Source organism: Vitis riparia, chromosome 3, assembly GCF_004353265.1.
Source record: "Vitis riparia cultivar Riparia Gloire de Montpellier isolate 1030 chromosome 3, EGFV_Vit.rip_1.0, whole genome shotgun sequence".
NCBI lineage: Eukaryota > Viridiplantae > Streptophyta > Magnoliopsida > Vitales > Vitaceae > Vitis > Vitis riparia.
Window position 1 is genome coordinate 3588666 of NC_048433.1, and position 71690 is coordinate 3660355.

The 71690-nt window shown below is 33.2% G+C and overlaps 6 protein-coding genes and 1 non-coding gene across 7 annotated transcripts in view; 6 read left to right on the forward strand and 1 right to left on the reverse strand.

Annotated features, from left to right (window-relative positions):
- The first annotated feature begins 10274 nt into the window (after positions 1-10274).
- On the forward strand, positions 10275-16002 carry LOC117908533 (probable receptor-like serine/threonine-protein kinase At4g34500). The gene is made up of 7 exons (XM_034822172.1): positions 10275-11055; positions 12248-12352; positions 12464-12586; positions 14501-14671; positions 14793-14922; positions 15017-15226; positions 15621-16002. The coding sequence occupies exons 1-7, from the start codon at positions 10463-10465 to the stop codon at positions 15738-15740; spliced, it is 1452 nt and encodes a 483-aa protein (XP_034678063.1). The 5' UTR covers positions 10275-10462; the 3' UTR covers positions 15741-16002.
- Positions 16003-19480: 3478 nt separating this feature from the next.
- LOC117911480 (cyclase-associated protein 1) lies at positions 19481-28323 on the forward strand. Its single transcript, XM_034825878.1, has 10 exons — positions 19481-19892; positions 20872-21040; positions 21125-21189; positions 21741-22050; positions 22116-22263; positions 22369-22478; positions 22633-22688; positions 22787-22843; positions 23138-23281; positions 27901-28323. The coding sequence occupies exons 1-10, from the start codon at positions 19620-19622 to the stop codon at positions 27985-27987; spliced, it is 1419 nt and encodes a 472-aa protein (XP_034681769.1). The 5' UTR covers positions 19481-19619; the 3' UTR covers positions 27988-28323.
- A 1941-nt stretch (positions 28324-30264) lies between these two features.
- LOC117911479 (glucan endo-1,3-beta-D-glucosidase) lies at positions 30265-35203 on the forward strand. Its single transcript, XM_034825877.1, has 6 exons — positions 30265-30490; positions 30627-30713; positions 30820-31484; positions 32950-33273; positions 33857-34148; positions 34776-35203. Exons 1-6 carry the CDS (start codon positions 30418-30420, stop codon positions 34805-34807), a joined length of 1473 nt encoding a protein of 490 aa, XP_034681768.1. The 5' UTR covers positions 30265-30417; the 3' UTR covers positions 34808-35203.
- A 1662-nt stretch (positions 35204-36865) lies between these two features.
- On the forward strand, positions 36866-36937 carry TRNAE-UUC. The gene has a single exon. It is a non-coding gene; the product is annotated as a tRNA-Glu (tRNA).
- Positions 36938-48894: 11957 nt separating this feature from the next.
- On the forward strand, positions 48895-63670 carry LOC117911097 (guanine nucleotide-binding protein subunit beta-2). Its single transcript, XM_034825283.1, has 6 exons — positions 48895-49340; positions 49439-49533; positions 50577-51001; positions 54930-55287; positions 56483-56596; positions 63266-63670. Exons 1-6 carry the CDS (start codon positions 49235-49237, stop codon positions 63299-63301), a joined length of 1134 nt encoding a protein of 377 aa, XP_034681174.1. The 5' UTR covers positions 48895-49234; the 3' UTR covers positions 63302-63670.
- A 4892-nt stretch (positions 63671-68562) lies between these two features.
- Positions 68563-69585, forward strand: LOC117911874 (transcription termination factor MTEF1, chloroplastic). Its single transcript, XM_034826298.1, has one exon. It carries the CDS (start codon positions 68651-68653, stop codon positions 69479-69481), a length of 831 nt encoding a protein of 276 aa, XP_034682189.1. The 5' UTR covers positions 68563-68650; the 3' UTR covers positions 69482-69585.
- A 109-nt stretch (positions 69586-69694) lies between these two features.
- LOC117911873 (coatomer subunit gamma-2) overlaps positions 69695-71690 on the reverse strand; it is a 10605-nt gene continuing 8609 nt past the window's right edge. The window contains exons 15-18 of the mRNA XM_034826297.1: positions 71622-71690; positions 71362-71535; positions 70582-70821; positions 69695-70276 (exon numbers count right to left, since the gene is read on the reverse strand). The exon at positions 71622-71690 is cut by the window's right edge and continues 63 nt beyond it. Coding sequence (XP_034682188.1) covers positions 70082-70276; positions 70582-70821; positions 71362-71535; positions 71622-71690 — 678 coding nt within the window. The 3' untranslated portion in view covers positions 69695-70081. The remainder of the gene's footprint in view (positions 70277-70581; positions 70822-71361; positions 71536-71621) is intronic.

The following is a 71690-nucleotide window of genomic DNA, read 5'->3' on the forward strand; positions in this document are numbered from 1 at the left end:
TTATCGGTGGATGTATTTTCTCAATTTTTTTTTAAGAAAAATGGAAAGATTTTTTTTAAAAAAATTTTAAAACGGTGATAAAATATGAGTACTTATATCTTGCCTCAGTGATAAATTCTATAACTTGAATCTTTAATATTCTCTTATTTATTATAAGGAAAAAAAACTAATTTAAATTTATTTTTTTATAATATGAGTACTTATAATATTTATTATTCCTATGGTTGAACACACACCGTGATAATGACATGAATGTAATAAAAATTTTATATTATTGAATATCTATAGTATAAACCTTATACAAACAAATAGAATCAAGATATAAAAGTATAAATAAATGATATTAAACTAAATATATCCATGATATGATTGGATTGGTGATATCTTTGTCCTAAAGTTAAGGATTGGATAAACCTCCAGTGAGATGAGGGGATTCGAATTGGTGACCATTAGGGAGTAAATCAAAGGTCGGACCAACTGCACTATCTTCAGGGTTTACAATTTCTAACCGTTTTAAAATACAAAAAAATTATCACTATAAATAAATTAATAAAATGTGGACAAGTGTCGAAAAAAGAATACCTTAAAAAAATATTTTTCTAGTCTCTTTTATTGAAACATGAAACTATCAAAAAATGGATGGAGTGTTAGAAAAATGATATATTTTATGCTTTGTCTCCGTACAAACCTGAAAAACATTAAAGAATGCTATTTTTAAAAACAAAAGTTATCTCTTGACATTTTTTTCTCTTGTTTTCTCATAGAAAACAAGAGTTGGTAGGTTCATTGACAATTAAAAAATTTATTTGTAAAACAACCAATGAAATTTCACATTTTATAAGGTAACCCAAAATCCTTAATTTTTTTGTCAAATTGGTGCATAAAAAAATACATTTCTATATCTACTTTTGTCATCACGTGCCATTTCCTTTCGGACCAAACCCCTCGTTCAATTGGTACTTAAGTCGCTTATCTAAAATCAATATATATATTAAGAAATGATAAACAGTATTTCCAGGGACCCATGATTAAGAAAAAGAGTGTCGAGTAGCCTGGATCCTCTGGGCAGTGGGTGGGATGACAATGCTGGACAGAGAGGAGCAGTGGAGAAAAAAAGCAAAGAGCAGAAGCAATGGAGTAGGGTGTGGTCCCATTGGGATCATCTCGGGTCCCCATTTCCATACTCAAGAAAACTTAAAAACCCTATCAATGTCTCGATAATTTCCAGGAAGCCCACCAGAGAGTGACATTTCAAACATGAATTTGGTTTTGGGCGTTCTTTCCATGCCTCAAGCTTGTCTCTGCACCCTTCCAAGTCGTGCACTGGTGAGGCATGAATTAAATAAGACGCCAGCATTTGTCCAAAGGTGCACGGAAGAAAATGAAAGCGCGTTTTCGAGTGTTTTTATTTAAAATATTTTCTTTATAATTATTTTTTGAAAAAATATTTATTTAATATTTTTCAAGTAGCATAAGATGGTATTTATTTGTTTAATTAGATAAAAATAAAAATTAATTCAACTTTAATTATTACAAGTAAAAATTATTTAATTAGAATTATTCCGATGTAATTTATTATTTAATTTTTAAAAAATATTTAGTCACCGAAATCCATTAAAATTAGCCAAAATGACTTTCAAACAGACATATTTTTTAAAATTTTGAAATAAAATATTACAGTAAATTAAGAGGAGCCATTACACGTGGACATAACAAAAAGTCATGCCTTGGAAACACAAAAATTCGGGCCAACGGGTGAGACTAAGACTCACAACAGACCGCCGAAGATATTGCTTCATGCGTGACGCTCCTTCTATAAATATAAAAATATATTTAATGAGTCTTTAATACTTTCAGCAACACAAACTCAAACTCACGTAAATTTTAAATCTGTCGTTAATGTCTCTAAGGGCCCAGGCAGTGGCCGTTGGTCACTGATCACTGGTCATGGCATCTTCTGAATAGAGTATATAAAAATGGCCTCATTTTTTAGCTTAATTTACAAAAAGCCCTCGCAACCAACCCCTCACCAACTTGCTGTTCCAAGGTGACCAATTTGACCTACTGCCCTTCAATGGAGGTCCACCCCGGTTTTTTTTTTTTTTTTCCTTTTACCAACTTCTCTTTAATTCTTTACCCACTTCCATCAGTAATAATTGGCAGTTGAAATGCCATTTTAAAAATATAAAAAAATCCCAAATTTATAAATCTAACTATTATCGTGTTTTTACTTTAAAAATAATAATTATTGACAAATACCCTTTACCATTTCAAAATTAAATAAAATATGTTTTAATATATCCATTTGCTAAAATTGTTGAATTACTGAATAGCAATAGGAACTAAAATTTAAAACCCGTTATTGATTAGCTCTCATTTGAAATTATTGAAAGCATTGTCAAATTTAGACATCTTGCATTTTTTTGTTGAACATTCGATGATCTTAATTAAATAAACTTAAAATTAAAGTACTTTTACAAGACTCGATTTGGAGAACAGGGATTAAAATGGAAAAAAAAATTGTCATTATTATTGAACAAAAAATTTAAGATTGTATACAATAATATTTTTTCAAAGCAATTATCAAAAAAATGGTTTTCAAAAATAGTTTTGAATTGCTTTTGAAAACAAAATTTTATTTGATGATTCAAAGGTAAAAAACAATTTTATTGACTTATTATTTATAAAGGTATTAAATATTTATATATTATATAAAATATTTTAATGTACTTCTATATTTTCAATTAATATTCAAAATATTTTTAAAAAATAACAAAAAAATATGTAAATTTATTCTAAAAACACTTCAAATTGATGAATGGTGATTTTTCATTCATACTTTCATTCGTTGACGTACAGAGTATATATAGAGAGTATACATGACTCAATATCCTATACAGCTATACAATCATATTTGTTAATTATGTTGACCACCTGTAATCAAGTGTAATCACCTAAGAATGGGAAAGACTAATTACAAGGATTTGTACAACTAATATCCTAATATCTCAACACTCCCCTTTAAGTTGGTGTATAGATGTCACACATACCCAACTTATCTAAAAATTTTGAGAACACTCGACTTGAGACTGCAGCTTTGGTGAGGATATCGGCCAATTGATCTTCTAATCGAATCTTAGGCAATTCCACAATCTTATCATCCAACTTCTCCTTAATGAAGAATCTGTCCACCTTGACATGTTTTGTACGATCATGTTGTACTGGATTATGAGCAATGTCACATATGGCTTTATTGTCACAAAACAATCGGATTGGTTGCCTAGATAGGTAACCTAGATCTTGTAAGAGGAGTTTTAATCATAATGCCTAACAAAGTCCTAGAGTCATACCCCTAAATTCCGTTTCTGCACTTGAACGAGCGACGACATTCTGCTTCTTACTTTTCCATGTCACAAGATTACCACCTACAAAGGTAAAGTAACCAGATGTAGATCGCATATCATCCACTGCACCAACCTAATAAGCTTTAGTATATACTTCTATACTCTAATGATCAACATTTTTAGTGAACAAAATTCCTTTCCTAGGAGCATTATTCAAATACCTCAAAATGCGCATGACTGCATTCATATGTTGCTCTCCAGGATTTTATGCATGTATTGACTCACTACACTCAATGCATAAACAAGATCTGGTCTTGTATGAACTAAGTACATTAATCTCCTCACAAGTCTCTGATATCTTCCCTTATTGGTTGATACTTGATTAAACTCAACACACAATTTCAGACCTTCTTCTATTGGTGTATCAACAAGTTGACATCCCGACATTCCAGTCTCTTGTAAAATATTTGAGGCATACTTTCTTTGAGACAGAAAAATTCCTTCACTTGATCGAGAAACTTTAATCCCAAGAAAGTATTTCAAAAGACTTAGATATTTCATTTCGAATTCTCTAGACAGATAATTCTGTAGAGCTTTTCTTTCTTCAGGATTATTTCTTATAACTACCATGTCGTCCACATATACGATGAGTGTCGTAATCTTACCATGTTGTTTTTTCAAGAACAAAGTGTAATCTGAATTACTTTGACGATAGCCAAAAGTTCTCATTGACTTTGTAAACCTTTCAAACCATGCTCTCGGGGATTGCTTCAACCCATACAATGACTTCTTCAATTTGCACACCTTCTGACATTGCTTTTTTAACACCATGTGTCCTGGTGGAAGATCCATATATACTTCTTCATATAACTTACCATGAAGAAAGACATTTTTCACATCGAATTGTTGTAATGGCCAATCCAGGTTTGCAGCTAAAGATAGTAATACTCAAACTGTATTGATCTTAGCTATAAGTGCAAATGTCTCTGTGTAGTAAATTCCATAAGTTTGAGTGTACCCTTTTGCTACTAGTCTTGCTTTAAATCTTTCAATACTACCATCTGCCTTATACTTCACAGTATAGATTCAACGACACCCAACTGGTTTCTTTCCTGGTGGACATTCTACGAGTTCCCATGTTTCATTTTTCTGCAATGATTTCATCTCCTCATTCATAGCTGCTTTCCACCTTGGATCAGCTAAGGCTTCCTGCACATTGTTAGGAATAGCTACAGTAGATAATTAATTTACAAATAACTTATTTGATTCAGACAAATGATGGTTAGACACATAGTTGCTCATGAGATATTTGACTTTTGTAGACAATTCAGATTCATATGTGGGTTTAAGAATACCTCTATTATGACGATGTGGTAACCGTTTCATAAATGGATCAAGTTCTAAATTAAGAACACCCTCAACAGACGATGATTGGTTTGGTATTTCAATGAAAGCATCTTCGTACCCAAATTGTTCAGATGGTGGTGATGGTTCAATTGTACTGTCTCTTTCCTCTTCTATCACTTCTTCAACTTCTGGGTGGTCATTACTACTTGGTTCGAAAGTTATACCACTCATATCCAATTCACCCGCTTCCTGAATCACTAGTTCAGATTGTCCAGATTCATCATCTTCAGAGATATGATAATCATAATCGAGAGTCTGAATTTCCTTATGGTACTCCGCATGAAGTTCATACTCAAATGAAAAATACATCGAATCTTCATGAAATGCTACATCCATTGTAATAAACATTCGTCGAGTTGGAGGATGGTAACATCGATATCCTTTTTAGTGCAATGCATATCCAACAAACACACATTGCAATGCACAGGAAGTTAACTTGGTGCGTTGGTGTTTGTGTAGATGCACAAATGACATGCAACCAAAAACACATGGAGGTAGATTTGGGACAGTTGGGGCAACTACAACATTAGTAAGAGTTTGGAGAGGTGTGTGGAATTGAATTCCACAATCTTATCGTCCAACTTCTCCTTAATGAACGTGGCAACATATTTTACAATAAATTCTTAAAAATCTCTTTTTTATCAAAAGTTTATCATACACATTTTTTAAATTAAATTTTTAATATACAAATAGGTCTAAGTTTTATCTTGATTAACATCATTTCTCAAGAGGGCATGATTGGGGTTTCATTATTTTATTATTGTTACCTTTTAGGTGTTTAAATCACTAAAAATCCTCACTTAGGTTTGCCACATATCAAAATATATCAACTTACCATAGCCACATGTAAAAGTTTTAACTTTTGGTAGTCTAAACTCAAAATCTTAATACTTTTAACCCTGAAGATGATTGAGAAAAAAAGAAGAAGATTTACTTACTATTTTTAAAAAAATTAAAAAAATAACCACTGAATTTGTTGAATGATTTGGGAATTTGAGTCAAAATAACCTCCTTGCAAAACCATTATCATATGTTTTAGATATCATCGTAAATTTATATTTATAGTAGTCATTTCATTGTCATCTAAGAAATATATTCAACCCAAAATTTTAAAATATAATTCTAATACTGTGATATTCCATGTTAGATAGGATAAAAAGTTTATAATGTTATATAAGTATAAATTATTCTTAATTTTATATACATGTTTTAATATCGTGAGGTTCCTTTGAAGCTAAGGGTATGAGGGTTTCTTTGACACTATACATTGCTAATATCAGAAAATGTAATAATCGGGAATTCCAAGTAATTGGTCGAGCTGCCAAAGTAACTAAAGTGGTAATTAATACTGTCAGTAAAATATGTTCAAAAGAGAGTCCATCTATTCCCAATTATAAATTTTATTTGCAAGTAACTTGCAAATGCTTTTCTAGCGAGTAAGAATGAGAAGAACCTAAATTTGAAGTAGTCATTTCAAGTTAGGGAATGAATGAATTTCTCATTAAAGTTTTTCCACACTCGGTTTCTCTACCTAATAACCAATCACATGAAAACCATGCATTGTGACTTTAAGGGAGAATTTTTTTTAGAGGGATGTTTGTCGGTTTGACTCAATAATCTTGTGAAACATAATAGATACATTTTTAAAAATATATGATTTAAAAAAAATAAAAAAAATTGAAAGAATATCCTACAACCAATATTATCGAAAAGAAAAAGAAAAAAGAAGGTGATTTTAGGTCAAAATTCATGAATCGGTGGATGTATGTGTCGCTACCAAATCTTTTTTTTTTTCTCCAAGTAAAAGATGAGGGGAAGACGAAATTGAAAATGGATTAGGTGGTGGGTAAACCGTAGACATTAGATATTCACGTGGAACTGGCCAGGAAAAATCAGAATGTGGGGTTGGTCGCTGAAATCTAAGACGGCTTCTCAGAAAGATTGTGTTCTACGTGAAGGGAAGGACTTTTGGGGGATGTTGCTCGTGGCGTGCAAGCCAACCCAAATGGCAAAGGCCCTCCTCCCCCGCCCGCCGCCCGGCACAGCTTAGCGCTTATAGTAAGAATCTTAATAAGTAGCTTAATGACAAAAACATAATGATATTTTATTTAATTTCTAAATTCTCATCATTTTTATACGTCGGGTTTGGTAGCTATAGGTCTATATGTATTCATTATTCGTATTATAAAGTGATTAAACTAATCAAAGCCACGTAGGCTATGATTTGGATTCTTATTATACCTTAATTCTCAAAGATGCCTTCCATTGACATGGCGTCAAAGGACATAGATATTTTTCCTTGAAGAATCTTTTGAGGTAGGATATGTTTGGTTTATAAAATATTTAAGGAAAATACAAAAAAAAAAAAAAAGGATTTAAAGTAAATAAATTATTTTCATTTCTCACTTTTTAAATTATTTTAAATATATTAATTAAATAATTTTAAAATACATAAGGTTTTAACTAATTTTAATTATATTTGATTTTTTATATATTTTTTAGTAAAATAAAATATATAAAAAAAATCTAGAACAAACATAGCAATAGTATCATTATTAATTAAATTTTGGATGATTTAGTTATTATTTATCGTGTAAGTTAGGTTTTATTTTAAATGAATTAAAAAAAACAATAAAATTTAATTATTTCTTAAAATCTAAAATATAAATAAGATTTTTTTATTTTTTTATTTTATTTTAGGGCTCATTAAATAATCATAACAATGCACATATCATATGAATAAATAAATATGTGTATATATGTAAATAAAATGTGAAAGCAAAATTTGTACTCATTCAGCTGTGATCCACATATAGTGATAACATTGCTGGCGCATATACAACATGGCATGGGTGATCGATGAGTTCGGTAGTCCAGATATGGCTACCCACTCGAAAACAACACTTGAAAGGCTATTATTTGAAAAGGCCAATGAGGAATGTTCTTCGCAGATGGACTATGCTGATTGCTGACAGCTAGCTTGCTTTCTCGTTGGACATCTTAATCATTCAACCATCCCACCATTCTTTAAAACAATGCCCCTTTCTTGTTACAAATATGCATATATTGGGATATAGACTAAAATTAACAATTTAGTTTTCATACTAATGGATTTTTTTTTAATTCCCATTTTAAAAATTAATCTAAAGACATCCACAAATAATGAAATTGATTTTTGATTAAAGGGGTTTTTGAAAATCCAAATTTTGAAATTTGACCTTCTATTTTTTTTTTTTTTTTTGGTTTGATAAAAATGTTCTTATTATTTTCTTATAAAAATAATAATTTATTTTAAAATATCTCTGTAAATACTTGAAATGGTAAAAGACATATTTATGTAGAAAATGAGTTATTATTATTATTTTTTAAATATGAAAAAAGTTAAATTCATAATTTATGAATTAATTAATTTTTTTAACTAAATATTTCAATTTTAAAATATCATATCCCATGTAAGCAAATTTGAATTGGATTCTATAAAAAAAAAAATTAAAATAATAATATTTTAAAACTGTTTCGTACTATTTTTGGTGATAAACACATTTTTTTTTTTTAATTGAAAAACTATTCACAATGTAAAAAACATGTTTAAAAAATATATTTTAGTATTAAATACACTTTACCCCTATTTTTTGACGTGTTTGATTCACATTTAAATCTCGACATTTTGTCTCATAAATTTATTAAATAGTAACACTTTGACCTTATTACAAACCTTTCATAAAATTACAAAAGAGATTGATCTTTTTCCTATTTTGATTTGAATATTAAGCATGAAATCGAGTAGAACCAACTTTAAATTAATATATTTGAAATAAAATTTCTTAAATGCCTTTTTAGTATCTATCAATTTTTATTTTTTATTTTAGAAAGATATTCACATAACTTTTTGTAATTTTTGCATGCATCTATAAAGTGTGACGAGTTTAAATTTGAGTAATAAATGTTTTTCTTTGTATTCCAATCATTTTTTTTCTACATTTTAGTATTGGTTATTTATTTAACAAATTATTTATTCACTTCTTAAAAACTTTAAAAGGGTAAAATATTGCATTTTAATAAATTTAGGGAGTAAAGTGTTAAATTTTGAATACCAGGAGTTAAAAGTGTAAAACATGGAGAGGGTAAAATACTAAAATGTATTTAATCCAATATTTTAAATAAAAATACTTTCAAATTACAATAGAATTGTAAACCATTGAAACGAAAAGAAAAAAGAAAAGTAAAAATAAAAGAATAAAGAGTAAGCAAGCTTTACAAACCACCAGCTATAAAGCGGAGTAAAGAGGGGAAGTTTGTTTAGTAACTTCCACTTTATAACTGTTTGAAAGGAAAATAAAAGGAAAGAAGTCATCATATATTTTTTATTTTTACTATGACTAAAATGTAAATAAATTGTTTATAAATAAAAAAATAAAAATAAAATCATAAAATTTAATGAGTTAAGATATATATATTTTTTAATATATATTATTGTGTTTCCCTTTTTTTTTTTTAATTTTTTTAAGTTACAAGTAATAACTTAATATTCATTTATCGATATTTTTTTAAAAATATTTATAATATAACAAGAATTCAAAGAAGAACAATTTTAAAGAGTTTTTAAACGTTAATTTTTCTTTAAAAACTAATGATCTCGTAGAACTATTGTTTAAAATAGTTTTATGCTCTCTAGAACAAAAGGTATAGAAAACACGTCGAATAATAAAAAATTATTTTTAATTATTTATTTTTAAGAACAAAAAATATGATATTTTAAAAAATACGTCTTTTAAATTGTTTTAAGAGATAATTATAAACATAAAAAATGATTAAAAATAAAATATTAGAAATAAAAATTATTTTTAAAAATATTAAAAATATTTTATATTTTTAAATAGATTTTTGTTCTATAAAATTAGAGAATAATTTTTAAAAATTATTCTCAAAAAGTATTTTTTTTTAAATTGTTTTTAAAAATAATTATCAAATAAATTCTAATTTTTTATACTAAAAATGTTTTTTAAAAGTATTGTGAACTTTTTATACATTGAATACTTAAAATAATTTTCAAAAGCATTGTTACTTTTATACGTTGAGTTATGATTTATATTTAAATAAGGATAAAAGTAACAAATAACGGATATCTTTTTGGCTGTATGATGGGGTTTCATTATTTCGGTATCAATCATAATCTCCTTTATATTTTTAGATTAGTGAGAAATATCGCTCTTTTTAAAGCAATCTGGTTTCTTTAACAAAAATGTCACGACACGTATCAAAATTTGACTGAACGGAGAGATCAGAAATCAGAATCCCTAGGTTAGTTCACCTGCTGGTCAGACAAAAATCCACACGTGTCGGTAAAAGTTCCACGTTGCGAGTCTCTCCATGGCCACTTCGGTAATTTCAGCGTCTTGAACGGCTCCACCTTGCGTTATCCACGTTCAGTGGTATTCCCGTAATAATGAGAAAGGTCGAACCCAAATGGTAACAAGTCATCACTCACCCTTTTTTTCTTCACTCCTCTCGCTTTTTCTTTTGTATCCGTTGAAAAGCGTTCTCTCTCTCTCCCTCTCTGTCGCAGGTGCTTTGATGTCAAAAACCTTCCAATGCTGAACTTTTTTCAATATCCCGAGACTTTAGAATTTTCCCATCAAACAAACACAGTCTCAACGTCTCTCTGAGCCAACGTTTTCTCTGGAAATTTACTGTTCGTTTCGCCGGAAATAATGGCGTCTTCCGGCTATGCTCCCAACGACTCCGTGTCTAACAAAGTCACAGAGAAAACGTCGGTTTTAGGGTTGAAGCTCTATGTTGTCATCGCAATAGTTGCCATAGTTGTCATAGCCGTTTCATTTCTGATCTTTCTCCGTCTACGTTATAAACGGAAGTCCAGGAAGCGTCAAGTGCTCGAGAAGCGCGGTTCGGGTTTGATTCCTCTGGTTTCGAAGGAGATCGTGGAAATCAAAGGCGCGGATCGTGTGGAAGAGATTAAGATCGGTGAAATTGTGAAGGGGGAGAAGGAGGTTAAAAGACTTGAAAATATGAGCTCGGATAAGGAGGTCGGGGATGAGATCAACGGCCCGAAACGAAGTGAAGAAAGCGATTTGTCACGTGAGAGTCGGAGCGAAGCTTTGTCGGTGGTGACAGTGGAGGCGCAGAACATCGGGTGGGGACGGTGGTACAGTTTAAGAGAGCTGGAGATGGCGACCAATGGATTTGTCGAAGAAAATGTGATTGGAGAAGGAGGCTATGGTGTGGTTTACAGAGGGGTTTTGCCCGATGGCTCTGTAGTGGCCGTGAAGAATCTGCTGAACAATAAGTAAGTTTCATCAAAATCGTTCATGTTTATGTGCATAATTCTTGTATGATTTAGTCGTTAGATTAAATTTTAGTGCTTCGTTTTGGTTGGTGATGACTGATGGAGATGATCGGGGTACGTTAGATCTGGATTGCATTGTTTTTGTGAGTGGTTGATTTCGACTCTTTCATAAAGGAATTAAAAAAAAGTAAAATTGGTTGCTTTGTGCTTTATTCTTCTTGTTCATTATCATTACCTTGACTAGTTGCCTTTTCACTGTTTTACATTATCTTCCTTTCAGACTGCTCTATAGTGGCATTTATACATTTTTTTTCTTGGAAAGCTATTTGATTTATAGGAAGAGTTGTACTGTTTCTCCTCGGGGAGTATGATCATCTTCTGTACTCTTTCTGGGTAAGATGGTAACATCTCAGGCTGTTAAATGTCAATATGTGGTTTGTTTGCGGTCCATTACCTTACTGGATAGTGGACCTTTGAAGAAAGTGACATGCGAATAGTAACAATAGCTTCTTTGCTTGGGATTCTAGGATTCATAGGTATAAGCTTAAACATACTTTTTCTTTATAAAACTGGATAGTGGACCTTTGAAGAAAGTGACATGCGAATAGTAACAATAGCTTCTTTGCTTGGGATTCTAGGATTCATAGGTATAAGTTTAAACATACTTTTTCTTTATAAAACTAGAATGTGGAATGCATGTGCAGTCATATGAGGGATGTACCGAATGTTATGGAGTTACATAAAGAAGGGTAGATAGATTTCCCGGAAAAATAAGTTAAATTTTGTAAGAATGCCTTGAATATGGAATATGTGTTTATTCTGTCAATATCATGTGAAGTGCAGCAAAAATGCAAAATAAATAAATAACCCACTCAGTTTTGTGGGTATTCAAGATATCCTCTTAAGGTTGCTGAATTTTGAATGCGACTGGATTTTTTTTTATTTTTTTATTTCAATTTGTTTCCAAATATTTGAAGAAGGGATACAGGTCAGTAAAGTTAATAATGGAGACAGACTGGGAAGTTAGAAAATTTCCTCCACTAAGGAATGCTTGAGTTATGAACTTATAATAGTTGGGATTTGTCTTAGATGGAGCAATTTTTGGAATGCAATTCATATTTATTTATGTTAACTTTCTTTTACCTAAAAAATTCCTGGATGTAAATTCATCTGGTATTTGTTTTGTTTGTAGAGGGCAGGCACAGAGGGAGTTCAAGGTGGAAGTTGAAGCCATTGGAAAAGTAAGACATAAGAACTTGGTAGGCCTAGTTGGGTATTGTGCAGAAGGTCCCCAAAGGTAGGCCTTATTATCCACTTGGTTCTGTAATCGAATGTTTTGATGAATATGAGAATAGATACGTCCTTTTCACTGCCTAATCCATCCATTACATTTCCACTGGCTGAACAGGATGCTTGTTTATGAATATGTTGACAATGGCAATTTGGAGCAGTGGTTGCATGGTGATGTAGGGCCTGTCAGTCCTCTAACATGGGATATTCGGATGAAGATTGCTGTTGGAACTGCAAAAGGGTGTGATATTCTGCCATCTTTATATACATTTTATTTCTTAGTTGCCTTTGTTTGTCTCAGCTGCGCATGTCTTTTTCCTTTCGTTTGCTTCTCGATTACCCTATTGTCCAATACTACTTAACAAATTGGCCTATGAGGGTGAGTGAGCATGCTTTTAGACTATGGGATGTAATCCTTGATATGTTTTGCTTGGTTACTGGTAGCTGTCTGAAAAACAGATATAGAAATCTTAGTAGCAAAGCAAGCATGTTAAAATGCCAATAAAATAAAGCATACAGTGGGAAAATATTTCCTATCCTGGTTTTGAATGTGTCTACCAAAGTGAGCCTTTTTTTTTTTTCTTTTGGCTTCAGTATTATGGGATGGAGTCTCATCTTAATGTCTACCAAAGTGAACTTTTTTTTTTTGGCTTTAGTATCATGGGATGAGTGAGCAAGCTTTCAGATTATGGGATGTAATCCTTGATTTGTTTTGCTTGGTTACTGGTAGTCATCTGAAAGACAACTATACAAATCTTAGTAGCAAAGCAAGCATGTTAAAATGCCAGTAAAATAAAGCATACAGTGGGAAAATATTTCCTATCCTACTGGTAGCTGTCTGAAAAACAGATATAGAAATCTTAGTAGCAAAGCAAGCATGTTAAAATGCCAATAAAATAAAGCATACAGTGGGAAAATATTTCCTATCCTGGTTTTGAATGTGTCTACCAGAGTGAACCTTTTTTTTTTTCTTTTGGCTTCAGTATTATGGGATGGAGTCTCATCTTAATATGTCTACCAAAGTGAACTTTTTTTTTTTGGCTTTAGTATCATGGGATGAGTGAGCAAGCTTTCAGATTATGGGATGTAATCCTTGATTTGTTTTGCTTGGTTACTGGTAGTCATCTGAAAGACAACTATACAAATCTTAGTAGCAAAGCAAGCATGTTAAAATGCCATTAAAATAAAGCATACAGTGGGAAAATATTTCCTATCCTACTGGTAGCTGTCTGAAAAACAGATATAGAAATCTTAATAGCAAAGCAAGCATGTTAAAATGCCAATAAAATAAAGCATACAGTGGGAAAATATTTCCTATCCTGGTTTTGAATGTGTCTACCAAAGTGAACCTTTTTTTTTTCTTTTGGCTTCAGTATTATGGGATGGAGTCTCATCTTAATATGTCTACCGAAGTGAACTTTTTTTTTTTGGCTTTAGTATCATGGGATGAGTGAGCAAGCTTTCAGATTATGGGATGTAATCCTTGATTTGTTTTGCTTGGTTACTGGTAGTCATCTGAAAGACAACTATACAAATCTTAGTAGCAAAGCGAGCATGTTAAAATGCCAGTAAAATAAAGCATACAGTGGGAAAATATTTCCTATCCTTAGTTTTGAATGTGTCTACCAAAGTGAACCTTTTTTTATTTTTGGGCTTTAGTATTATGGGATGGAGTCTCATCTTAATCGATTTTAACTTCTGAAGTTTGTGAGAAACAGGAAAGCAATTTGTGATGAGTCTTATAAACTATGGTTGTACCTTTTTTTTTTTTTTTCCTTTTTCCTTTTTTTCTCTCTATTGGAAACAACAAATTAATTGCATCTTAAATAAAAGAACAAGAAGGATGAGATGTGGTCATTCTGTCATGTAGCAAATGTGGTCTCACAGTGTTCAAATTTTCTTTCTTCTTTTTCCTTGTCTAAAACTATATATCCCGATGGTTATAATTCTATATATATATATATATATATATATATATATTTTTTTTTTTTGTCTTGATCAGAAAAATCAAGTTCTTCTCTTCTGTTCTTTAAGCTTCTTATTACAATTAACTCCAAAAACTTCTAGTTTTCAAAATTTCAGTTCTTTAAGCTTGTTTTCTAGTTTATTTTAGCTTTTCATTCCTTAATATTTAGTTACCCTTTATCTGTTGTAGGCTTGCCTATTTGCATGAAGGGTTAGAACCTAAAGTTGTACACCGAGATGTAAAATCCAGTAACATTCTTCTGGATAGAAAGTGGAACCCAAAAGTATCAGATTTTGGACTAGCCAAGCTCTTAGGATCTGAGGCAAGCTATGTCACTACACGAGTAATGGGAACCTTTGGGTATGTTCTTCCTCGGTTTCCTATAATATTTTTCAATAATTTGTTAGTTAGATTTAAACTTGAATGTATTGTTTCTCTGTACACATGTATTATTAAGTTATTTATCATCATTTTTCTGTAGATATGTCTCTCCCGAGTATGCAAGCACGGGTATGCTTAGTGAAGGGAGTGATGTCTATAGTTTTGGAGTTCTACTTATGGAGATAATTACTGGAAGGAGCCCGGTTGATTATTCCAGACCAGTTGGAGAGGTGAAAACAAAACAAGTTTTTTTCCATGGTTGTGTGCATCAATTTCATACACTGCTACTCTGTCATAACTCTATTCTCATTGCCTGGGTTTCAGATGAACTTAGTTGATTGGTTTAAAGGAATGGTAGCTGGTCGTCGTGGAGAAGAGCTGGTGGACCCTTTGATTGAAGTTCAACCCTCTCCAAGAGCTTTGAAGCGGGCATTGCTGGTTTGTCTCCGCTGTATAGATTTGGATGCCAATAAGCGGCCAAAGATGGGGCAGATTGTGCATATGCTTGAGGCGGATGAGTTCCCATTCCGTGCTGTAAGCCCCCTTACCTTAATCCTAGTCTTTTATGTATCAATTACAGTTAGAATGTTCATAATGTTGGCTTCAATGATTGTGACTGGATGATGAATCAGAGTGTGATTTACCTTTATTTGTTTATGCTATTATTTGTTATATCATATCTGAAAAAACTTAATGTACACTACTAGAAGCTCTGGATGCTGAATTTAGCATCCATACCATATGAGGATAGCATCAGTTTCCCATCCATACATCATATCATCAACCTGAACTCTCATTTTTCTTAATTTACATTTGACTCCAAACTATCATACTATATTAGTGTGGAACGTACTTATTTCTTTCAGACATAAAAATTTTACTCATCTATTCTCCTAAACTGGTTTTTCATTTTTTTTGTGTGATGTAGGAACACCGATTGGCCCGAGAGACAGATCCTCTCCCTTCCCGTGTTGCTGTGACTGATAAAATATCTCCTCCAATCAAGCATGCTGGGAGTCATGATGTGGAGAAATCTAAGTGGAGATGATCCCTCTCCATCCGAGTCACAGCAGGACATGAGAAGAAGGTCAGATAATTTTGTAGCCGTGTAAAAAATTTTCCATTCATTTAGAAAGAAGAAATTAAAGTGGTGCTTTTTATTTGCAGCCTTGGGTGGCACATTTCATTTTCACCTTTAGTTGGTGTATCACAGAACTTTTCATTTAAACGAGCCCCTTGTAAATAGTACTTGTATTCATAATATGTTCAATTTATCAGTCTGATTGTTCATATCAGATCTTACCTGTGAATCAATGAATTAGGGATAGGAAATTAAAAAATGCAGCTCTCTTCATGTCACCGACAGTCCCAAGGCTGCTCTAAATACAATCTACACATCACCAAAGCTGTCCTCACTTTGCAGTTTGTTGCAGCAGCCTCATGACATACCACTATGCTGTCCCCACAAGGTCAGCGCTTTCAAAGTTTTTAGTCCCTCTAATAGTTATTGCTTCCTTCTCATCTGCATGATTTCACAGACACACACTTCCTCACCGCAGGCGTGCACTGGTGGGTGAAAGACATTTGAGTGGCCATGGAGTGAGACATTTTTCTTCATTAGGTTACATGGCCAGTTGTAATGGAATCTTTATCTTTCTTTTTGTACAGGCTTTTTTTTTAAAAGTCCTTTATTTTAGCGTAGAGTCCCCATGAGGGAAAAGCTTCCATACTGTTGTAGGAAATCCAGAAAATGGCCAAACAGACTGATGTTAGGAGAACATAAGTTTTTAGCTGAACAAAGCAAATAATAATGTTGGTGTCCTTTCTGATGGACATCGATGTGTATTGGGTCCACTGCATAATAAGTGTTTGCCCTTGCCAGCCGATTAAGAAACTAGGACATTGAGGAGGGTAGAGCACATTTCTGGTGAAGGGGGCTTGTCATGGCTACCAGAAACGGGGGATGCTTCCACTTGCAATAGACTGGTTGGAGGCTTGGAGCAGCAACACACATAGCACTAATTGTAATTGCCTCCTTCTTGTCCTGAGCATTTGGACCGGCATCCAAGCTTTTAGGTCAAGCTTCCTATGATCATCACAGTTTGTCTGTTTGGTTAAGAGAAGTTTATTATATATAATGTTAGAAGCTTTCTGTATAGAGTCTAGACTGAATGTTCTCGGGGTCCCACATAGGTCTGTTCTGTCATATTATCCATTCTAAATCCCGGCTCTGAGTTGAGATCTTGGCCTTAGCAAAATCATTGAAGAGCCAACTCCTGACTACAGCAGGTGATAAGTTGGCATGTTGATAAACCTAGACCATGAAAGTAGCGTTGGATTTTGAAATTTGTGAGCACAATAAAATCAGTAATTTTCTAATGTTAAGGAAACAGCCACATAAACAAGCAAATGATTTAACAGGGAACAAGGTTGTGCAGGCATGCATGCTCAGAAAGCCCGACTCATAAAGAGAAGCTCCCTCATCGATCATGATTGTCTTGCTATCAAACTGTATCCCTGGTGCGTTTTTCCCACACATTCTCTAACGTGCCGAGCTGTATCCCTGTTTACGTTTTGAGCTTATTTGAAATAAATCGTTCAAACCTAAATTTAAAATAAAAAAATCGAAGGGAAGAAGAAGAAGCTTTCAGATCCAAGTACTTAGGGAAGACCTCTCTAATCTATACTTAGGGCGAGCATCACATTAATTTTTTTGCCCTGTTCTATTTGCTTTTATCTAAAGACGATGAGATTAATAGACGTTTCGTCCTTCAATTAAATTTAAATATCTTCTATTAATATTTAAATATAATTGAAAATATTGATTTTTGTTACAACAATTCATCTTATACTCTTCTTGTATCTCATTTTTTAGGTCATCTTTTAAAATTATGGGTTTGAGAACCTAATCAGTAGTTTTAAGTGGTGTTGATTTATTGATTGAATATAAAAAATTAAATAATTGATTTTTTCTATTCAACTAAAAATACCTTATTAATATTAATCAACATAATTAGAGTGAATTTGTTATCAATAAGTTTAGTTTAATTATATTGATTGATATTAATAAGTTATTTTTAACTGAATATAAAAAAATTAAATATTTTGATTTTTTTTTATTCAGCTAACATACAAACACCATATTAGAAAATAGTTCTTTCATATTTTACTAAACAAACATCTATTTGGAGGAATTTCAACCATTTTCAAATTTTCTAAATATTTTCTATGACTAATTTTTGCATGCGAATCTTTTATTTTTAATCATTTTTATATATTATACTAATATTAAAAATAATTTAAAATATTATTAGATCTGTTTTTTAGTTTGAAAATGAGAATTCGTGTTTGTTTGGTAAGTGTTTTAAAAAACAGTTTTGAAAAATAATTTTTTAGATCGTTTTTAAAAACAGTTATATAATATTTTGTAGAATAAAAGTCTATTTTTAAACCTATAATATTTTTAAATATATTTAAAAATATTTTTTATATTTAATATTTTATTTTAAATCATTCTAATTATATAATTATATTTTAAAACAACTCTTAAAAAATAAGTGAAAATGATAGAAAACAACTAAAATATGTTATCCGTTTTATGTTTTTAAAAACAAAAAATAGGTTTTAGTTATCAAAACATGTTTTGTTTATTTTTTGTTTTAAAAAATAAAAATTATTATAAAAAATGATTGTTAAAAATGACGTTATATGTTTCACAATCATTATTACTTTATCTAAATATCCATTTATTGACACCTTAATAATTGGTAAGCTTAAGTGGATCAGGAAGTATTGCTACGAGATTATTTGCCTCAATTATTTTCTTATTTAAAAAATTTGACGAAAGTCTTTTGCAATATGCTATATGTTTAGTCACGTATTAATTTTTTTATTTAAAAACAATAGAAATTTGAAGGTTAAAATGGAAAAAAAATTATTAAGAGGATAAAAAAAAAATATTTGGTTAAAAGGTATTAAATAATTTCTACATTGTAAATCTAACAATTTTCATATTTTTTTTATTGAAAAGTAATCGATTTTTGACATAAATATTTTTTATCATTTCAAATATTTACACCGGTTTTAAAAAGAGAGGGTTATTTTTACAATAAAATAATAAATACATATTTGTCCAAATAAAATAAAAAAATATGAAAGGTCAAATTTTAAAAAATGGGTTTTCAAAAACCCTTTTAATTAAATAATCTTAAAAAAGAATTTAAAACTAATTTGTATTTGTCAGTTAATATGGGTTTTAGTGGTAAAAATGCGATAATTTTTTTTTGTAAAAATAGAAAAATATTTATTTTCATTTTCTCCCCCAAACAATTTGATAGCCTTCCCGACATTCAAATTTCAAATCTTAAACTAGTTAGGCAGCAAGAAGATGAGAGTCATGATGCCCATTCAACTGTGAACTTTTTAACAAAATTTTATTTTATTAAAAAGAATTAAAATTACTGTTTGGATATATTTTTTATTTTTTATTTTTAAAATAAAATTTCTTAACATTAATTAAAATTCTTTATACTTTCAAATGGAAGATAATACCCATTTGAAATAATTTTCTATTGAAAACCCTTTCATGGAAACCGGATTTTGAGGGTGTACCAAACCCGAAATGTACAAGCGTTCCACACCGCCAAAACAGGCAAAACCCATTCACCATCCGCCACGTGTACCTCCGGATTGCTTTAAACAAACCCGCCCCTCTTATCCCAACCCCGCGCAAAACGCATCCCTTTTTAATTTTATTTTTCTTTTCTCGCCTTGGCCTTTCTTGAGAAAAAAAAAAAGGGGAAAAAGGAAAGGAAGAGAAAAAAGGAACATTCTCCAGATGGATATATAAATAAGAAGCGGAACAGCGGACACCAGATCTGCTCTATCTGAGTTTGTAGAGAGAGAAAGAAAGAGATCTGAGAGGGTCATGGATGAGAAGCTCATTCAGAGATTGGAGTCCGCGGTGACGCGGCTCGAGGTGGTCACCGCCGGATTCCGAGGAGGTGGTTCGCCGGAGACTGGCGCCGAGGCGGCGCTCGATCCGGCGATCGTGGCATTCGATGATCTGATGGCGGAGTTTGTCGCTAGGGTTTCGGCTGCTGCGGGGAAGATTGGAGGGAAGGTTTTGGAGGTGACGAAGATTCTGGGGGAGGCGTTCTCGGTTCAAAAGGAGCTGCTTGTGAAGGTCAAGCAGAGTCAGGTTGGTTTTGTAATGGACTTTTTGTTTGGTTGATTGGAAAATGTGGAGAAATGGAGGAATTAGCGTTTTTAATCTTTGATTTTTGTTGTTTGGACCTTTTAAAGCTAGAATTGTTGATGTATTTAGTTGTATGAATTTAGTGTAGTGGTCTTCGATTGATTTTTGTTTCTACTTTTTGGAACCAAACAATAGAAAACATGATATTGGATATTTTATTCTATCTTCTTCCCTTTTTTTCTTGGGAATTATTACTTAAAATCTAAATTTGAGAGCTTAGCGTCTGCAACTGAGCATGATTTCATTTGAAAGGGGTGGCATTCGTGCTGGTATAGGTTCTTCTTTGATGCCGTAGTTTACATTTTTTTTCTCATTTCTTTTTGGATGATATTTATATTAGGTATGAAGCAATGCAATTGTCGATCATAATTTATTTATTTTTGGTATCAGTAGTTAATTCTGTAAACATGGTGAAATTTTTTTATAGGCTTAAGATGAAATTGAGTAGATTAGAGTTTGATTCAGTGTAAGAGAGGACTGGGGTTCAGATTATGATTCACGTTTCTTATTGTGTCTCATGTATGAAAGGACCAATGCGCATTGATTGCCTAGTTATTTAGATATTTTAAATCAGGTCAGGTCTGCTGGAGCTTTATTTAAGGTGAGAGTTAATTTTGTTTCACTGTGTCTCAAAAAATGTTTCTAAAAATGGTTGTAAGGTGGCTGTCTTCAGCTCTTCCTTTCCGTCTGTTGAAATTATAGTGTTGATAAATTTTTTTACTGTTCTTGTTGAGTATATGTGATGGTTTAAAACAATGAGTTGATGAAATTTGGCAAGACAAAGAAGTGATGATATGGGTATTTTATTCATTTCATATTCTGAGTTATGGTCTCCACTAGTTTGATTGCTTTGATATCAATGGTTTTATTTTATTTTAATTTATATTTATATTTATATTTATTTATTTTTTCCGATTTGCAGAAACCTGACCCTGCCGGCATGGCTGAATTTCTCAAGCCATTGCATGAAGTAATCATGAAAGCAAATGCATTGACAGAAGGGAGGCGATCTGATTTCTTTAACCACTTGAAAACTGCTGCCGACAGTCTCACTGCTTTAGCTTGGATTGCATACACTGGGAAAGATTGCGGTGAAAGAAATGTTTGATTATTTGTAAAATCTGTAAGCAGGTACCATGCTGTATGGTTGCTTATTATTGTTTCTTTTTTTCTAGGTATGAGCCTTCCTATCGCACATGTGGAAGAGAGTTGGCAAATGGCTGAATTCTACAACAACAAGGTGCTTTAAATATTTTTGGAAATTCAACTACTTACACAAGTTTGATACCATTTGATAGTTGAAACATATTTCTATTTAAAAAGGCAGAGGAGATAACAAAATCCACATGAGGACAAACAGCATTCGTGGATGAGACTTAGTTTAAATCCAGAGTCATACTACCTTATCAGTACACATGCCATACGAATCTTGTATCACCAAGTTTTATAATTATGTTTTATTAATGTCACTTATATCAATGGATATTGATCCACACCTATGAAAAAAATGATACTGATCCACTGTGAAAGAGAGGAGAGGGAAACTTGCAGTACGGTTAGAGTATAACTTAACCTTATTTGATGCTTCCATGTTACGTTGGGTGATGCATCAAGGCAAAAACTTATATTGCTTCATGTTTTCTGAATTCTTTTAGTATGGTTCATGTTCTAGGACAGCATTATATGCCGTGGGCACTTGTAATCTTTTCATCTTGGAACAGACATCTAGCAATTTCATGAGTAAAATGATTTCAGTTTGTTGATGCTGATGCTATGCATTGCAAAATTTAGATTCTTGTAGAGTACAAAACAAAAGACCCAAATCATGTGGAATGGGCCAAAGCTCTGAAAGAACTTTATGTGCCGGGTTTGAGAGATTATGTTAAGCGTTTCTATCCTCTGGGTCCAGTATGGAATCCTACTGGCAAAACAACTGCTTCCGCTCCACCAAAAGCTCCTGGACCAAGTGCTCCTGCTCCTCCACCTCCTCCACCAGCATCTCTCTTCAGTTCTGAACCTTCTCAGGCTTCATCGTCACGCCCAAAGGAAGGAATGGCAGCTGTTTTCCAAGAAATCAATTCGGGGAAGCCTGCGACTTCAGGTATTTTCTTGTCTTGTTTTTCATTTTATATTGGGCATTTATAAGTCTGTTCTCTTTCTTTCTAGGTTTGAGAAAGGTTACAGATGATATGAAGACAAAGAACCGTGCAGATAGAAGTGGCGTTGTTGGTGCTGGTCAAAAAGAAGGCCGTGTCAGTTCACCTTCTTTTTCTAAAGCAGGGCCTCCAAAGTTAGAGCTTCAAATGGGCCGAAAGTAAGTAGACAATAGACATGATGCTTTTAAGATGTTTTATTCTTGATATAGGATGCTGATGCTGGTATTTGATTTCTACTCTCTCAATGTTTTCTTCTTCGGCAGGTGGGTAGTTGAGAACCAAATTGGAAGGAAGAATCTGGTTATTGATGATTGCGATGCAAAACAGTCTGTGTATGTTTATGGATGCAAAGATTCTGTGTTGAAGATTCAAGGTACTTCTTTGTTATCTTACAAACAGTATGTTATTTTTGTCTTGCAATTAATTTTTATTTTAAATTGTTTGCCATAGATCCCTGAGATTGTTTTCCAGTTAGTTTCCCATTTAGATGGTTACTATGAGTTTTATCATTGATCTGTAATGTGCAGGGAAAGTTAACAATATAACGATTGACAAATGCACTAAGATGGGAATTGTATTCGCGGTCAGTAGGAAAATATGTGAAAACAGAAATTTATATTTATGGATGTCAAAAACTGGTATGGGTATAGGCTCATTTGTTACCTTGATTCTGAAAAACAGGATGTTGTTGCTGCTTGTGAGGTTGTAAATTGCAATAGTGTTGAGGTGCAATGTCAGGTATGCATCTTTTGTGTGTAAAACATCTTTTATGTTTGGGTATGCATCTTTTGTGTATAAAACATCTTTTATGTTTCTGTGATACTTGATTTGAGTTTACAACATGACTACTTCAAAATTCATTAGTCAGCATGAAAAGGTTTCAACTCCAATACGGTTAATGGGTTTTGGAGAGTTAGAGTTTGATCAAGTTATGTAATATTGTGTAGTTTGGAAAAGATAGTATGATTTACATTGAGTTTAACAGTTGTTTTGGGGGGTTTGGGGTTGGCTGGTGGTCTTCTACTATTTTAGGGTTCAGCTCCGACAATTTCAGTGGACAACACAGCAGGCTGTCAATTGTATTTAGGCAAAGATGCTCTGGAGGCTTCTATAACAACTGCTAAGTCAAGTGAGATTAATGTATTGGTACCTGGTGCTGAGCCTGATGGTGATTGGGTATGTTTTTGTCCTCCTCCTCAATTGGTTGGTGCACTGATAGGTTTTCTTGATTTGTGTTCCTTTTATTTTTTGGTTCAGTTTGGGTTGGGGGTGGCTTATTAGTTCCTAAAAATCATAATTTTACATTGGAGAAATATTTCATGTGATCACAAAATCTATTCCATACCTCCGAAATATAAAACTAAAGCAATTATTTCATGACATAAAATTGAAGCAAATTGTACTTCACCAAAAAATGTGTTATAAGTTTTTTTGACAACAACCAAAATGTAACAAAAATATTGAAATTCCTCTGCTTACATATTTTCAACAAAAAGCAGAGAATGAATCTTTTTATGGATTTTTGGATCAAGAATGGTTTTTTTTAATGCTTTGCCTTTCAACCATGGATCTGATGCCTAGTTTTAATTGTTATTAATTTCATCCCTTAAACATTAGAACACTGCTGGCCTAACTCATGTTATATTCATATTTATGAACAATGGTGATATGCAAATTATATGATTTTTTGGGGAAAGAAAAAGGCAATCTGTTTCAGTTTGTCAAAACTTCAACATTTACTTGAGGTGTGGCCTAGGCAACAAAGCCTAAGTCTTGACTAAAATGTAATTCCGATTTTTAATCTTTATCCAACTTTATGCATTCACACATCTCATTAGGAGATTTTTTTTTTTTTTTTGATAGGTAAAGAAAAGTGTGTATAAATTAATAATAGGAAAAAGTACACCAGCGTACACATGATGTATACAAGGAGCACCTAAAGAAAGGCCTTAAAAGAGAGTACACAAAAAACCACCTTACACTCAATAAGACCCCACCCAATCTACAAAATCAAACAAAGGCATTGAGCTTTCCTCATGTACGTGCTAACCTAAGGTGAAAGATTACAAAGGAATGAGAGTTTATCATTTGATCAGTCTGTTCCTTATTTTCAAATGTTTTTTTATTATGCTTCAGCTAAATTGTCAAAAAAATGCAAAGGGGGCGACTTTCCACACCATTTTCCTTTCCTTCCCAACAAAGGAACCATGCCAACTTAGCATTGTATCTTTCACCAAAGAAGGGATTGCCCAAACTCCACTGAATAAGGAAAACAATAGGGAGATTAATATATTTTAAACTTTGGAGTAATTGCATTGCAGCTATTGCTCTTGTGCTCTATGAGCAAATCAAACAATTCTATTAGAGTGGCAAAGAAATTAACTTCCACACTAATGACGGTATCAAGTGAGAATATCCAAAAATATACTTGTATTATTCTTCTCCCATCCATCATTGCATGAAATTTATAAAAATGTGCACGATCTTGCTTGTTTATCATTTTATAAAGTTGTATTTATATACAGTTAGGATTGGGAAAAAATAAGGAAAGGCTGAAGTGCCAAATTTAATGGGTGGGAATAAGAAATTTTAATGGTAAATAGTTGCAATGTTAAGTGACTTAGAATATTCTCATTTGCTATTTGATCCAATTTACTTTCCCAGGGTAGACCATTCAAATTTGTTAGAAATAGAGATGGAGCAACTTCCAATGTTCTGCAGTCAATTTGACATATCGTTTCTGGGCTTACTCAAATCTTCATCTTGAGGATGATCTGATCATGGGTAGATACTGTTGTAAATGCACTACATTTAGGCAGAATGTTGGAGGCCCCGTTCAATTGAACAACACGTGTGGGCAGCCTGTTGGCACCTAATTAGTCCCACCTGGTTAGGGTTTAATGCTGGGAATATGTACTGTTAATCAGGAAGGTGAAGTTTAACTACACTACTCCATATTGTTAGGATTCTGAACCTTTTACATCTTAAAGTTAACTTGGAGGAAGTTGGTGGGATGTATAAGCATAGCTTGAAAAATTCTAGTGCCTTGAGTGGTAGACAGGTTTTGAGGTGTGGTGGGCTCAGTATCTCATTCTCTGGAATGGATTGAGCAACATATTGAACCCTTGGGTTGGTCTTTATACCAATGAAACTTGTATAAGGTTGCAGTCCTAGTTATTTTCCTGTTTTGTCTAACACTGCTAGAGATACCTAATACTAGGTAGTTTTGCTTTGTTTTTAGAACCTCTAAGATCTGACTGTGGATCGAGGCAACCAAAAATTTTCAGCTATCAGGTTGGTTTTGTGATGCTGTGGATGGTTTGTGTGGCCTATAGGTTTTCTTCAAGTATTTTACTGTTTTTCCTGGTCAATTTTAGAGGTCCACATGGTGATATTATTTTATTTAATTTCATATCATTATTAATTAGACCTTTTCTTTCATAAAAGATGCATTTGGTATCTTTTGGGAAACAGCTTGCTGGAAATTTAAACCGTTACTGGACCATATTTATCTTTTCAGCTGTTTAAAGAAAATATGTATCTTCCAATGTTGGTGCCTATCCTATGAAAAAAATGGTATTTTCCATAGATGCTAGCAATACTCCTCTCCTTTAATATTATCATTGGAAAAGATACTTCCTATTTCAAATATTGCTTGCAGGATTTTGTATGACAAGAATAAATGTTCCTGTTTAGTTGTATATGTAATCCTTTTGCCATGTAGATTAGGATTTACACTGTTCAATGATAGAAATATGGTTACTTGTGTTTTATGAGCACACAAAGAAACAGGCAGTGCTTTTCATGTTAAGTCCGTTATTTTGCCTTCAGTAATTTTATACTTTTTAGGATTAGGTTCTAAAAAACTACCAGGAGTATCTAGGTTATAACTATGATGAATTGACATTTGTGGTCACCAATTACATGTGGTGGAAATAGCTATAGAAAAGTCAAGTGGTATTTGAATTTTTGTTTGAAATCTAAAGAAACCTGAATTTAACTAAAATTTGAATAAAGCTGAATATCATTAAATTTTCACTTTGTTTGATTTTTATTATTGATGTGTGAATTCCATTAAGTATTTAGTTTATAGTTATTAATATCTGAATGTTAAATCCATCTTTTTTTTTTTTTTTTAACATGCTAAAAACATTTGAAGATTAGTAACGAGATTAATTATTATATTTCTCTGTATTTTATATAATTAAGATAAAGATATTTGAAAACTAATAATTGGAAAATAATTTAACATATTTCCAAATATTTCAAAATATCAAAATTTATTAGTTTGTATTTTATGTAATTAAAATAAGATATTTGAAAATTAATAATTTGGACAAATTCAAATATTCCAAAATATAAAAATTTATTACAATAACGAAAAGTTTATAGTGATTAATTATGTGAGTGGTTAGGAAGTTGGTAATTGAGCTTCCATAAGGTCGTAATTGTGTTTGATTGCCATAAAAATGTTATAAATTTTCTAGGTTAAGTTTCAGTAAATAATCACTAATTTTTATGTGATAAAATTTTGGACATGATTGAAGTGTGTGTTTTAATTTTCAATTTGGGGAAGTCCATTGAATCTTAACTTTTTTATTTTTCAAAATTAATTGGAATTGATGATTATAATAAATATTTAAATAACTGTGAGTTATATTTTGGAGTTCTAATAGGAATACTTCATTGGAATTGATAATAGCTAACTTATCTTGTCTTTGCTGTAGTATAAGGGATTGAACTTTGAAAATTATAGTAAATTCATTTTTAATCCTTTTTTTTAGTTTTGTTATTTGAATAGTCTGTAGAAATTGACAATAATTTCATCAAGAATTGAATGAGTTATGAGAAAAGCCAATGGGTGCATGTGGTTAAATCTCTGTTTTGGTTTTAGAACTTTGTGGATTTATTTGAAATTCATTTCTTATCCAAATTAAGTGATTCATGTGTTGTTAGTTTTGTTTTTTCATAGAGATTTATTAGAAAGTTTTGTATGTACATTTACTTGAGAATTAAGAGAGAAAATGGTAGAAAAACAGAACCTATCTGTTGCATTCTGTTTTTCTTGATGACAACTTTGTGAATTTATGGTAAATTTTGCTCTTAGTTAAATTGCATGAAATTGCAGTTGTTTGCTCTATTTTTTAAGTCTAGAATTGCTAGAAAATTTCAAAAGTGAATTTGGTATTATTTTGAATGAAAAATTAAGTTTGGGTGTTGTACAAATTAATGTTGAAACAAAGAAAATAGAGAAGTAACTTTTTCTATTGAGACGAGAGTTAAATTTTTTTTAATATTTTGCCTTAGAAAAATGGTAAGTTCAAAACTAACAACTCTAAAATGTTTAAGTGCCAAGGCAAGTTGCTTTTAGCCTTAAGTCAAAAGCACAAACATGACCTCAATCTTAGTTCTAGATATTTAAATGGTATTATACTATTTGCATGTTCTTTCTCTTCAAGAATTATGAGTGTTCAAATTCATTCCAATAATCATTTGATTCTCTTTTTGCTGAAGCAAAATGCATCTATTTAAATTTTCGTATCACAAAAAAAAAGAAAAAAAAAAGGGAGAAAGTGAAATGCATCTATCTACTTCCTCTATCTTTTAAGTGGGGAATTATTGTAGATCAAGTGAATAACAAATGTACATCTTGGTGGATATAAATTTCTCCATGAGATAAAATGTGTTTTAAGTTTTTTACATTGTATGCATAAAACTAAAAGCAATTACGGAACAGATGAACTTTGGTTTCTTTAGTTTACTAGTGATGGGATGTCTTCCTTGTGTTATTTCAGGGGGAGCATGCTTTGCCACAGCAATATATTCATGTCTTCAAGGATGGGCAGTTTGTTACAACCCCCGTCTCTCACTCTGGAGGGTAATTGAACATTCATTTGTCTTAACTGCAGCAGCTGAGTTCCTACTTTTTCTTCCATTTATTAGCTTGGAAGTTCAAGAAGTGGCTTCTATTTTTTATTTTCCCGGAGCTTCGATTATAGTTGGTATGCAGTCACGGTTTGCTGGTTATGTTATTGGTCATTCTTTTGGTTCATACATATAACTGTTGTAATTTTCTGCATGTTTTTGGCAGAGTGTTTCTAAATGAGTGTTTTCTTGTGAGGTTTCTGCTGTTGGGTTTGTGCCGGTATTTACTATTAATAACTTCTGTAATGCCCTGCTTTTTAATACAATTTTGTAATTTTTCCCCCCTTGTGAAACAGCATCTCTACCTGTTTGCTGTTCTGGAGAAGGATCTGGTACGTAGGCAAAAACTCATAGGGTAAGGATTAAGTAGTAATTTAGTTTAATAAAATGGAGAAAACAAGGTTACTAGTGTTGCCCTTCACTCGGGCCCACTCGGAAAGAATATGGTTTTGGTATAAATGTATTAAGTCATCCTTGGCTTCAAATTTTGTAGGTTAGTGTATGTATTTTGTTTATAAAATATATTTTTTAAAGAATAAAATTGTTTTTTTAAAGAACTGTTAGACATGTGACGTGCGTACTTAAAATCTTCATATTTAAAATCATGAAGGATATCTATGAGCGAAATATAAAATCAATGGTGATTAAATATGTTTATATTATAAAATTAATGGTGATTAAATATATTTATATTAGGCTTCTAAGGGTATGAGTGAAATTAATCCAAAGTTTGAATATTCAAACTTTAACTTTCCAAACAATGATAGTTGGTTTCAGAATATACAGAAAACTTTATAAGAGTTTGTATTTTTGTGCGATGTTGGCTTCAAGGTATTTGTCCAGTGACCCAGGGCCTTAATCAATTTTCGAAAGAGCTGCTTTGACCAACCCGGTTGGATCTGGGTATAAAAATGGTTTAGTGATTCTCCAATCTGCTTCATTAGAATATCCGAAGGACTTGTACCATTAATTTCAACCAATTTTGTGGTAGGTTTTCGCCATCTTTCCCACTGCAGTTTTGCCGTACACACTAATCAATCTCACCTAATTTGTTTTTGTCCGTGTGAAATTTATTAGCGAGCTTCGCCTATGGCTACGTTCAAATTGGTTAAGGTTTGCGTTTTAGTTTATCCTACCCCACTGGAGAGTAGATGCCACAAATATATTGAAATGTTATATAGTAGAATAATCGGTTCAAAAAGGACATGTACCCTCCACTTAAAGAGGGGTCATTTAATTTATAGAATGGAGCATTCTGAGAAACTCTTCGTTTTGCATTCAATAATGCAAGAGTGGGAAGACCTAGACCTGGTTGCTTCCACAGGCAGGTAGGTGGGTCGGTGGTCTTCCAAAGTCCAAGCGGGTGCCCACCTCTGTAACACGAAAGCGACCTTCACTTTCCTCGCCCATTCTATGGCTCTAATGCATCCAATGCTACTCATGGCTTCCCCAAAATTATTGCCCACCTCTGCTCTGCCCCTGTACCCAATTCCATTTCACAACCCTTTGCGATCCTATTTCATCTAAAACTCAATCAAATGTTGCCTCCACCAGTTCACCAACATTTTCCTTCTTTTTCTTTTTTTTCCTTGTGTGTGTGTTTAATTTTCTACCGTGAAACAAATAAATACAAATTTGAGAAAAAGCCCCTATCCAGCTAAATGCCACTTTCAGTTAAGGAAAAAAACAAAAGGGTGAAGTGACCGAGGATAACACGGGGTGGAGCTCTTCCTTTCACTCCTTGCCCCTTTCCTCCCCTTTTTGGTGTAACATCCTTCCATCCTTTTACATAAAATTCTACGAGGCTATTCCTATCTCCTTCAACTGAGACTCGAGGCCTTATGTAGACGTTAAAAATTGATGCAGTCCTATCTCCTTCAACTGGGACTCGACGCCTTCTGTAGACGTTAAAAATCGATGCATCAATTGGTTTCAGGCGGCTTCTTCAATATATTTAATTAACTAACGTAAACTTATACAAAGATGTTTGTCAAAACCCATTGAAGTTTCTTGTTGATTTATAAATAGGATGATAATGAAGTGACCCCCAAAATCTAATGCACGTGGCCATATCTCACACCTCAGCTGCCAGTCCTCAGACCACACGTACGAAAACCTCATCCCACTTCGCCTCACTTCTTTCGCCACGAATTTCCACACCCTCACTTTTTTTTTCTTTTTTTTTTTTCCGATTTAGTGTTTTACGCCTGCCATACGAAACGGGGCCACTGTCGGCTCCACTTCCCCGCAAGATCATCCGGCTAAGGCAGGACAGTTAAATTCTCACTTATAGAAACTGCTATTACAATTTGTGCCGTTACACTCTCTCCTCTTTTCTCCCTCAATTCGTCCCTGCTTTCTCATTCGCTCGTCTCCAAGCTTCGCCCATGCCTACTCTCTCTCACGCTTCCATCTTCTTCTTCTTCTTCTCTCTTCTCTTCCCATCTCTTCGCTTCGCCAGTAAGTTCAATTTTCTCCTTCTCCAATTCCTTTTGTTTGTTTTCTAGGAAAATTTCGCTTAAATGATTTGGTTTTGCTTCTTTATTAATTTTTGGGTTTTTGTTTTTTGTCTCTCTTGTTGTGTATGGAATTTTAGTTGGGTTTCAGTGGAGTGGTGGAACTCGAGTACATGAATGGGTTTTTGGGTATGTAATGGGGGAGAAGCTGGAACAGCGTGGTCAAGGTAATGAAGATGGTTTATGACGACGTCGTTTTTCAGCTTCCTGAACTGGTTAGTGAGCTGTATTAACTTTGGTGCTCATCGTTAAAGAAATTTGGGTTTGTTGCAGATTCGCAGTCTTTCATCGGCATCAACTATGGGCAAGTCGCCAACAACCTACCGCCGCCTGAGGCCACCGTGAAGCTGCTCAAATCCACGTCAATTGAAAAGGTCAGATTATACGGCGCCGATCCGGGAATCATCAAAGCTCTTGCCAACACTGGTATCGGAATCGTTATCGGCGCCGCCAACGGCGACATCCCCGCCCTAGCCTCCGATCCGAACTTCGCGGCTCAGTGGGTGAACTCAAACGTCATCGCCTACTACCCTGCAAGCAAGATTATCCTCATCACTGTTGGCAACGAGGTCATGAGCTCCACCGACCAGAACCTGATGTCGCAGCTCTTGCCGGCGATGCAAAATGTCCAGAATGCCCTCAACGCGGCGTCACTGGGAGGAAAAGTCAAGGTCTCAACCGTGCACTCCATGGCCGTGTTGACTCAGTCTGACCCGCCCTCCTCCGGCGCTTTCAACCCGGCGACTTCGGACACAATGAGGGGCTTGTTGGAGTTCCAGAGAAACACTGGCTCGCCTTTTGCCATCAACCCATACCCTTTCTTCGCGTACCAGAGCGATCCCAGGCCCGAGACACTCGCCTTTTGCCTGTTTCAACCCAACACGGGACGAGTTGACTCGGGCAACAATATCAAGTACACGAACATGTTTGATGCCCAGGTACGTGTCCTGCAACTTCTACTCGAAGCTTCTGTCTCTCTCAGTATATGTTGCCAAATTAAAGATTATTTTTCTATTAAATATTTTCCATGAATCATTTTTTAATTAAATACCAAATATAACCTTGTAGAAAATAAGAAAATGGAAAAAAATTGTGTGGTGGTTGAAGTTGTTATTTATTTATTTTCTTTTTTTAAATATATACGTATATATATATATTTTGTGATCTAAAAAGGAACGTTAGCTCCCGTTTCTTTCTTCTGTATTTATTAGTTTAATATTTCTTGTGAACCAAATGCAGTGATGGATCCCAAACATGGCCATGTGAAGGTGATAGACAAGAGTAGAGGACATGGGTCGAGATCCTTTTTTTTTCTCTTGACTATGACATAATGTGATCTGTTATGGTCGGCCATTGACGTAAGAGACTTGGATTTACTTGGATCAGCTCTGGGCTGGCATTCTTGTTCTGTTGCTTCCAATCCTTTCAATTTCTTGCCCCATCATCCAATCTTTGTTGCAAATATCTCTAGATGCCCAATTTAAACTTTTAGGAAAAAACTAAGATGCCATATCAGCATCTACCACACTCAGAATCGGACCTGTTCAAAATATATGATAAAATCTAAGATGTTGAATAAGTGTACAAAGAAGCGCAATTGGGTTAGAGTATAAAGCTACAGAGTAATGAGACCTAAGTTATGGGTGGTCCCCTTTTGACTGACACCTATGGAAAAAGTGGTCACTATAATAGAACCCCTAACCTTTTTTTTTAGCTTCTTTGAGATCATGGTAGAGGACTTGAAGCTCTTAAATCAAACTGATTTTTAGCTTGCAGATGATTAAATAGTAAAGATCAAATGGGGGCTTCCCACCATCTTCTTCTTCCCTTTTTTTCATTATCATATGAATTTTATACAAGGATCCTAGTCATCAAATAGTTTTTTCTGTTTTCTTATTTGAGAGAAGACTTGAAGAGTCTACTGTATACTCTTTCATTAGTATAATGCATCTTCTTACTCACATATGTATAGGATATATACGCTCTTGGCCTGTTAGTGGAAGGTCTGTTTGAATTGGATTCCAAGGAATTTTTGGCATCGAATACAATTGCAATTTGATTAGATCCCCTTATTTAAGCATATTGGATATGTGTAGAAAATCAAGTCAAGGAAGCATTAACAACAGGCACACTAAGGCCAGTGGCCTCTCCTACTACCTCTATTATATTCTTTGCTTTTTGTTGAAATAATTGGAGGGAGCATCTTGTGTTTTTTTATCATCTTGTCGCCTGTATTTCAAGTTGGCCCCTCCAATAATTATAGATTAGTCTATTCAAGTTATTCACTGTTCTTTGATTTGTAAAAATCCATATGAACTTGAAAACCGAGTCTCTAATGGCCTGGACGTGCAAAACCCCATTGAATTTTTTTCATTTGATTTACAACTTGTTCATAATATGCAGGTTGATTCTGTGAGATCTGCTTTAAATGCAATGGGATTCAAGGAAGTTGAGATTGTTGTTGCTGAGACAGGGTGGCCATACAGTGGAGATGCCAATGAAGTTGGGCCCAGCATTGAGAATGCGAAGGCCTACAATGGGAATTTGATTGCCCACCTTAGATCAATGGCTGGGACCCCATTGATGCCTGGGAAATCTGTGGATACGTATATTTTTGCACTTTATGATGAGAATTTGAAACCTGGTCCAGGCTCGGAACGGGCATTTGGACTTTTCAAGCCTGATCTTTCCATGACATATGATGTCTCTCTTTCAAAGAGTAGCCAGGTGAGATTTGAATCCATCTTTTAATAAAGCCATTGTGCTTTGCATTTGATCAATCTCCTTTTATGGTTATTGTCCCAGTAAAGACAATTTGGGTTGGGTACACCTAACACTTTTCAACCATTTAACTTTTCAGGAACATGGACTACTTCATCAAAATGAAACAGTTCTTGATCTAGAAATCATCGTGTTCTTGATTATGTTTAAAGCATGACATAATTTAGAAAAGGAAAAAAGAACTCCCATAATTTTTTTTTTCCCTTGGGAACGGATTATTTCTGCCTCAAATGGAATGGTCTTAATTTTTTTTTTGAAATAGTGGATGATGCATGTTTTGTTTTAATTATATTATACTTCGATCCACTTTGGTGTTTGGGAACTTGTTATAATTTCTGAAACTGCAGGATATTCAATTTTTCCAGGTTTTCAAAGATCGGTTTTTTCTTTTACAATGTCATTATTAGGAATGCTGTATTCTAAAGCCTTGTATTCTAAATGCGTTTTTTCTTCTTCCATTGTTTATATCATTTTGATGTAATATCATGCATTTGGTGAATGACATGCTTTCTTTGTGCCTGCCTCCCAGACCCCATCAACCCCGGAAACTCCAGTGAATCCATCACCAAACCCAACAGCTAGTTCTGTCTGGTGTGTGCCCAAGACTGGTGTTTCTGATGCTCAACTGCAGGCAAATCTTGACTATGCTTGCAGCCAGGGCATCGACTGCACCCCAATTCAACCTGGTGGCGCTTGTTTTGAACCAAACACCGTTGCAGCACATGCTGCTTATGCCATGAACCTGCTCTATCAATCTTCTGGCAAGAATTCGTGGAACTGTGATTTCACTCAGACAGCAACTCTCACATCCAGCAATCCAAGTAAATTCTCCTCCACTTCACCATTAACCAATTTTGAATAAGAAGAAATTTCCTCCTGGCCACACCAATAATACTGCAAGGGTTTTAGTCCTAGTTATGCTTTTGAGGGTTTTTTGAAAAAAAAAAAAAACATTTTTAAAAAATATTTTTAAAAATATGACAGCTTCAAAACTATTTCCAAATTTATGGTACTTTTAAGGTTTTAAATTTTAATTGAAAGTTGTCTTATATTTTTTGAATGGCTGTATTTTAAAAATTATTTTTTAAAAGTGCTTTTGAGGTGGGCTTGGATGCAACTTGGGTAGGGCATAGGAGAAATAACTCTGATCACCCATAAAAAGCACGTTTCCCTTAAAGCTACTACCAACAAACCCTAGACTTTCTTGGACATGAGAGAGATGGGTCTACGCCACCAGATGGAGATAGACTTTTACTAAAGAGATGATGATATTCCCTTTATGGGTCCAGTGGCCCCATTAGCACATGATCATTTATAATTTAAAAGAGTACAAGCCTTTCAAGTTGGGTGCCTTTTTTCCTCTTCCTGCTGGTTTTTTTGCTCTGAAAGCAGTGGCATAAACAGCAAGTGTTTACTTTACTCTCATCTCAACCAATTTTCTCTTGTAGGTTATAATGCTTGCACTTTCCCTGGTAGCTGAAAAGGAAGAGGAAACGTCATCTTATGTCCAATAATAATCAAGAAGAATAAAAGGCCATGATAGTTTGCAGCAAGTGGTGGTTGTTCCCTAGCTTTGTTTGTAAAGCTTTTTCTCCTTTGATGTGTGGATGTAAATCTCTCTGAAGCTTTCTCACTTTAGGTTGTGAATGCTACTACAACTCTTTCTTTCTCCATATTTTTCTTGAAGGAAGGGGGGGACCGGGGGTTGGTGGCGGGTAAGGAGCAATTATGTTGAGAAGAAGAGCAGTCGAGGAAATAAGTCCTCACTAATATGATATATGAGCTGTAGTACTAGACTTCAGATTTCGAATTATGTAGTATGTGATGTAGAAAGATCCTGGCTTGGCCTTATCCAAACAATTGTTCTATTTCATGACTTCTTTTGTCTTTGATGATTTAACTTATGCCAGGACAAAATTTAATGTTATGGTAAGAAATAATGAAAATTTACTTAATCCAATACGACAGGTTAAATAATCGTCTCAAAATATCTTCATATAAACTTTTTTTTTTATTATAATTAAGAATGCTTTGGTAGTGATTTTAAGAAATATTTTTAGTATTTTTAATATTTTAAAATTTTTATTTTTAAAATATTAGAAATATCATAAATATTTTTTAAAATTATTATCAAACATATTCTAAGAGTCTTTAACAATAATTTTAAGAAATATTTTTAATACTTAATTTTTTATTATTATTTAAGTATTAGAAATATTAGAAACGTTTTCTAAAATCATTATCAAATGCACTCTAAAACGTTTTCTAAATTATTATTAAACACATATTTAGAATACGTTTTGTAATGATTCTAGAAAATATTTTTAAACTTTTTAATATTTTAATGATAAAATTTTTTAAGTATTAAAAAGATTAAAAACACTTCCTAAAATTACAATTAAAGGAGTTTTAAGTTGTATTGTAAACTCGTGTTCTTTTAATTAATCTATTTAAAATTTAAATTTTATAAAAATATTATTTTAAAATGCCTTTTAATTGCTTTTTAACTTTTAACTTTAATTTTTTGAAGATCTTAATTAATTTGATTATTGAATTATTTATTATTAAACGCATATTTAGAATACGTTTTGTAATGATTTTAGAAAACATTTTAAAACTTTTTAACATTTTAATGATAAAATTTTTTAAATATTAAAAAGATTAAAAACACTTCCTAAAATTACAATTAAAGGGGTTTTAAGTTGTATTGTAAACTCGTGTTATTTTAATTAATCTATTTAAAATTTAAATTTTATAAAAATATTATTTTAAAATGCCTTTTAATTGCTTTTTAACTTTTAACTTTAATTTTTTTGAAGATCCTAATTAATTTGATTATTTAATTTTAATTATAACATGGTTATAAAATAGAAAATAAATTAAAATTTTAATTTTACATTAATTTATTATTTTATTTCATATTTCAATTATAATATTCAATATCTTAGTTACAAAGCACTTTTTAATCTTTGCAAAAAAAATATGAAATTTTAATTTAATTAATTACTTAATATTTAATAATATAATATTTACAATTTTAAAAAATATTTTTAAATTTAATAAATTTAAATACAAAAATTTAATAAATTTATATAGATTAAATGGGATATAAATAGATCATTTTAACACGATTAAATAAATAGACTAAATGTATTTTGGAGGAACAATTAAACCCGAATATGACCCGTTAATTAACTACATTTATATAAATTGATAGGATTACTATATATGATTACATCTAATTTGAATCCACTATTTTTAAAACATATTATTGTATATTGTAAAAATTGTTAAGTCACACTATTAAAATTAAATTTAAATTTTGTTACGAGTAGAAACTATGTAGGGGTGTCCTAGCGGACGTGATCATTGGATTTGTTTTTTTTCAAAAAATAATAAATAAATAATAAATAAAATTTGCCAATACATAAGGGACAGGGTTGGTAAAAGGGAAAAAGGCCGGGGAGTAGGGAAATTGAATTAGAATCGTAGTCTTTTTTTTATATGAATATAATTAAACTTGCAAAGTGACCACCAATCCGTTGTCGTCCAGCGGTTAGGATATCTGGCTTTCACCCAGGAGACCCGGGTTCGATTCCCGGCAACGGAAGTTGTCCTTTTTGATTTCCTAGTTTAAAGTATTTTCAATAAATAGCAATTATTTACATCCTAGTTATTTATTTTTTAAATAGAAGTAAGCATATAAAATTATTTAATTCTCCTGAATTTTTATCCCTCTTATCCAAACCCAATAAAACTATAATCATAATCTCACATTCTCCCCCTCTTAATTTCATCCCCCTTGTCTTCTTTAGAAAATAATTTTTTTTTTTTTGTTGAAAAAAAGCATAAAAACCAAAAGAGAGGTGGAGGACAGTCAGAGTTGCCCTCCTACCGTGAATAAGAAAATAATTAACACATAAGGGAAAAAAAATCTATTTAATATGAAATAAATGTAAATAATTTTACCACAAGCCTACTCTAAAGAATTTTTATCTTGATAAGACATTATTTTTTTACTTTCTTATGGACCTGAGTTTTGTTTCATTGTAATTTTATAGGATACTAGAGTGTAATTAACTCCTTTTATTATACTGTTAACTCAACTTCAAAATTAAATTATTAGAGAGCTAATATTTTCTTATGGACTTCAATGATCTTTGTTCAAACTTCTAGTTCATGGTGACATGTTTTATTTAAGGGATTTGGAATGATCTTTCTAGTTTAATGATTTGGGTTAATTAATTTATTCTAGCACATTAGAGTTAATTAATTAATTAGGACATGAGTGGGATAAGATTAAGTAACCCAAACTAAATTTGGGCTCAAGTTGCTTAACAAGGAACCCTTTATAATTAAACCTTTTTAATGGTTTAGGGTTTAGACTTTTGTCATTTTGTCTATAAACCCTAGCCACTCTTAAGAAAGGAAGAGATGACCACCCTTTTTTTGTGCTAAGAGCCATAAAGGGAAAAATTGAGTGGAAGATTTTTAGGTAGACGGGTTCTCTAAGGCTCATGACATCTTCCTCGACGTCTTCTTCAAATTAAATTCAATTTGGGAACATCCAGCTCGCAGGTATAACACCCATCTCTCTAAATCTATGTGTGAAATAAGGTTAATATAATTTAGGAAAATACCTAGGGGAGAGGGATGTGAATTGTGTGATTAAAATTTTTTTTTAGAAAAAAAAACTTAAATTAAACAATAGTAGAAGTAATTAAATAAATAAAAGAGGAAAGAAAGATGCAAACTTATTTTATAATGGTTCAGTAAATCCGCCTACATCCACTCTCCTTAATCTCCTTTTCGAGTGAGGGCTTCACTAATCAAGGCTTTAAACCAAGCCTTCAAACTTGTACAATTTAATTCCTAACTCAAAGCTTTAAACACTTAACTTTCACCAAATGTTTAACAACTCTTAGCTTAACTTAATAATGGCTCAATACAACGGAAACTAAGATGAAAACAATGTGTGCACTAAATGATTTTCAAATGAAAAAATAAATGCACTTGAGTTTGAGAGCTTTGAATAAGAGAAAAGGGTGGGCAAATAAGTTAATGCAGATGTTATCTTGTCAATAAATGCATAGGACTTCTCAATTTATAGGAAACCAACCTTGGACACCCTATTTTCCAAAACTCAACCTTAATCGATTGAGCTCTAGTCAAGCTTTGATTCGATCAATTGAATAGTCATTGGGTATTTAATATATTGCAAGTGACTATTGATCCTTATTGGGCTTCGACTAACCCTTGATCGGACCTTGACTGGTGCTCAACCAGGAAAGGTTGAGCCTCTGCCAACAACATTGAGGTTTTGGAAAAGAGAATTTTTGGAGCCTTGACACGTCTTCAAACGAGAACACTTAACTAGTTGAATCGATGATGAGGGGGGCTTGAACAATTAGGCTAAAATCAGCTCTAAAACTTCCCTTTTTCAATCCAAAACTTTCCAACACTTGGGCAACTCAATTAAAAACATATGTAAGTCAATTTTGAAAGAATTTGGCCTAAGGTTTCACTTATTAACTCATGTTCATTCAATTTACAAACACTTAAACTTATTTTTATGAAAACTGAGTATGAATGAATGCATGAAAAAAATACTTTAATCCTAAGTGCACCCAAAGAATTCATCTTACAAATTTATCCTAAACTTAAATGAGTCTATAGGTATCCAAGTATTCATGTTCTTTGAATTCCTTTTATGCTAACTTGAGCTTTCTATGTATTTTCTCAATACAACTTGAAACTTTTACTTGATTGACACACTAGTTCACTTAACCATGTTTTGTTGTCATCAAAACATATTTAGGAGAACCCTTGAGCTAACACTATGTATTTGTTTGATTTTTATTGCCAAGTCTTCCACTGTGATAGATTTAGAGAGCTTTCGGGGTAGATTGCATGCATTTTACGAGATTTAGGGTCAGAAAACAAAGTAATCTAGGGTTCTCAATAATTTAAAAAAAATTAAAACATAATAGACAATTTCAAATAAAAGATTCCATTCTTAGAAAAATGTTTTTTAAAAACTACTTTTTATGCACCAAATACATAAAATTTTTCAAGATTTACTTTTTATTTATTTTATCCAAAAGATTGGGTGAAAAATTATTATAAAAGTGATTAAGAAGAATTTAAAATCAATTTCAAATTAAGTCTCAATGTCCAAATACAAATTTAAAAAGTATTTTTGACAATGCTTCTATAAGTCGTTAAATAACAAAAATTGATTTTTGTAATAAGTAGAAAAATATCTACTGTTTTCAAGGAAATTCTTTCATACCTTTTTTATAAATTACTTCCAAACCTAGGCTTGATTTTGTCCAGAATTAGTGTTTATTGTTTGTGTCAAATTTGTTAACATCAAGACTCAACTTTTTTGGTCAAACACCTTATGGTAATGCCATTATTATTTTTATTCACTTAAGTTAATCGAGGTGCATGTAAGCCATTATCTTATGCCATATTTGACTGACACATGGGAATGTAGAATTAAAATAAATAATTTATTTTCATTCTTATTTACCTTTAAATATAAATGAATTTAATTATTTAAATTGTTATATTTGGATGCATTGAAAATGTAAGGTTGGAATGATTATTTCTTTATATTTCAACGTCTTGTTAGAATGAGAATATAAATGAAAAATAAATAAATTGATAATAATACCCTTATATATAATTTAAAATAATTTTTTATTTATTTTAAAAGAGCATTATTTAACAATTTTTTATTTAGCTAAATAATAAGATTAGGAAAAATAATATTTACTTAATAAATAAAAATTAATAATAAAAAGTCATAAAACCTTGACAGCAAACATGACATAATATTTCTCAATCCATCTCTCTCTCCATATATATAAATGTTGGTAAGATCCAATAAGTCATTCCCAATATTTATTCAAAGGAAAGCAGGCAAAGTTTGTTGAGATAGAACATGGAGGTGGGAAGAGTTAAGGCGGTTGCAACAATTTGTTTGGTCTTTTGGATGATTGTAGGGCAGCCCAGTGCGGCTTCCAAATGCTACGATGATTGCTATTCAGCTTGTCTACCAGAACTTAATACTCCTATGAAGTGCGATATAAAATGTAAGTCAGAATGTGGGGAAACTCCTTCACCCGGCCTTACTCACTCTTGCAAAACTAGCTGTGCATTGAAATTTTGCAGCAATCCAAAACTTGGTACTTCTCTCTCTCCCTCTCTCTCTCTCTCTCTCCCTCTTTCCTTCATCTTATTGCTTTTCATAGTTTCTTTTTGTCAGTTTGGTACTTCTCTCTCTCTCTCTCTCTCTCTCTCTCATTTCATCTGTTCTCCCTCTTTCCTTCATCTTATTGCTTTTCATGGTTTCTTTTTTGTAGAGGCCACAAAAGGTGAAAGCTGTGTGGAGGCTTGTTCCAAGATGTGTAGCAAGAGCCATTCATTGCCCTAGTTTCTCACAAGACTTTATATCTTTTGAGTCTTGAGAATTGAATTGTCTACTAAATAAATAAATATGTGAGAATAAATGACTTAAATCCTAAGTCCTTGTTTGGATTAATTGAATAATGTTATTTGAGTCTTCTCATCTTCTTAATCCAATGGAATTTGGGGTTGGTAAACAAAGCAAGAAAAGCACACCCACTCTGTTATAAATAAAAAAATTTATATTTTGTAATTCAATAAATAAAAATAATTTTCATATATTAAATTATATGTATAATTTTATAATATATTTTTAGTTATTCTTTTTTAATTATAATTTTTTTTTGTTTAATAAAATAAATTATATAAAAAGCAAAAAAAAAATGAAAAATATAAATTTATGATATAGGGATATCTGATGTCTTATATTGAAATTAACATGAAAGTATATAAGAAAAAGTTAGATGATATATCTCATTACTTACTTTTCAATACATGACTAACATATAATATGATAAGTGATGAGATAATTTATTCTATTTGATTATCAATCAAATATATAATCTTGATATTTTAATTCAAGATAATTGAATTAATTTTGATACAAATTATTACACCCCAAAATTGCAAACAATACTACTTTTTGTTGAATGAAATAAAGGGTTCGGGGTTGGCTAAGATCATTTTTAAATAAAAATAATTTTCACCTTTAGATATTGTCTTATTTATCTAAAAATTTATTTTTAAACTAAAAATAAAGAGAAAAAAATTGTCTCTTGCTTATCTCAAAAAAGTATTTTTAATTGAAAATAAAATCATATAAATAAATAAGATAAAATAAAAAACATGTAAAAGTACGAAGTTAAAAGGGCAAAAAGTTTAAAAAGGAAATCGTATTTGGTTTCACTTTTGAATTGAAACAACTTTTGAAAAATGTGATTTTAGCTTAAAGGTGAAACCATATTTGTCAGTTTCAACCTAAAATTAATTAAAACGAGGTGTCTCTCATATTACAACAAAAGAGTTACTTTGAATATTAGTTTGAAAACTAAAATGGATCTTTTAGTAGAACAACTATTTTTTACCCAAAATTCTTCAAAACAAGCATATAACAAGATTTGATTGGGAGATCAAAGTTATATTTACTATTAAAATACATATATGATGTGATTTAATTTGATTATTGCATACATGCTTATTTCGTTATGCAACAAGAACCATATCAACCACGCGGATCAAAGAAGGTAGGGCATATGCTAAGTCGAGTGGTTTTGTAACGACCCGCTCCCAATCGTGTAGATATTGTCCATTTTGGATCAAAGGGGTCCTCACGGCTTTAAAACATGTCTACTTGGTTAAGAGAAGATTCTACATATATAGCGCTAGAAATTTTCTCCCTTATCCGATGTGGGATATCACAAACACTCCCCTATGCAGACACAACGTCCTCGTTGTGTCCCATGGGATTGCAAGGTCAAACAGACAAACACTCTTTATGGGACCAAACAAACCCCCACACCGGGGTCGAGGATCAACTTTGATACCATTTGTAACGACCTGCACCCAACCATGTAGGTATTGTCCGCTTTGGACCCAAAGGAACCCTCACGGCTTTAAAACGCGTCTGGTTGGTTAAGAGAAGCATTTACATATATAGCGCTAGGAACTTTCCCCCTTATCCGATACACAACGTCCTCGTTGTGTCCCACGAGATAGTGGGGCCAAACAGACAAACGCCCATTACGGGGCCAAACAAACCCCCACACCAGGGTCGGGGATCGGCTCTGATACCATTTGTAATGGTCCGCTCCCAACCATATAGATATTGTCCGCTTTGGGCCTAAGGAGACCCTATCACGACTTTAAAAACCCCGATGTGGGGGTTTGTTTGGCCTCGTAAGGGGTGTTTGTCTACTAGGCCTCACAATCTCATGGGACACAACGAAGACGTTGTGTCTGCATGGGGGGGTGTTTGTGATGTTCCACATTGGATAGGGAAGAATTTTCATAATGCTATATATGTAGAGGCTTCTCTTAACCAAGTAGACGCGTTTTAAAGGCGTAAGGGTCCCTTTAGGTCCAAAGCGGACAATATCTACATGATTGGGAGCGGGTTGTTACAGGTTTGGTCCCCTCTATAAGCTTCTAATAGAGTTTAAGCCGGTTGTCCCCACAAGGATGAGGTTTTGACATCATCATTTGTTGGAAATGGTAGATTTCATTTGGATTATGTTTGGTTGGAGGATATGATAAAATATGTATATCTAAAAATATTATATGAATATTTTAAGATATTTTTTTCAATGGGATGTTATCCTTGAATATTTTTTCCAATGATATTAAAGTAAAAAAAAATCAAATATTGTGGTGGAAGAAAATTTGATGTGATGGAATGTGGTTGAGCATATGGTAACTATAGCTTCAAAAATGATATGATTTCAAAAACAATGTTTCGTAAATTAGATTATTAAATTGTTTTGAATATGTTAAATATTTAATTAATTTTGATAAAAAAAATAAAATAAAATAAATTATTATATTATTAAATTAGTTCTTATTATTTTTATGTTTTAAAAGGAATATTACTATTTCTCTGTTTTTTTTAACTAAGTTAGAGACAACACATTTATGATGACAGATTTTTTTTTAAAAAAAATTCAAAAAAAAAAAAAGAAAGATTTTTAAAAAGGAAAATAAATATGCAGTGAAAGGAAGTTTTAAAGAGATAATAGACAATTCAAAATAAAATATTTTATTATTAGAATTTTTTAAGAATTCCTTTGATAACACATTAAATAACAAGAATTGCTTGCTAGCGATTTCTCAAGAATTATTTCAAATAAATTTCTAAATTTTAAAAATTGATTTTGAAAGCTTTAGAAATATTTAATTTTTAAAAGAAATGAATTTAATAATTTTAATTCTTATATTTAAATATATTAGGAATGAAAGGTTGGATCAATTATTTGTTTTAATTTCATCAATAAGGATATAAATAAAAATAAAAATAAATAAATTGATAATAATATTCTCCCATATAGTTTAAAATATTTTTATTTTATTTTAAAAGAACATGGTTTGAGAATTTTCTTTTTGACTAAATATTAAGATTAAGAAAATTAATATTCCCTAAATAAATAAATAAATTAATCATAAAAAGTCATAAAATATTTATAAAAATATAAGATTAAAATAATAATTTTAATATATTATAAATTATTTTCTATACCAAGTAAATCAAAATACCTTCTTTTGGAGATCAATTGAGTGGATATCATTCTAATCAGAATCATTTTTATTCTAAATAAGAAAAAAAAAAAAAAAAAAAAGATATGGATAGACACTCTTAATTTCCTTGTATCAACCATGACCTAATATTTCTCTATCCATCTATATATGATGATTATACATATATATGATATTTCTAGTACACACTGAATCATTCCCAACATTTCTTCTTGTGGGAGTAGAGATTATACAGAGGAAAGCAGGCAGAATTTGTTGAGACAGAATATGGAGGTGGGGAGACTTAAGGCTGCTGCAACAATTTGTTTGGTGTTTTGGATGGTCGTAGGGCAGTCCAGTGCGGCTTCCAAATGCTACAAGGAATGCTATTCACTTTGTCTACCCCGACTTCATGATCCTTTGATGTGCCAACTACGATGTGACGTACAATGTAGTGGGGGATCTCCTTCACACACCCTCATTCACTCTTGCGAATCTAGTTGTGCATCCAAATTTTGCGGCGATCAAAAGCTTGGTACTTTCTCTCTTTCGTGGAAAGTGTGTTTTCATGCTCTTATTAAAAAAAAAAAAAAATCCATAAAATAAGAATCTAGATTTATAAAATCCAAACTTTTTATATCTATATACAAATAATTAAAATTTTGTATATTTTTCAATCAAGAGCGATTGTCTTATGAAAACAATTTTCTATTTTTAGAATAAAAAATTAGAAAATATATTTGACAATAAAAAACTATTTTATGTCATTTTTATTGTTTTTACAAAATAATTATACAAACATATAAAATAATTAAAAAAACTGTATATAAAAATTATTTAAAAATAAGTTAAAAACCATTTAAGTTTTCAAATAGTTTTTTTAAACAAAATATTAAAAATAATTTTTAAAATCTATTCTAAAAAATTGTTTTTAGAGATATTTTGAAAAATGATTACCAAATAAATCCTTATTTTTTATCATTCAGGTGTTATCTTTTAATAATATAAATATTAATTTTGACCATCTTAGATATCATCTTTAATATATGAATATAAAGAGTTAGAATTTTATTATTAATTTCATAATTATTATGTAGAAATACATTTTTCCCTCTCATTTTCTCTCGATGTTTCATCTTATTGCTTTTCATGTTTCTTTTTGGCTAGGGGTCACAAAACATGAAAGCTGTGTGGAGGGTTGTACCAAGATGTGCAACAAGAGCCATTTGTTGCCCTAGTTTCTCACAAGACTTATATCTTTTTGGGTATTAAGTTGTCTACTAAATAAATAAATTTGTGAGAACAAGTTACTTTAATCCTACTCTCTTGTTTGGCTTTAATGAATAATCTTATTTGAATCTTCTCATCTTCTCAATCCAATGGAATTTGGGATTGGTAAACAAAGCAACCAAAGAACACCCACTCACTACAATAGTATGTAAATAAAAAAATAAAATTATATTATATTATTCAATGTATAAAAATAATTTTCATATTTTAAATTTTTTATTGAAATTAATTTTTTAATCAAATTTCTTTTTTCTTTTAGCAAAAATAAGTTGTATAAAAGACAAAAAAATTATGATATATGGGATCCTATATCCTAAAAAAAGTTGGACTACTATTTATTTTATTTCATATTTGATTAATATAAGATATGATAAATGATTAGATAATTTGTCTTATCCAGTCACCAACCAAATATAGAATAAAATATATTATTTTATTTTCTATCAATCTCCTGTTATGTCCAACCAAGGGGGTAAGGGTCGTTTGAGATAATTTTTTTTAAAAAATAACTTTCATCTTAAGCCATCTTTCTTATTTCAAATGTTTTAAATTGAAAATAAAAGACAAAATAAAAAGTAAAAATAAAAAATAAAATGGATAAAGTGTATTGCATGCACTTATGTACAAATAATTACAAAATAAAAATCCTATAAAAATAATTTAAGTTTCATATACTCATCGGTCATAAATAGTACCTAGAGTGATCAAGTGTAGTATCTATATCATTAAAATATAATACTATGTATTTGCATGTATTATGTAAAAATAATTATAAAATAAGAACTCTTTATAAATAATTTAAGTTTCATGTACTAGGTCAAAAATAGTACCTAGGATGATAAAAGTTAATATCTATATCATTAAAATGTAGTATTATCTTTGACAAAAAAAAGTGCATGAAATGATAATTGTTTTTAGATAAGCTTTTGAAATTCATATTTAATAAATTAGGTTTCTATTTTATGGTTTTTTTTGTATGAGCGTATAAAACACACTTTTCCCATAAAAGAGACAAAATGGAATTTTTTTTTTTAGTGAAGAACTAATCTCACTTTTAATAAGTGAGACAATTTGTTTAATTACTTATAATTCATTACGTCAGGCAATAGATTCAATATATATAAAAAAAAAAAAGGGTTATTTGGTTAGATGGGTCAAAATAACCTCAATATTTGCAAATCTAACCCATCAGTCAAAAAGCAAAATAATAATAATAATAAAATTTGATTGAGACAAAAATGCCCTTCCTTTTATTTCCCTCAAATACTTGCAACTTCTCATCTTCTGCTTCATTTAACATTTTACAGAATGACTTATAATCTTTTCCTTCAGAAACCATAAAAAAATTTATCATCATCTTCTTCTACTTCATTATCTTATTTTGGTGCAAAGAACGGAAAACTCATATCTTTTTCTCCTTCATTTACCGAATGACTCCTCATCTTTCATCTTCTTCTTCTATTTCATTATCTTCCTTGGTACATAGAATGGAAAGTTCATTTTTCTTTCAAAAGCCCTATAAAATTTATCGTTTATCCTCTCATCATCTATTTCATTCCCAATCCCTGGAAAAATTATCTCATCTCATTTTATTCTCTCGTCTATCCTCTTATCCTCTCATTTTATTTTATTTTTGGTCAAATTATCTCATATTGTATCTTCAAGCACGATGAAGAAAACGAGTTAATTGAAAAGTGATAAAAGAAAAAGGTTAAAAATGGTAGTGAAAAAGCAAAAATCCCAATTGTGAATAGAAAAAGCAAAAATTATGATTGTGAACTTAATTGTGGTTAAGTTCTTTATTAATGCAACTTAATTATTGTTAAGTTCAAGTGAAAATTTTGATAGTGAACTTAACTATAGTTAAATTATTTGTTAATACAACTCAACTACTGTTAATTTCATATGAAAATTCTGATTATGAACTTGATTGTGGTTAAGTTATTTATTAATGCAATTCAACCACTGTTAAGTTCATGTGAAAATTCTAATTGTGAATTTAACTATGGTTAAGTTTTTTATTAATGCAACTCCATAATAGTTAAATTTATGTTACTATAATGATTGTCAACTTAACCATAATTAAACTTAATCAATTAATTTATATGATAAAACTAAAACATTGACTTAAAATTTCAATCCATCATTCAAAAAAAATTGCTTTAAGCATATACATCACAAATTCCTTCATGACCATATACAAATAATAATAATAATAAATAAATAAAAATAAATAAATAATGTAGATACATAGTTAAATCATCCCAAAAAAACAACTTCTATGGTAACATTATTAAAGTGATTGTTTGTAAGAAGAATTATTGGATACTAATATTGCTCTCAACAATATTGACACAACCATGTTCATCTCTAGGATGTAATGGGATTGGTTGTTCGCATGTTTTTCAATTATGCCCATAATCACCATATCTACCACAACATCGTGTGTGCTTAACCTCCTTACTTTAATGAATTCTCTCATTTTTTGGTCTTTCTGTTGGTTGCCGACTTTTTTGTGGTAGTACAACTCTCCAATGAATGTCTTCCGGAATGCGATACACAACTCAACTAGATCTATGTGATACATAACTCTCATTAATTCATGATATGATATATTATTCTTCACTGTAATGTCTTTACCTTCACTTCCTTTAAAGTGGTATGTGTTTTCATCTTGTACCCTATTCCCTTTATACAAAAACATTATTCATACTTTATCAACCATTGCAAAAATAAATATTTCAAACTATCATGTTAAGTATGAAATAGTATAACATATGATATACTTTTATTAAGTTTCAACTATAGATTATGTAATAAATCTTAAAACGTATATTTATATTTTTATTAAATGATTCACTACATAATAATATGTCAACAATTCAATATCAATTTGTAGTACAGTTATCTAAAAACAGACTTTTGCTTTGAATAGCAACACATAAACTCAACTTATGTTAAGTTAAACCTTACAAATAGTAAAATTTGTTGTTCAATGCAGTAATGCAACACTTCCCATAAATCAAAGATCCAACGAAACAATATATTACAATGCCTATTAATCATACGAGCAATACAAAAATCATAATAATTTTTCATGCATGTGATTTATTGCTTACCATTATTTAACATTGCCATATGGATAAATCTTTTCAACTTCTTTTGAACGAACTTTTCACTTTTTCATAATTAACAATTCAGTCTTTGTTTTTTACCATAATATTTTGAATTTTCAGGAAACAAAAAGAAATAAAATGATAATATAAAAAAGAAATTATTGGTTGCTTACATTTTTTTTTGTTTTTTTATGATCAAGAATAAAGAATAAATGAAATAATGGTGAGAACTTAGGCTTATTCTTGCCGGAAAACAAAAAGGAGTAATTAGTAACCAAATAAAAAGATAAAAACCTAATTTACTATAAAAATAGAGGGAAATGGAAAGTTACGGAAAAAGAAGGGTATTTTTGTCTTAATCGAGTCAACTTTTCTATTTTCATGAGTGAGTTATACTCATGGATAGGGGGATTATTTTGACTCATATAACCAAATAACCCAAAAAAGAAAGAAAGAAATAAAAAAAACAACAGCAATAACCACGAGTTTAGGCCAAACTTGGATACCCTGAACCTGGCTACACAGGAACGAAGCTCCCACAATCTGACGCCGTTTGTCAACTACTTCATCAGGGACACAGAGGGCACGTGTCCACCACAACTGCGCCCTCACGAGGAAACGAGCCACCTGGTACAGCGTGGGAGCTGGCGGCGTCAGTCAACAACCTCACCACCACCACCACCTCCACCACCTCCTCCTCTTCCGTCACCTATAAATCTTACTTCGCTTTGCGCTTTCTGTACATTAAACTAAATTTTGCTCAAATCTCCTCATCAGCAAAACCTAAATTTCATTTCTCAGAAATTAAGACTTAAAGCGAAGCTTTCTTTAATGGCGAGGGGAAACTGTTAAGAGTATTAAATATGTCTGTAGCGGAACTGAAAGAGCGCCACATGGCGGCCACCGAGACGGTGAACTCTCTCAGAGAACGCTTGAAGCAGAAGCGACTTTTGCTTCTAGACACTGATGGTTTGATTCTTGTAGTTTCTAATTTGTTTTTTGTCTTTTTGTTTGGTTTTATGTGGTCGGAGTTTGTAGATCTGATGGATTTTGCGGTGAATTTACAGTGGCGGGATACGCAAGGACACAGGGGAAGAGTGCGGTGACCTTAGGACCGACGGATCTGGTGTGCTGCAGGACGTTGCAGGGGCATACGGGGAAGGTTAGGGTTTCATTTTTTGTTTCGGACAGCGAAAAATTGTGTTTTGTTTGCTTTTTGCAGTGGAATTTCATCAATTTTGCTTCTGAAAAAGCAAGAAATAGATGAACTGTACCAGTTTGATTGTGTTGCAAAATTTAAATTTAGGGCCATGAATTGCAAAGTGGCAATATTTAGGGGGTTGAAGGAAGGAGGCTATACTAAGTCATAAACGCAATTCGAGGTGATATGTTCATTGGGATTTATTAAGATGTAGAGGTGTAAACCTGAATGTAGAATCCCCTCAATGAAATTCTTAGCTTCATGTTGCGTTCATTGTGAAGATTTCAGTACTAGAGTGTGGGATTTCCTGGGAGATACACGCTTTCTGCTTATATATCTTGTTTGAGCTTCTTGACTGATTAGGAGTGCCTCAAGGCTTTAGGCCTTGCTTGGTTCCTGAAAGGTATTAAGGAAAGGGGTAAAATGTTTTTCCTTATGTTTGGATGTCATGGAAAAAGGTAAGAAAAAAAATTCCAAGGAAAAATAGTAGGGAAAAAGTTAAAAGATTTTTCTCCCCATTTTTCATAGATCATGGTGAAGAAATTTGGGGAAAGTGCATTTTTCGACAATTTAATTTTCTTTCCATAAGCAACCAAACAAGAGAAGTTTATAAAATTTTCTTATCTCTTTTTTTTATTTTCTTATATTTTTGCTTTCCATTTTATTTCCGTGAACCAAACAAAGCATAAATATTTCCAGCTTCTGGAGTGGATAAGTTGAGAATATTTATGGTAAGTAATGGGTTTCTAGCCGCTTTCCAATAAGTGCTTTAAACTATCATGTTTCACCATTTTTTTTTTTGCCTGACCTTTCTAATTGACTTCTAAGCTGAAAGAAGTTTATGTCATGTATTTGGCTATTAACACTGTAATAATATGATGCCACTTCTAAATGGTCTCTTACCCTTTCGGGATCTCTTGTATATTTTGTAGTTTCAATCTTTTCTATGAGAAACAACTTCATGCATAATGGGGTTTGGGAGCTTAATCTAAGAAATTTGCCAGGTGTATTCATTGGACTGGACTACAGAAAAGAACCGAATTGTCAGTGCTTCGCAAGATGGCCGGTTAATAGTTTGGAATGCCCTGACAAGCCAGAAAACTCATGCCATAAAGCTGCCTTGTGCATGGGTCATGACATGTGCTTTTTCTCCGAGTGGGCAGTCTGTTGCCTGTGGCGGTCTAGATAGTGTATGCTCAATCTTCAATCTGAATTCCCCCACAGACAAGGATGGCAATTTAGCAATATCAAAAATGCTTAGTGGACATAAGGGTTATGTGTCCTCTTGTCAGTATGTCCCAGATGAGGACACTCACCTAATAACCAGTTCTGGTGATCAGACATGTGTTCTATGGGATATTACTACAGGGCTCAGAACTTCTGTGTTTGGAGGTGAATTTCAATCTGGACACACTGCTGATGTATTGAGGTAAATGAGGTGCTTTTAAAATGTTACAGAGCTAATTTAGTTTTTCTTTCTGTTCCTGAAGGAAATGCTATTCAAATGGAGAAATTTTATCCTTTACTCTCTTTGCATAGTCATAGGATCTGCTCATTTAACTATTGAACATTTTTATTAATTTTATGAAACAAGGTGAAAAAATTTAATTCTTGTTGTTGAATTCCTTATATGAATTGTGCTATTAATCTTTGTTTAAGGTTGCCATATGGAGGAAACTTGGATTTGTATATTGCTATGCTATAATTTGACAGCTTAATTAGATTTCTTTGAAATTAACTCTAGAAACTGTAGAGTTCAGAATTATTTTTAGTGAAATTACAATGTATTTAACTTGTTATATATGTAAGAGAGGATGCATTAATCAAAACATGGAGGAGATAAAATCAAATCCTTGTTGAATTAGAAAATCATGACATGATATTTTGTAAATTAGTAATTTTTTCACTGGTTTTGATCCAGTATTCCATCGGTTCTCAACACTTCATTGCAGTGTTTCATTGTTCAATAATTTTGTTTTGTCTTGTCTTTTCTGTTAATATGTGAGAAAAGATTTTATTAGATAAGTGCCTGACAAAAAGAGGGGGCCCAACTCGTGTACATGGGGGTTATATGGGGAAAAGCAACGCAAGGGCTCAAAACACTACAGAGTCTTCAATCAGTGTATGAAATCCAACAGTGACAAGGGCTAACATATATGAACTGATGGCACCATGGAAACATGGTAGAAACAAGAAGGGCTTTAAGTGATTAACTGAACGCTGTCCCCTAAAAAATATGCAGTTATGTTCTTGCCAAAGAGTTTTTTAAAAAAGGGCATAAAGGAGCAATTCTCTAAGCCTTTTCCCTCTTTTTCCCCACAAAGCTCCAAGTCAATTCAATAAGATTTCTTTCACTGTACTAAGAAGCACCCATGAAACACCAAATATAGAGAACGAAGGCAACCACAAAGTCCTTCCTTTTCCACAATGGATGAGAGGATGATTGGCTGATTCCCATTCACATTTGCATAGACAACAACAATTTTCCAGAGGTTATCATCTTGTTTTGAGTTTGATCCAAAGTCAAAATTTCACCCCATACAACTTCCTAGGTTAAAAAGGCCACCTTTGTGGGAGCCTAAGAACCCCAAGCATCTTCTGGATGAAACAAGGTTCCATCATTTGATGACTCCAAAGTTGCATTGAAAGACTCTGTCCTTGGAAACCTCCCACAACAACTTATCATCTCTGTCACTAAGCCAAATCTTAGAAATACATATCAAAAAAAGAAAAAACTATAAATCTTAGAAATTCCTAAAGAAGCAACTATTCTGTGCTCTTCTCTACTTGAAGACTCCCAAACTTCAACAACTAAAGCCTTCTTAGAAGCTAAAATAGAATAAAGAGAGGAAAAAGATATACACAAAGGTGAGTTACCACACCGAACATCCTTTCAAAACTTAGCTCTTTTGCCATTACCCATTGTAATTTTGATTCTAATTTTTAATTACCTCCACCCTTTTTTTGATTGTTTTCCACAAACCAACCCTATACTTGTCCCTTCCTATACAAGAGCACCGACCTTCTAGCTCCTCCCCATATTGCCCCAAAATACTCTTACCTCCGAAGGTGATTCATTTCTAGAATTTCCAAAACCATTTTCCACGAAAAGCTTTATTGACAAAGGATAAAACTTTGATACTGTTGATGTCCTATTTTGTAAAATCCACAAGGACCAATCATAGTGTACTATGTGTTTAATATTTGCCATGTGAGCTCCATCATGACACCACGTGTCTTGGTGCATAACAAGACATACTCAAGACCATTTATGATTGTAGGGTGTCTCAACCTTGATTTCCAATGCATGGACGAATCCAGCTAGCCTATGCCAAGGGGGGTCTCCTATTCTACCTCTTGGTAAAGGTGACACTAGGAGCACGTGAGAGAGTTGATTGTTTCACTCCTATTATAGGGAGGATATTTTCTTCAAAGTATTTGTAGTCAGATGATCTCTTACATCCCCTCGAAGGTGTCAACCTTGACACAGCGCCCTGATGCTAAAACCTATAAAAAAAAACAGTCTGGTGCTAATACAATTGTCTGAGTTAAGAGCAAGGTTTGAGGAGTCCAAAATGGACTTGGCACATCTCGATGGAACTAGTCTTCTCACCATGAAGCGCTTTGGGATTCGTTTGAGGGTTGTGATTTGGTGGCTAGAGTTGTAGGTTTGCCAAGGTGGGGTTAACATGCATCGAATTTGTCTTGATCAGAATGAGGGGGGAAAGCTTCCACATCATCATTAATGTATTAATGAGGGAGTTATTATTTTGAAACGCTATAAAAAGGCTTTATTTCCTACCAAACTAAAATGGAGGATTTTCCCTCTCACTCTGCTCCACTCTTTCCTCAAGCTCTTGACACCTCACTATCCCACGTGGTTGGTCTCCTATAGAATAGAACCCTACAGAAACAGATACCAAGGCCTTCATTCTTTTTATCCCTACAAATTATTAACTAGTTTGCTATAATGGGGTTTCTTTTCAAGAGCTCCACCTCTTTGAAGGAAATCAATTTGAATCTTTTCAAATCTCAAGCATACCATCCCAGAATTGACAAGCAAGGACATGAAGGAGTACTTTGTAAAAAAGTGAGTTTCCCACCCTTTGAAAGGTATGGTTGTTCTCATGAAGCTAGTTTTTATGAAACTTCTCCTCCACCACCTCCCAAATTCTGGAGGACTTGTATGGAGCAACCCAATAAAAGCATTGGATAAGTGGAAGGCAACTTACCTATTCTATAGCTCAACAAAGAAGCCAACTCTTCTACATTTGGAATATCCTTACTAAATGGATTTGCTCTTCTATAGTTTAACTTCCAGACCAGAGAATGCCTCAAACCAAAATGGATGTCCCATTACTTCAAACATTTTCCCATGCTACTCTATATGATATGATTCTTTTGATTGCCTTCACAGAATTTCATGGGCAAACAAACAGGCTTTGGCCTAAACATCTAACATACATAAATGCAACTAATGTGCATATAAATATGACTAAACTGGGTGCACTGGAGCATATATGCCTTCAGATAAACATAGAACACATATATGCCTACTTTTAGATGTACATGTGTGTGGTTATGCATGTATGTATATATATGAAACTCTTGTAAGATCTATATATGCATTTTCAATAGAAAATGATGTGTAGATACGTTTCTCATCATACCCACATCCATTGCAACACAAGGTCACATGTGCCCCAGCACATATACTGATATAAGTGCTTTCTTAAAATCACTGCTAACAGTATCACATTTTTGCTTCACTCTGTGTATTTCTGTACTTGAATTGAAGCACATTCACTGATGAGAAGCAAAATAAATGTTAATCATTTCCAGACAATTTTAGTATTATGTGTGTGTGCAGATTCACATGTCTGCAGAACTTTATTGTTATGTGTGTATATGGACATGTGCATGTTTCTCATCATTTCTTTTAGTGGCAGCAATAGTCTTTGCAAAAGATTATCACTATAGCCCCTTCAGTTAAAGCTTATGCATGGAATATCTGATTTTATTTGTTAACTATTGCAAGTTATGATATCTATCAAAAAGGAAAAACTATTGCAAGTTATGATGGATCACATCATTACCATAACACCTCTTAATGCATTAAAATTTACTTTTTTCACAGTTCATAAGACTTAATGCTGGATTTCATATTTTCATTTTTAATTTCTAGCTCCTAATTTGATTTTGGGCATTGTGTTGGATTGTGATACTAAAATGTGTATAGGAGAGGCAAGAGATGAGTAAGTCTTAATGTGAGTATGCTGCAGCTGAAACTTTTTTCAGTTTAACATGGTGTTTTGCTCGAGGCTTTCTTACTATATTTTTGTTTTGCATTCTTTCAGTGTCTCAATTAGTGGATCAAACTCAAGAATGTTTGTATCTGGTTCATGTGATGCAACTGCCCGTTTGTGGGACACTCGTGCTGCAAGTCGAGCTGTGCGTACATTTCATGGCCATGAGGGAGATGTTAATACTGTGAGGTTCTTTCCAGATGGCAATAGATTTGGGACTGGCTCAGACGATGGAACTTGCAGATTATTTGACATCAGGACAGGTCACCAACTCCAAGTATATTATCAAGAACATGGTGATAACGAAGTCCCACACGTGACCTCCATTGCATTCTCCATATCAGGCAGACTTCTCTTTGCTGGATACTCAAATGGGGATTGCTATGTCTGGGATACTTTATTGGCAAAGGTATATGGTTCTTGAATCCTAGTTGTAGGGCTCTGTCCACCTTTATGTAAATATATCTTTGCACCATCCATCTATGCATATTATATATGTATACAAACTCATGTTGGTTAGTTGGTTAGGCCCTAGTCAACATTGTTTCTTCATTTTTATGCACAACTGTATAATTTGTCTCCTTTGTTTCTTGAAATATTTTATGTTTATTTCACTGTCCTTGTATGAGATGATCTTTACTGCTGTATCATTTTTCATAGTTGTTTCACCATATACATATGGGCATTTTGCCTGGTCAGGCTTTTGGGGATTACTTTCTATGATTTTTCATGCCAGTGCCTGAATTCAGATGGAAACCTAGGATTTGCTGGATTTGCATATTTCTTTTAGTTGACAGTCCCTTCAAGGAAAACCTTAATAATTATTTAAGAAAGCTCTCAACAAGAAAGAGAGGTACCCAAGTGCCATCCTCTCTTGAGAAGAACTAATACAATATCCCTATGTCAACTGCATACTAAAAAGTGTTGCCTGGAAAAGTTAACTGCTTCTTCTTCTTTTTTCTTTTTTCTTTTCCCATTTTCAATCCATTGAAATTGAGAAATTCAAAATCATTACTAGAAGCAGAGCAAGCACAGTGGCACACTTCCTATTTCTTTCAAGTCAGAATGTGATCTTGGGTGGTCTTTATTAAAGACTGCAATTTTGTTGTATTTATCTTTTCTGTCTTGAGATTTATGTACATCATTTTCTGTACTTTTTTAGTTTACACTATGTAATATTATTATTTCTGTCAATCATATCACTTATGCATGGCCATGAACTTGCTGGAATCAGGCTTTCATCATTACAATTTTTGTTGCTCCATGCAGTTACCTTAACTAAGCACAGGTCTAAGTGAATGGATGCTTTAAATAAAAAATAAAAATCCACACATACACACACAGAGCATGAGAGCAGGAAGAGTGGCAGGTGGATTCCTTCACCTTTGGCGAAATCCATGATAATGTGTCTAGGAGAACCACATGAAACGAAACTGGCAGTTTGAGCTTTCTCTGTTCTTTATTTTAAAAGCAAGCGAAAAGCGTGTCTCCATTCTTTTTTCCCCTTGATATGTGTTATGCATTCTGTGTAAGTGCTTTGATAAATTTTAGATAAGGCATGATAGAGGATAAAATCATATTAGTTACTTGATTCTTCATGACAGGTGGTTCTGAACCTGGGATCTCTCCAAAACTCACATGATAGTCGGATCAGCTGTTTAGGTTTGTCAGCTGATGGGAGTGCCTTATGTACAGGAAGTTGGGACACAAACCTTAAGGTTAGTTCTTTAAGCCATACTTTTATCTATACTATGCTACTTAATCAAGGGAACTCTCCTTGTGGATGAATAATAGGAATTGTCATAATTTTTTAAGTGGAAGGAAAGGATGGTAAAAGAATTAGTTTGGGGAATTCAAACTTTGTCAACTCTCTTCGTACTGCTTGGAATAAACCATTACCCTTCAAACTCTCACAGGCGGATAACTGAAAAATAAGTGGAGGAAAATAAATGATAGCGAATGAGTAATGCACAGTGCATAGCATGTGCCTCACCTCTAGTTCCATGTGGTACCTTGTATTAAGTATAGCATGCATACCTCTTTTTAAGAAATTTCCCTGTATGTGTTTGTTATTATAACTTGATTGGATGAATATTATCTGCTGCTAGATATTTAATGCAAATAAAGAAGAAGAAGCTAACAGTTAACTGCCCTTAGAAATTTTGGTGTCTTTAATCTGGATGTATTTTGTGCACCATCTCTGCAAAATGAGATTCAGATTTGGTCTTACATGAATTAGAAGAAATTTTTTCTTGCAAGTTAGTTTTATTCAACTGTTTGCAGAACATTAATTTTTAAAAGATAGTGTAGTTTTTGCTACTTTTTACTTTTATTCATATCAACAAACGTAGATCAAAAAAGGGAAATACAAAAATATACTGGGGGAAATTGAAAACTAACTGTAGAAAGAAATTACAAGCACAAAACCTTATAGGTGTTCATACTAGCTCTTTAATTTCAAAAGGCTTACTATTAGTAATTTCAATAGTCTTGTAAAGCTTTATTTATAGAGCTAGGACTTTCATAATGTACACTGGCTTCAAAGTACTCACTCATTATCTTTAATGTTATTGGACCTCTTTGATCTAGTAACTGATCAATTGCTTGCACAATTGATTAGGTTGTGCTTCAACAAATGTGCCTCATTATTAATTATCTTCAAAATTTGTGATGTAGGACCTTCAGTTAGTACTTAGTTGATTGGGAGGTTTAGTTCAGGTTTAGTTGATTGGGGTTCGTATGCCCCTCTTAGAACTCCTTTTTTTTGCATGGGAAGCAGTTTGGGGGAAAATTTTAACAGTAGACATGTTAATGAAGAGGGGTTGGTCCATGGTCAACAGGTGTAGCCTTTGTAAAGACAATGAGAAATCGGCGGACCACATTCTGATTCATTGTGGTAAGACAAGGAAGCTATGGACTTTGTTACTATCTTCTTTTGGACTGGTATGGGTGTTCTCGGCCTCAGTGAGAAATCTGCTTCTAGAATGGAAAGTTAAGGGGCTAGGGAAGAAGAGGAGAGCGGTTTGGAGATTGGTGCCTATTTGTCTTTTTTGGTGTATTTGGGGAGAGCGAAATTGAAGAACATTCCAAGAGGAAGACATGTCAGACCCTTGTTTGAGGAGCTTCTTTTTTCGGTCTCTTCTAGAGTAGTTTCAGCAGTTTTTGGATTTAGACTCTCCTTTTCTGAATTTTTTGGGTGATTGGTATGATGACTAGCTTTTTACCTCTCTAGGTTTTTTCTTTCTTTTTGCAGTCTTGTTTTGGCTCTCTTTGTATATTGCTTGTATATGTAAAGTGTGCCCCCTCTTTTGGCGTTTTATCAATTCAATTTGTCTTTGTCTATGAAAAAAAATAATAATAATCTGAAGGAATAAATTTAGAGTTGTGAGTTGACAACAAAAAAAACTGAAGAAGTTTAAACTGAGTCAAGGGAATGAGACAGAGGTACTAATCTAAGTGTTTATATTCAGGCAAACCCTCCAACTAGACTCTTGGGGCTGTAACTGCATATGCAATGGGTTTTATGAATTCAGAGGCGAAGATCAATAAAACAAGGTCACAGAGGCTAGTTTGGATTAGAATGGAATAGAACATAAAATCCATAAAGCAGATATGGTAGATTGGAGAATGGTGGGGAGATGGGAAATGTATGATTCAGTATATAGGGTTCTTAGCAATCAGGGACCTGACAGGGGAAAAGCATCAAACAATCCAAAAAAAATTTATGTGCTTTAGCAAACTATAAACTCTTTAAAATTTGTGCTTTTTTTTTTGTAAGGCAAATATCAAATGTATATTAATAGCACCTAACAAAAAGATGCGTAAAATCATACATGGGGTATACAAAAGTGCCAAAAGGTAAACCAAAGCTAAGAGATAAAAAAAAAAAAAAAAACTCCTTTGCCTTACTTAGAGCCTGACCAATCAATAAAGTCTAACATGCAATAGATTAACTGATAAAATTAATTAACTTGAAGAATTACAAACTTCCAACCCAATATATCCTTTTTAAAAAAAATTAATTAACAAGGAAAATTATCTAATAAATTAACTAACATCAAGTATTTAATAAACTAATATGCAATAGATTAACTAATAAAATAAACTATTTTTTCCTATCAAAAAATAAAATAAAATAAACTAATTTTAAAAAGAAAAAAAGGAACTATAAATTAAGGTATCAAAAACTAACCTTATTACCAATCAAAAATTAAACTCAAACTAGCTACAATATAAATTCAAACTAACTATCAAACACTAAAATTTAAACTAACTAAATATTTATTAAAAACTGAAATTTAAGTTAAAAGAAACTAAAAACAAACTAATCTATATCAATCATGAAATATCTACTATTTTCTAAAACCTAAATTTCATAAAATAGAGTTAACCAAATTAAACAAATAGAATTTTTTATGGCACATAGACTAAACAATGTCGATTAATCAATCTAGAAAAGAACTAGCTATTCTCTAAATTCTAAATATCATAAAATGAAGTTAACCAATTTAATCAAATAAAATTTATAAGGCACACAAATTAGAGAGTGCTAAAAAAGACCTCAAAAATAGAGTCTCCAAATGCCTTGAATCATCATTACCCAAATATTCAAAAATCATTCCATTGATGCTCGATCTCCAATCCCCCACTTAGAAAAAAGGATATGAAAAGTGGTTACCTCCTCATCTTTCTTGTTTGCATAGTGCATGCTCAGACAACAATGCACCATTCACATGGATTTTAGCCAAATAACTCCTCCTATGATGGCAGTTTGTTAGATTTTTTGGGGAGTGTTGCGAAGAGTCCTTTGGTTAAGGAGATGGTGGTTAGGGTTGAGGAGTTGGAGCCTTCTAAGGCCATAGAGTCCAAATGCGTTTCGATGGGGGAGGTGCCTAGTCCTGATAACCTTTCAAGGCAACTTGCCAATTTGAGTAGCTTTGTGGGGATGCTGGTTGCAGGTTTCAAAAAGGAGATTAGCTCCCTTATGTGGAAAATGGAGGCAAGAAAAGGACATGGGGTTAAGGTCTCAAGGGGAAAGAGGAATCCTTTCTCGTCATCCCAATTTGAGATAGAAATCAGAAAACTAGAATGCTCAGTTAATTACAATAGTTCTCCTCTCACGGTCACGGGAAGGAGGAGCAGTGGGGATTCAACACTTGTTTTGTGAGGTTGTCTTTTTGTTTCCAGTTTAGTTGAGGGATTTTGATTGCAAACTTGTTAAGGGGGCAGATCGTGTTTTTTCCAGGTTGTGTTTCAGTTGATGTAGGTTGAAGGTGTTCTCTGGTTTTGGGAGTTCCAATTAGGGATGGTCTAACTTTCTAAGGGGTTGGTTGTTGTTAGGGTGGTAGGCATTTGCTTTTCTTTTTTTTTTTTCTTGCTTGCTTTTTAGTGTTATTCGTATACTTTGTGTGTACTTTGATTCACTATTTTGCAAGTGCCTTTAATATATTCCTCTTATTTTACCTATCAAAATGGAACCTCTATTGGACCTTTTTAAAGCTCGAGGGGTTTGATGCAAGGAAATCCATTTTCTCCCTTTTTTATTTTGGCAATGAAGGCTCTTAGTAGTTCTTTTGAAGAGATTAGGGAGGGAGGCTTTATGGTAGGCCAAGGTAGGAGGGGAGGGGTAGTGAGGGAGTATAGGTATCCCACCTTTTGTTTGTAGATGACACACTTTCTTTAATGCTTGTGAAGAGATAATGATGCATTTATCCTAATGTTGTTTAAGGCAGTCTTCGGGCTAAAAATGAATCTAGCAAAAAGTGAGCTTCTTCCAATAGGGAGACCCCTGATGGGGAGGATTTGGCTTCTTTATTGGGATGTAAAATAGGAAAGCTTCCTTTTTCTTATTTGGTCTCATTAGGTGCATCTTTTAAGTTGTGGGCAGTTTGGGAGCTGGTGGAAAAAAGATTCATCAAGAGATTTGCCATGTGGAAGAGAGAATATTTCTCAAATGGTGGAAGGTTAACACTGATTAAAAGTACTCTGTCAAGTTTGTGAATATACTGTATGTCCCTATCCATCATTCCAAGAAAGATGTGCTTGAAACTTGAGAAGATTCAAAGAGATTTCCTTTGAGGAGGGGGAGCTCATGAGAAAAAACCTCATTTGGTGAAATGGTCACTGCATGCATCAATAAGAAAGGTGATTTGATCATTAGAAATTTAGGTATATTAAACAAGGCACTGCTTGGTAAGTGGAGGTAGAAGTATGCTTCAAAGAGGGAGCCCCTTTGGAAGCGGGTCATTGTTGAGAAGTATGGGGAAGTAAGGGGAGTGGAGGTGCTCATCTGAGGTAAGGGATGAGTAGGATGTCTGGGTATGGAAGGCAATGAAGAGATGGTGGGGGGATTCTAAAAGTAAAACTTGTTTTGAGGTGGGAAATGAAAGGGGAGTGAAGTTTTGGAAGGACACTTGGTGTGCTGATGCAACAAAGAGCTTCTCCCTCCCTTCATAGTTTGCCCTAGCCAACTCAAAGGATGCATGGGTTGTGGATATATGAGAGGAGTTAGGGGAGGAAGGGCATTGAAATCCATGTTTCTCAAGATAGTTTAATGAGTGGGAACTAGTAAGTATTGAGGTCTTGCTAAGAGGCTGCAAAAGTATTCAATGAAAAGGGGGTATGAAAGATAGATTGGTTTGGAAGGAATCAAATGGGAATTGTTTGCAGTCAATACCTCTTAGTTCTTACTCTTGTTTGGAGTCAGAAAGTGAAGGAATTTTTACAGTGAAGGTAGTGTGGAACACTTGGGTTCCAACAAAAGTAGGATTCTTTACTTGGGAAGGACTTTTGACTCCAAACCAGCGAAAAACAAGAGGATGAACTTTGACAAATAGATGTAATTTTTGTAAAATTGAGGAAAAATCAGCTGACCATGTCTACCATTATTGCTAAAATGAGAATGTTATGGCAATTGCTATTTTTGTTGTTTAAAGTTAAGTGGGTTTTGCCTTTTACAACCATAGAAATTTTATTGGTTGGGAACGTTTGTAGGGAGGAAGCGCATGATAGTACTGCCCCTTGATGCTTATTCTTGACCATTTGAAAGAAAGGAATGGTAGAGCTTTTGTCAATGGAGAACAAATGGATCAAGCTCCTAAACTCCTTTTTGTGCTCCCTGTGACACTGAGTTAGAAAGTCTTTAGACTGAGCCTTTATGGCTATTTTAAATTTTGTTGATTGGTTAGACATTTTTTTATGGAAGAGATGTTTTTTATTAATCTCTCCATCTTGTTCCCTTTTTGATACCTTTGTACACTCTGTATTTTGGCACATCTTTTTTTATTAGGCGCTGTTAAGTGTTGTTCGTATTTGCTGATTAAAAAAACCCATCTTTTACCCTATCACTTGGAGAAAACATTAGAATAACACTAAGCCAACAGTAAATAACACAACTGAAATTAAAGAAACACCTGCAATGAAAGAATACTAAGCACCAATTTAGCTGAGCTCCATCCCAAGTGGGACCTACACCATAATTCATGTTCTGTAATTTACGATTTGGGTTTCCATGCATCCCATTTGCCTTTCTACACCTCTGAGCTATGCCCTGATCAATATGTTATCAAACCCATTATTGTTCAGATGCAAGTGCAAAATCTCCAGTCGAGTAGCCAAGAGCAAGAAGTGTAACCTTGTTGACCATAGTTGATTGTTTGCAAGAGTTTTATCCTGGGCTGACATAACTTCGCTTTAACCATGAACATTTTAGACTTCCACTAGAACAATTACTAGTTTTCCTATTTTAACCCCATGTTATACACGATTATCCTTCCATTTTGCTTGTGAACGTTTGTCTTACAGGTATGTATTTCTTTTATGGTTTATATATATGATGATGTATAGGTTTGAACCTTGTCAAAGAATGAGGTTGGTTTGGAAATTATGAAGTACTACTAAATAATTAGGAAAAATAGAGCAGGGGTAGATTGGTTTTGTCAATGCATGGTCTTAAATGAGATTGATCTGGCTACAGATGGAGGTGTTTTTGACCTAAGATTGAAGGTTTTGAATGTAAACAAATTTTGTAGGTATTGCTATGGTTTCAGAAGTAGGGGGCATATCTTGGTATAATGGTAACTTGTAGGGTACTCAAGCTTGAAAGCAAAGATTTGGGTCTTTCAAACAGCAGGACTTGGTTGGGTTTACCTTTGTGTTTTGTTTGAGTTACTTGACCATGTCTGCTGTATTTAGCTAGAAGCTATAGTTTTGTTGTTCAGTACTTGTCTGCATTACGAGTTACAACTGTCAAGCTGAATATAGGTGTTAATAATGGGCATGTTTACTCTTTTATGTAAACTCTTTTTTTTCCTCTCCAAATGAGAATTCGCAGTGAAATGACTGCCTGCAATGAAATCTGAGCTCTGTTCTGCTTTACTTGGCTGCAGATTTGGGCTTTTGGAGGACACAGGAGAGTGATTTGAGTTGTTAAAGGAGAAAATGGCCTCCAAGTTACCTTCTGTCCCAGGTCCGTGGTTCTTATTGTATTTTCAGTGTAGTCCCTGGGGTCCCATTTTGTATTGAGTCGGTTACTGTGGGCTGAGGAACCATAACCGTGTACTGCTTCTTGTAATCCTCATTTGAAAAATTGACAGTTGGATTATTAGAGAGAAAAAAGGGGGAATATTGCTGGAGAACTTGGAACAGGAGGGGTTATTTGTTTGTTTATGTGCATCTACAAAAAAAACTTGCCTGATTTCTTTTTGTTCTTTGTACTTTTTCTTCTAGGTTGCCTTTTCTCTCTCCTTCATAAGCACCATATCAATGAAAGGACAGGCTTACTAATTAGGTTTCATTGCGAAATAATTAATTAGCTCCTCAGCCTTGCTGATATTATTGTTCTCAGTTCAATATCTGAATTGAGTGTGCCTCTTCAGTTCATCTTTCCACATGGATCGGGATCTTATTATTTTTCACCCATTATCTCATTGATACCGGCGAGACATTCCTAGCATTACCTACATTTCTAGTTAACGTTTATTTCCACCGGGTAACTTTTTGAGTACCAGTTTTGATCTGTGCCTTGCGGAGCAATAAGGAGACTCAGCCTGACAGTGATTCAAATTCTCTCTTAAATGAATTAGTTCCTTTTGTAATTGTTAGGACTGGTAGCACCTGTTAAGTCTCCAAAAGTGTGCGTCAATATTATGCCATGTGGAAGAAGTAAAACAGATTGGATGCTTACTTGTCATCATCTCAGCAAAATAAAATTGTCTTACTAGTAATTGAATGATTTGCATTAACATTAGGTTAGGTTTGGTTTCCAAAAGTAGCGGGGATAAAAGAAAAAAAAATCACATTCCCATGTTTAATAAAAAAAAATTAAATATAATTAAAATTTAACAAAAAATTATATATTTATAAATTATTTTATCTTTAGATAAAAAAATAAAGTAAATTATTTTATAATTCATTGAAGTTAAATCTATTCTTATTTTTCCTTATTTTTTCTTTGATTTTAGTTTTTTTCTCTATTTTCTTTTCTTGTATTTTTCTCCAACATGTCCATCCTTAATAATTTTAATCAGAACTGAAATAAATTCGATGAGTAAAATAAGGTTTGGAACAAAACAAGGCCCAAAACAAAGCTTTCTATTTGTAATTGAAGACTTATTTGATTCAGATCAACTTCATGAAGACTTCTTTGATTCAGATTCATTACTTCTAAGCTCTTTTGACGATTTAAGCGAGTATGAATCGTAGTTCATTCTATGTTCTAGAAATCATATTTTCCCTAAGGAGCTAGAATCCACATTAAGCAATTTAAGCTAGCAGATTTTGGTTCAGCAGTAAAATTCTAGATTTTACTCGAATAATTTTGATTATCAGAATTTTTTTTCTTTTTAGGTTGTCATGCACTCTCAACATTTTATAACTGGGATCACTAAAACTTTCCACTAAAAAAATATAAGGTACCACTTCAATTAATTGTTTGTTAAAAACCTTGATAATCATGTTATTTGCCAGCTATTCAACGTCTGTTCCTAGTCAGTGAACCTGGTATGTAAGGCATAGCTTTCAGCCAAATTGATTTTTCGTGCTTAAAGAGTGCTGAATCTAGCGTTACATACTCTCTCTTGAAAAACCAATAGGCAGCATCCTCTTATTTCCTTGTCAGCGCTTGGAACTTGGTCTCCTTAATATTTTAAGAGGCAAAAGCCGCAAAACCCTACATCAATTTAACACTATAATGGCAACGCCAACACCGCCCTCAATTACGCTGCCTAAGTTGATAACTAACCTTCAATGGTACCTTGGTTTTCCTCTTCATTGCCTGCATAATAGAGATTTTCTATACTTACAGCTTCATTTCAGCCTGAGTCACATTCATGATTCTTTTGATTCATTAATATCAAAATATATGAAAAAAAAAACCCCAAAAATTTTAAATTAGTATTATATTTATTTTTTTAAATAATTTAAAATACATACACTTTTTAATAAATTTAAAATACCATTTTTACTTGTCATGTTATTAATAACAATGGACAACTAACCTCTTTCATGTAAATATTTCTCTTCCTTTTAAAAAATACATATATTTTAAATTATTTTTAAATATATGAAAATAATTTTGATTTAAAAAAATTAGGTTCTTTTTTCCATATGTTTTTATACTAGTGAGTCAAAACCCACTTTTTTCAAGATTTTACGTCCATCTTTCTTTGTATTTTTGTCCAAATCTATGATAATTTCAACAACTCTTATAAATCTTTATTTACCGAGTGGGTTCAGGGAGCCCCAAATCCTGCTAAGAACGGTCATTTTCAATCACCAAAACAGAAAAGATTTAGAAGGAAGAGAAAAACAAGGAAAAAATTAACATACGGTACTACCTTGGGTAAATCAAACTTTGTCAGGGTGGCTACGAGAGCAAAAGTCCTAATCTGTTAACAGTACATCCAACTCCAAATGCTGCAATGTGAGAATGATTCTAGAGCACTGCAGACAAAATGATTCACATAAAAAAAAAAAAAAAAAAAGTCAACAATTCATCTTTCCTCAACATTCTGCTCGGATCAACAATAATTTTATCAAATTAATTATGGCACAGAAACCTGCAACTCAATGAGAAATACTAGTAAACCAGTTGACAGAGCTAAACATGGATACTACATACCAGAACTATAGGCTGACAAATAAGTAAAGGTAAACCGATATTCACAAAGTTAATAGACAGTTGAAAAGCAAAACACATTTAAGGCAGGGGAGCAGGGGGGCGGGGGAGAAGGAGAGGAAGGAGAGGGAGAGAGAGAGAGAATGCAAAAAATATAATAATAAAACCTCGTTTTCTCATCTGGGTTGGCATGTCCAAACTTAGCCTGAAAACTTTGCACGGGGTGATGAATACTAGTAGATCTTAGCAGCTTGCCACTTCTTTAATAAGAGTGACTTGCTATTTTCTTGGTTGTCAAAATACAAGAAGTTTTAAAGCACTGATTGCATGGGGTCCCCTAATTTTGTAAATGGTTATGACTCTTGCAAGTTATCAACTAAAGATGACCAAAGACAATTGTGAAAAATGCCATTAACATACTATATCGAATTTGTAGAGTAACTAGACTACATTAGTTTAATGTGCCCAGACTCTAGAAAAGAAATTTAAGTACTTGAGATGTAAGATGAAAATTCTAGCACCCCATCTTTCCAGTGCAGAATTCTTAGACACATTGCATAGTTGGCATAGCAGCTTTATTGGGGTTGACCGTAGAAAGATCTAGAGGTTAATCTCTGTCTTTTTTAGAACATATAGAAAAGCAATCATAGAACATTTGAATGGATGGATCAGTCAACTTTGGCTATAAAAATTGCATTTCTAAAAACCTTGTACATTTGGATAGATGGTTACATGGGGAATGTAAGACTTTCTTTTGTTAATCTTTTAGTATAACATGGGATTTGGCTAATTGTTGTGGGGTTGTGCTGTAGCTAGGTTTGATTTGTACATCCTTTTCCTTTCACATGCCAAATATATTTCATGTAGGTTGCACCTCTTTCTGTTCGACACTTCATCATATATTTACTTTTAATCACCTTTAAAAAAAAAAAAGAAAAAAACAAGTCTTTTGGCATAGAATCCAATAAATGAACCCCCACTCCAATCCCCAGCCAAACTTCCTTTCTCCAACAAATGGTGCATACCACTCATCTTGACAAGTTATATATCAAGGAGAAAAACGAACCATGTGGTATGAACTGAAAATAACATGTGCAGTTGAAAATGAGTCTCTCTCATAAGAATATACAAGTACTGAACCTGTTAGTACTCCAAGTTGGATGCATGTACTTACCTTGATGCTAGATCTGCAATACACATTGACAGTTTCTTCATTGTCTCAATCTAAACAATAAGTCCATGATTTGTAGGATCCCAAAATAACCTATCAATGGTGGAAGATCTTCTATATACATAATTGACATAATCTCAGGTGCCCAAGTGAATTAGGTTTCTAATTTGTATTGACAAGCTACCATTTGCAAAGCAAACTAGGTTTTTAATTTGTAAGCGAGCTACAATGTGCAAATTGAACTCCTTCAAGATCTAGGACCCAGATTATTAGAAACTCACTCCTCTTCAACATTTTGTTAGGAACTTTCTGATAGAACATAAACATTTGCATATGAACTTAGAGGTGTACTAAAAATGTTCAGCAACTCTGGTAAGGAGGGTTATGTTTATCTAGATTTTTTTTCTCTTTTTTCTTTTGATAGATTTTCTTTTTCTTTGCTTGTGTTTTTTTTTTTTGGTTGTTACATCCAAATTAATTCATGAGAAGTTCTTTTCACAAGATCTTTTATGCCAAATGATAACTAAACAAGATAACTTAAGGACCTAATACACTTGAAGCACTTGAGATTATGGCTTTCTATGTAGATGAGCTTACACCACACAGATTATTTGTGAAGCCTAGAAATCTTAAACTTACTAGACTTTAAACCAGCTTGAAGATATATTGCAAGAAGCTGTGGCAGAAACGCTTGCTGAGGATCGAAGCCACAGAGTACTTTCTGGTTGTTGGTTGATAGCATCTTCTATAGCATTCCCAACCCTAAATTAACAATAATTTCATTATCTAAGTCGCAGATTCCAGTACTAAGCCAATATCATAACAGCAACAATTATGTAGAAACTGATAATTATTAGGCAAAAATCAGAAAGCATGGATAAAGATTCTTTAGCAACATGAAAAGAACCCAGTCAAATCGCAGACATAAAATCAAAATGTAAATCCATTGATTTAAACAAAACAATTCAGGAACATGAAAAAATAAATAAAAATAAGAAAATTGTACAAAAGAAGAAAAAGATTTACATACCTATAACCAGTAGGCTCGATCTATTTGAAATCAGTGGAAGGGCTTTATCTATTTGAGATAAGAGGAGATCTGGACTCAGACATGGACGGCGTAGATTGATCCCGATGAGATCATCAGAGATCGAAACTCACATATATGAACCTTAGAGACAGATCTACAGCATACATAATTGCAGCTGAGTGTAGCCTTAGGTTTGGATCTGTTTGGATAAAAGGAAAATATAGATCTGAGACAGATGATATGAAGAAGCAAAAAGAGCATTATATAGACGGAAGGTGTTGCACGCGCCAGTACTTTTTTAAGTTGTAACATATTTTAGTTTTCTGTCGCCATGTAATAAGAATAAGCTATGGAAAAAAAGGTCTAGAAACCGATTGTCTTACCTTATCTTCATTCAAAAATTAACAACCGACCAGTTCAGCTCTTCCATTGAGCTACATTCCCGCTAAACCACAATGCTTCACTCCCTCCATATCCCAACCATATCTTCCATCAAAAGCCCTAGTTCTCAATCTCTCTCTTCTTCTGAACACCCTCCTTATCTGCTCAGATTCCGTACATCTCACCGTGAAAATATCCGGTACCTCAAAACCCTGGGCATCATCGATCCAAGCACCAAACCACACAAATTCCCATCGCCAGAAGCCGTAGATCAAGTCCTTTCCACCGTGAATTTCCTTAAATCTAAGGGATTCTCCGAGCCCGATTTCCCCAGACTCTCCTTCCTCTGCCCAAAACTATTCTCTTCCGACTCCGACCCCACCGACATCGAACCGGTTTTTGATTTCCTAACCTTAGATTTGGCCGCGTCGGATCAAGAATCATGCAGTTTGATTCTCCGGTGCCCTCAGATTCTGCTGTCGGATGTAGAGTACTGTTTGAGGCCAACACTTCTTTATTTGAGAAAATTGGGAGTAGAGAAGCTCAATGTGCCTACTTCGCTTAACGCCCATCTTTTGAACACTCGGGTGGAGAGGCTTGTGGCGAAGATTAGGTTTTTGCGGAGCGTGGGACTATCGTACGAGGAATCCGCTAGGGCTTGTGGGCGGTTTCCGGCCGTTTTTGGCTATAGTATTGAGAATAATTTGAAGCCCAAGTTCAATTATTTGGTGAGGGAGATGAAGAGGAGTGTTGAGGAATTGAAGGTGTTTCCGCAGTACTTCGCATTTAGCTTGGAGAATCGGATAATGCCGAGGCATTTGCATTTGGAGCAGAGGAATGTTCGGGTTTCATTGAAGAGAATGCTATTGTGGAGCGATCAAAAGTTTTATGCGAAATGGAAGTGAGGCTTGGTACGGATTTTCTTCATTATTATTACTCTGTAAGGATATGGTTTAAGCTCAGTACACCCAATTAAAACCTTAATTCTACAACCCTGCAAATTATTCAATTCTTTTGGGCATGTTCAAATAAGGGATGTGAAACCTCCGTCAATGTGCACAACCAAAATGACAAACAATCCAATTCACAATAATTGCAATGTTTAAGACCAAAGAAAATGGCGTCTCAAAAATTCATATCCGATATATGATCAAAAAGGAAAATCAAGCAGGCTTGATGCCACCTACACCTGATTTAGAAGGAAAAAAAACTGAAAAAAGAAGCAACAGGACATACAGGCCCACCGACTCGATCCATGAGCCAAAACTTACATGACGCATGAGGCTTGATATGTTATTACCAGATAAACAGATGAGTACAGAATAGTTCCTTAGAAAAAATGCATATGATTTTGCCTAAAAGCTGAACTGCAAGACGAGGCGATCCTCAGTTCTTTTCTACATCTAGCGTATTTCTTTGCAACAATCCACCTTTGATCTCATTCGAGAAAGAAAAAGAAAAGGCCGGAATAAAAGCTGAATAAAACATTCCCGCAGATTAACCAACTAGCCGCTTGCTACAATCTCGTGAATGGCATCACTGACACTTTCATCCTCGGATCTAACAGCCAGCTTCATGGCAACCTCCTTGGGCCCATCAATTCCAAATGATAACCGAACAAGCACTTTCATATTGCCTATGAATACACCAGACAGTAAACACGTGTGTGACCTTGAATTGCTAGGGACAACCTCTGTGCCCTGAACACCACCAAAACAGAACAGGGGGAAAAGGTTCAGCTTCCACAGAGGTATGGTAAACAAGACAAAATAACTCAATACCTGGCTAACCAGCAAATAAATTATATTTCTTTGTAGCTGCAATTTCAGTGGAAGGGAAGTTTTAAGGAAGATTTGCATATTGGTTGAGAACTTTGGAGCCAAATTCTTTTTCAAGCTTTAAATCACCTCATATCAATGAGGTTTTATCCGATGTTTCCATCTTTGAGCTGTCAAGTGTTCTGAGCAGGCAAAACAATTGGAAACATTCCCAGTAACAAGCTTACCTCACAGGGCTGCAGTCCAAGAAGGCTGATCACAGTGCTCACGGCTTCAGCCAAACTCTCCCTAGGGCCTAGTCCATATTCATCTACCCGCTCAAACTCTGGACCCATGCTTTCCCATGCATTTCTGAAATTGGAGACCCCAACCTTCAACACATAATCAGCTGCAACAACTTCAAGGTCCTCCAGCTGGTATTCGTCTTCGACACCATCTTCCTCTGTCTCACCAGTAGTTGGATCAACCTGGAAATATAAACAAAACACATGATGAAAACCATGTAGAATTTTTTGTTGGAGATTAGTTCATCAGTATGGAAGCATCCTCTAGTGTAATTTCTATTTGCTTCTTAACATGGCATTCTAATCCATTGACAGAAGCACTTCAGTAATGGAATTCATCAGTCTGTTCATGAAGCAGATCCAGTCAATAAGACATAAGATGCCAGTACGTGGCAAGCTGATTGAATATGCTTAATGAGTCACAGTTATTGACGCAATCATACATTTAGCCTGAATTTACAAACAGCAATAAATAATCCTTAAAAGAATCCAACACTCAGAAATGATATGAGATGGTACCAACTTCAACCATCACAGTATTAGATTAAAATCAAGGAAAATGATTAGATAGCTGAGAAGGGGCAATGGCAAATGATGACAGCATACATAGTTAAGCTAGCAATTCGTATATAACTTTCAGGAGTCTTGGTCTGCATATAGAAATATGGAGAAGAAAGAGTGCCATGCATCTGACAGAGATAAGGGGAGAGATATCTATCATACCTCTTTAACAATGAACTTCAACATATTTGAGAATTTTCCAACTGCAGGGACTCCATCTGGCTTCTCAAATGCCACAAATGTTTGTCCTGGTGAATCATAAGGAAGAGATCTTAGGGGCTTGGTTGATACTTCGGAGAATTCCTCTGCATCTGAAGCATCCACGATAACAGTGACCTGCCAACAAGTATAGAAAAGTTACAATGGAAGTCCCGAGTAAGGTCAGAAAACATGAAGTGCAGCTGTTCTAAATTGGTCATTACGTTTTCCAGCAATTGCTCAGGAATTGTATTGGTGCAGTTGTACTGGAACACAACATGCCTATCAAAAAT

Coding starts and splice junctions, on each gene's coding strand:
- LOC117911480 (XM_034825878.1), top strand. CDS start 19,620: ATGGATGAGAAGCTCATTCAGAGATTGGAGTCCGCGGTGACGCGGCTC. Junction 19,893..20,871: donor TGAAGGTCAAGCAGAGTCAG/GTTGGTTTTGTA, acceptor TCCGATTTGCAG/AAACCTGACCCTGCCGGCAT. Junction 21,190..21,740: donor CTGAATTCTACAACAACAAG/GTGCTTTAAATA, acceptor TGCAAAATTTAG/ATTCTTGTAGAGTACAAAAC.
- LOC117908533 (XM_034822172.1), top strand. CDS start 10,463: ATGGCGTCTTCCGGCTATGCTCCCAACGACTCCGTGTCTAACAAAGTC. Junction 11,056..12,247: donor AAGAATCTGCTGAACAATAA/GTAAGTTTCATC, acceptor TTTTGTTTGTAG/AGGGCAGGCACAGAGGGAGT. Junction 12,587..14,500: donor GCTGTTGGAACTGCAAAAGG/GTGTGATATTCT, acceptor TATCTGTTGTAG/GCTTGCCTATTTGCATGAAG.
- LOC117911874 (XM_034826298.1), top strand. CDS start 68,651: ATGCTTCACTCCCTCCATATCCCAACCATATCTTCCATCAAAAGCCCT.
- LOC117911097 (XM_034825283.1), top strand. CDS start 49,235: ATGTCTGTAGCGGAACTGAAAGAGCGCCACATGGCGGCCACCGAGACG. Junction 49,341..49,438: donor TTTGCTTCTAGACACTGATG/GTTTGATTCTTG, acceptor GTGAATTTACAG/TGGCGGGATACGCAAGGACA. Junction 49,534..50,576: donor TGCAGGGGCATACGGGGAAG/GTTAGGGTTTCA, acceptor GAAATTTGCCAG/GTGTATTCATTGGACTGGAC.
- LOC117911479 (XM_034825877.1), top strand. CDS start 30,418: ATGCCTACTCTCTCTCACGCTTCCATCTTCTTCTTCTTCTTCTCTCTT. Junction 30,491..30,626: donor CCCATCTCTTCGCTTCGCCA/GTAAGTTCAATT, acceptor ATGGAATTTTAG/TTGGGTTTCAGTGGAGTGGT. Junction 31,485..32,949: donor CGAACATGTTTGATGCCCAG/GTACGTGTCCTG, acceptor CATAATATGCAG/GTTGATTCTGTGAGATCTGC.